Source organism: Dermacentor silvarum, chromosome 6 (genome assembly GCF_013339745.2).
Source record: "Dermacentor silvarum isolate Dsil-2018 chromosome 6, BIME_Dsil_1.4, whole genome shotgun sequence".
Lineage (NCBI taxonomy): Eukaryota > Metazoa > Arthropoda > Arachnida > Ixodida > Ixodidae > Dermacentor > Dermacentor silvarum.
The window spans coordinates 131,759,568-131,830,816 of NC_051159.1; the positions used below are offsets into that span (position 1 = coordinate 131,759,568).

At 48.2% G+C, this 71,249-nt stretch overlaps 3 protein-coding genes and 1 long non-coding RNA gene across 4 annotated transcripts; 1 reads left to right on the top strand and 3 right to left on the bottom strand.

Annotated features, from left to right (window-relative positions):
• Positions 1 to 5,571: 5,571 nt before the first annotated feature.
• Positions 5,572 to 8,207, bottom strand: LOC125939664 (acetylcholinesterase-1-like). The gene is made up of 3 exons (XM_037717596.2): positions 7,929 to 8,207; positions 6,572 to 6,702; positions 5,572 to 6,049 (listed from the first exon to the last, which is right to left on the bottom strand). The coding sequence occupies exons 1-3, from the start codon at positions 8,205 to 8,207 to the stop codon at positions 5,905 to 5,907; spliced, it is 555 nt and encodes a 184-aa protein (XP_037573524.2). The 3' UTR covers positions 5,572 to 5,904.
• Positions 8,208 to 8,511: 304 nt separating this feature from the next.
• On the bottom strand, positions 8,512 to 15,939 carry LOC119456011 (cholinesterase). The gene is made up of 5 exons (XM_049669123.1): positions 15,751 to 15,939; positions 13,475 to 13,795; positions 12,402 to 12,613; positions 10,002 to 10,335; positions 8,512 to 8,583 (listed from the first exon to the last, which is right to left on the bottom strand). Exons 1-5 carry the CDS (start codon positions 15,913 to 15,915, stop codon positions 8,512 to 8,514), a joined length of 1,104 nt encoding a protein of 367 aa, XP_049525080.1. The 5' UTR covers positions 15,916 to 15,939.
• Positions 15,940 to 16,548: 609 nt separating this feature from the next.
• Positions 16,549 to 17,791, bottom strand: LOC125946340 (AT-rich interactive domain-containing protein 1A-like). The gene is made up of 2 exons (XM_049669124.1): positions 17,233 to 17,791; positions 16,549 to 16,748 (listed from the first exon to the last, which is right to left on the bottom strand). The coding sequence occupies exons 1-2, from the start codon at positions 17,789 to 17,791 to the stop codon at positions 16,585 to 16,587; spliced, it is 723 nt and encodes a 240-aa protein (XP_049525081.1). The 3' UTR covers positions 16,549 to 16,584.
• Positions 17,792 to 28,374: 10,583 nt separating this feature from the next.
• On the top strand, positions 28,375 to 43,962 carry LOC119456013 (uncharacterized). The gene is made up of 4 exons (XR_007467560.1): positions 28,375 to 28,504; positions 29,790 to 29,888; positions 30,423 to 30,536; positions 42,831 to 43,962. It is a non-coding gene; the product is annotated as an uncharacterized LOC119456013 (long non-coding RNA).
• Positions 43,963 to 71,249: the final 27,287 nt, after the last annotated feature.

The following is a 71,249-nucleotide window of genomic DNA, read 5'->3' on the forward strand; positions in this document are numbered from 1 at the left end:
CGCCTCATAAAAGTCGGCCCCGTCGCATTCCTCGCGCACTAATAGGCTCGCCGAGTGCTCGTTCTGGCGAACGGCTGCCTCGGACGGACATGGACACACACAAGGCGTGGAAACAGGTCGACCGCCGGTGAACTGTGCGTCGCAGGATGGAGTTGCTCGCGCACATGTATGCGCGATGCATATGCGCCGCAAAGGCTCGTGAGAACGTCGCCCCGCGGCGCCACTGTTATGAATAAGAAAGGCCGTGTCTGGCACAGCCTGTGCGTATGCTGCCTGATACACGCGCCGACAATTCGAGGGTCCAATATACCAAGTCGAGGAGCATGCGATGTGCTCGATATGACCACGTAATAAATGTCTGCGTTCTTTCAAGGTCGTCGCGCTCACTAAGCGCCGTGGGGTCTAAATTGATTCACTGCCACCTACTGCTCTAACTCGACGGTGATAACGGCTTAAGTGACTTGAAAATAACGGCCCGGAGACGGGATAGAAGATAAAGCAGCGAATACCCTGCTCCTGTTGGCGAATGTCACAACCAATCTGTTCTCCGCTAAGAACATTCTTAAGTCCCTCCAGCACGCTATAGTCGTAAAGGCGCATTGTATCATCTATTTTGCTACAGTGGAGACATACCTCATTGGCTCTCTTTACCGGCTGCTTGAAAGTTGACTGGTGAGTCTGTATCTGAGGAAAGTTATCTCACTTATCTGTTACGTTTCGCGTCACCAACGCAGCCGCGGTTCGCCGCAACGGCACGTTGAAACTAGTTCTCCGTCCGTTCACCCCGAGTCCGCATTATTGGAGCAAGTGCATTTCCATGTCGTTTATCGGTATACCTCGACTAAGCACTTCATCTCTATCAGAACCCAATGGCACTGATGCAACCCAGAAGGAAATAAGCCCAACAGTGCAGTAGATAACTGTGCGAAATAATAGCGGAGTACCTCACAGTTACAGCATTATACATAGGGATTATTCGCTCATTATCTGGCATCTCTATTGCTACAGCAAAATTCTAATGCGCTTTCCTCAGTTTTCGTTTATTTTTGTGCTATGTTTTTTTTTTTTTTCGCCAGGATACTGAAAACCTAGCAGGCGACGCAATTACATCTGCAAAGCTGAATTGGTACATTGGGCCTACGTCTGTATCATTTTTTTAGGCAGGAGGTGCTGCGTTGAACGGTGGTCGATCGTCTAAAACTTCTCTTATCGAGTAATTCAATTTTCGAAGTTATGTATTGTCATATCGTCGTCTTCGACGACGTTGTTATCTTTTCAACCCATATGCCTTATACCTACTACGGGCCAAACGCTAAATTTCATTTGTATTCTTTTTTTTCGTGGTTGGTCGTTGGTCAATGGCCACTCATTCTCACCAGCACCGAGTATTATGACGTTCCAATTTTTAAATTAAATACTAATATTAAAAAAAAACTACGAGCTTATGATCTAGAACCGAACGACGAATATATTTCCGGTTTCTTAACTTTATACGCAAAGTAGCATGAAGTAGAAATGTGGCAAAATAAAACTTAAAAGCTGTTATCTTCATCAATACTAACAAGATTTTCGGAAGTCCGTTCGGGAGAACTTAGATCACATTTCAGGGCCAGCAGATAAGGAAAAAAAGGGAGACGTAGACACCAGTCTCCCTTTTTGTCCTTAATGTTATCTAAGTTCGAATACCAACACGCCCAACAAGCAGCAGTGCCACCGTTCAAAACATCTACTAAAATTTATAGTTATGACAGAAAAATGACCGCAGTGACGTTTGTCTCAGTACTACTAATACCATGTGCCCTCTATGTACGATGGTAAGCACTTTAGTAATCGTATAGTATAGTAACCCAGTATAGCCGGCATTATACTGATAGATATCATCATGAACTGTCGAATGGAATAATTAATTAAATTATGGGGTTTTACGTGCCAAAACCACGATATGATTATGAGGCACGCCGTAGTGGGAGACTCCGGAAATTTGGACCACCTGGGGTGCTTTAACGTGCACCTAAATCTAAGTACACGGGTGTTTTCGCATTTCGCCCCCATCGAAATGCGGCCGCCGAGGCCGGATTCGATCCCGCGACCTTGTGCTCAGCAGCCCAACACCATAGCCACTGAGCAACCACGGCAGGTTAGAATGGAATACATCGCGTTTAGAAGCAGAAGCATTCAATTCATGAGGGAAACTTAATCGCACTCGTCTATTCAGCGCTGAACGGCTTCTAACAAGGTAGCCTGAACTAAGATAATCTCTCCATCTATCCCGTTAGTTATTCGTGCCAAATTACGCTCGCAGGTCGTACGGCGTCACTGTGTGATCACGTGGCAAGATCGATCCACCGACACACCGTTTGATGCGAGCCGCCCCTGCTGCACGTTGGCAACCTTTCCAAAACGCACGCACGACCGACCGTAGGTTGAAGCTGTTTTAAGCACGCCACCACGAGGTTATACGCACACATTCATGCGTCTCGATCGGCTTCCCTCTCGAGAACAGAGGTGCGTTCATCCGATGTGCGCGCGTGATCAGCCCTTCCCAACCCGCCATTGAATTGTGCTGACGCTATTGAGAGATCATACACCGCCGCTAGAAGATGGTGCACGATCATGTCGATCGCGCACTGTTCACTACACGTGATATATATATATATATATATATATATATATATATAGAGAGAGAGAGAGAGAGAGAGAGAGAGAGTTTTGACAGCGGGCGTAGGAGGCGGAGATTGAGCGTGATGCTACGTTAAAAGCGGCTGTCCTGCAGGGTGGCAGGGGCAAGACAAATGACAGCATGTACAGAGGGGGCCAGTCTGAAAGGGAAACGACGAGTCAATATTGAAACAGGATTATTGCAAAAGTACAAGGTAGAACGTAGCGTGCTGCCACATGCTGATTAGCTCTCGTGCTCGGCAAAGTCTGACGTGATACATCTTCGTATCAAGGCAGGGACAAAATCGTTTAATGCTGTAGAACTGCATATCCGGTGTTCTCTCATATTTCCTCCATCGTATACTGGTGGTGAGAAACGCCAAGCGATTAATGATAAAGTGAATTTAGCGCGGCGGAGAACGTCAGCCTTTGCCAAGCAATTTTCTTTCGTGTATCCGTGGTCTGCATTGTCTCCATCTGCAAGTTCCTGAGAAACCAGGCCTGCAAAGTTTTTCTATACTGACTGTCAATATCACTCTGTCACGGCTCTCTTCCTGCTCTCATTTATCTTGAACCATTCAGTTTGTTAATATAGCCACTTTGATGACCCACAATATACCTTCAGTGCTATGTAGTAAAGGTATAGTCAACATTGGTGCACTTGTAACGAGGAGTTGACAAAACGGTGACCCCTTTTCTTGCTCACCAGGACTGACAAATCGAAGCTTAACTTGACTGTCCAACGTAGAGTGCCTTCGAAGTCGCTAACTAGGACCATTTTTTATTATATCGGTGGTAAAGCTTCTACCGATTCTTTTTCAGAATTCTTTTATGTTGTTCTGGAGTTCTGAAAATATACCATCGATAACGTAGCCATCAAGGAAGCAGGAAACTGCGAACACTCTGCGCGTTATCATTACGGCACACATGTAGCCTCATGGCCTCCTTGGTCGCTTAGCAATTTGTCCCCTACGCACTGGTGTCGAGGTAAAGAAAAGACGACGTCGAAATATGGGCACCCGTGCCATCAATTTCGCCCAGACTACAGAAACTGGCGCGTTCTGTCCGAGGAATCTGCGCAGCCGTCTAACATCCCCGAAAGCGGTCACCGGCAGATAAGCCTCTCGATCTTATTCAAACTTCCGGCTTCTCGCGCAGCCTAGCTGCCACCACACCGTAAAGCTAACTGAACCCCTCAACCGCTGTGAGCCAGCTTATCGGCTTCCCGTAAGAATGACCGTGTTTTCGTTGTATTACGCGCCCTTATACACACGCTCACAGCACGCACCCGCAAGTACGCTTCGGGTATATTCCAAAATTTACTCCGAGTATGTAGCGTTCTTCTCTCTTTTGATCATCACGATGAGGGTGACTCCAGAATTTCGTCGTCCGTGTTTCTCCCAGAAATAATCGTTGCTATCCCGCCAAGACAATCGGCAGTTTCCTTCACAAAGCTCGGCTGCTGTATTGCGCCCGTTAAATTCTTACTTACGATCATTAGTTATTAATAAGAATTTTTATTTTTGATGGGAGGTGTGAGCAGAGAAAGCTTCGCTTTAAACCATTTCGGGATCGTTGGTCAAGCTACATTGTCGAGCGAGGTGACAGTGCGTTTTGTGGGAACCGCCTATCTTGCAGAATTTCCAGGGTAGAAAAAATATTTTGCCACGACCAAGGATGCGCAGTGTATACCTGCCCTGTCAACGTTTACGGCATCAAAGACGGAAAGCTAAGCTAGCTTGTGTACGTTCATAACAAAGAAAACAAGCGCCTAAACGACACGACGACTAAGTAGAATTGAAAACCGTACTAGCGTCCTACCATCACATGAAGTGTCGTATTTCATACAGCATTGTGTACTGAGAACAAAAGACCGGTCAGGTGAGTACTGACTGTTACACACCTCCTTAGCGACAAATACGAATGGCGCTTTTCTGAGTAAGACTGGCGCTCCCAATAATCGGACTTCTTAATTAGTGTAATTATTTACAGGCTCTCTACGCAGGGATCTGCAATAAATGAACGATTTCATGAATGCACTGTCAAAACATCCAATGAACTCCGTTAAAACAGGTGGAAAACAAAGCGTACCCTGCTGCCTACACCTCAACATGAAGCATCACCATCTCCCGAACTCGGCACCTATGCTATTTTTCGAGCAGAAGTGCTTTACCATTGTTCATCGAACACAAATTGACACGCTATGCACTTCGCAACAATTTCAGACAAAATGAAAATTCGAAAATTCCTCCTATATGCTTACGCCGACAAGAATGCTCTGAGAGAGCATATCCTTCCAGGAACCTCCTCTAATCCGAGACTCACGTACATAGCATGATGCCATGTTGTACGACTTGCTGCATAAGTTGACTGCGGCGTTCCACAAGGCACCAGACAGAGACGCGCTTGACATCTGTCCGAAGCACTCGTGTCAAATGGACTCCTTTTAAATTTACAAGGCGTTACGAAACGAAGAACAAGAATAGCACTAGCCCAGATTATTAATGCAAGTAGTTTAAAAAATGTAGTTTATTTCTTCATGGAAGAGCGGTACGCCCGAAGGCGTTCGCGGCGTGAACGCGTGCGATTGCTCATATATAGTAGGGCGCCTGGCAAGAACAACGCAGTCGCATTTACCGCTGGCGTGTTCTTCTACCATTAGGATAAGAAATGGTTGCCTGAACAACATCATCTGTACATTCCCATGCATGCACGCGAACCACAATTTCTTCTTAGTGTCACTTGCGGGCAAAATGACCCCTGAAATAGCCCACAAACGTTAAGCCGTGGGCGGGCGCAAATCACCTTCCGTAGAATTTGGGGTGGTCATCTATATTAAATGTGAAGCGTCCGTGCGCAGTGAACTATACGCATGCACTAAATCCACGTTACTAGGAGCATGGTTAAGTGACTCTAGTCAGTCGCAAACGACATGCTCAGGTAGTTCAAGCGACCAGTGAAGCACAACAGAGCTGAGTATGAATACTATGCAACAGAAAAAAAATGCTATACAGTGCTATACAATACTATAAAATGATGTGCAGTACACTGGTAGTGCAGTAAATAATATAACATGCAGTAGCATACGGATACGACACAATAAAATAGCTCATATAAGCACAGCTCAGTGGTTCCGCGGTGATCTTAGCCGCGGTTATAGTCTGTGCTCTAATCAAGTCCGCGTACTGGTCGCAGATCCACAGTGCTAATTAAAAGATAAGCTCGTCCAGGCATAGTCCAAGCATCTCATACGAGGTGCTTTCGAAGTGATTCGCACTCTGCTCTCCAAGCATCTTGAGACACGACGGGCTCAGGCCATGCCAGCTCGACGGTGGTCTGGTTCTCAAGATGGAACGTTGGCCATGCTTGTCCTTGAATCGTGTACAGCTGCCTATAGAAGAACAGGAACCACAGCGTTGCGCATCAGCATAGATGAAGGAAAGGCCCAACTGTACATGGCGCAGATGTTGCATGGATCATGTTTTACACGCACACACACGCAAACACACGCACGCACACGTACGCGCAAGTGTCGTATTCATTAATGTGCAAATAATGGGAGTTTGAAGTCCTGCGGGTTACAGAACCGAGGCAGTTCTGCGGGTGTTGGAGCCAGTGTCTTCTGTGCAGGGTCAAGGGTTTCGCATATAACTTTATTATAGGGCTCTGTATTTCACCAAGAAGGTTGCGGCGACTGTGGCACCAGTTCACACGCTTTGGACGCGTTATAAACGATTCTAGCCATGCGTCCGCTATCTCAGGTGGGTCATACACGAGATGTGCGCTGAGAAGCGAACTTGGGCGTCCTTGCGTGTCCACTGTTGTATTTGTTCACGATATGTTGTGCACCGCGTCGTGTGTAAGCGAGAAATAGACTGTGTAGGTGAGATAGGATGTCGGAGAAGTCAAATACCCGGATTTGGAGAAATTCGCCCAGATTTCAATAAGGCTGCGACTGTAGGCCTCCTCCTCCTTTGGTGCCGAGTACTGGCTCTTCAGCGGAAGCCCGAAAATGTACCCCAGATCTTCGAAACGTGCTTCGGGCTAAGGAAGAAGAAAAATGTCAAGTTAATTTTCCGTTCAAGTGAACCAAGCATAACACGAGTGCGTTACGTCCGTTTTCCAAACGTCCATATTTCTTTAATATTAAATCGTGCCGAAAAAAAAAAAAATCTGCGCAGCCCGTCTCAGTGATATGTAAGGAGCAAATACAGCGATTATATAGGTAGCTGTAGGAGACCTAATCCTTTGATTCTCCCTGCTGACTACGCAGTGTGCAACCAACTCTTAAAAGCCAACTGCATCGAAAGTTTGGACCGCATAAACGGCCTAGTTTATGATAGGGTAGAAATAGGGGAGCCTCGTTGCAAAATTTGACGTCTGAAATACGAGCAGAAGCATCACGAGGAGCTCTCAAGAATTGCCGTTTTTTGATACCGATACAAAACACAACAAATGAACAAAAAACTCCGCCATTACCGTTCGCCGGAAGTGACGCATCACCTTGACAACGCGGCACCTCGGCATGTCCTCCGAGATAAGGCAACGCCCTTGGCTGAAAAATCACGGAGGCGGCGTGCTGGGGCTTACGTCATAGCGACGACCACCATGCAGGTGCGCGCGCCGCCTGCTTAGGTACTGTTTAAAGGCTGCTAACAAGAAAATTATGCAATATAACGAGCCCTGCGGTTTTGCCACGATTGCCTTAGTGGTATACGCTACAGATTTGTCACAAATTTAGCCAAAGTGAAATTTAGTTGCAGTTGGCCTTTAAGCATAAAATCTGTTGACACTGTGACGTACTGATAGCTCTGCTGGCGCGCTTCGTCGCTTCACGAACGCTGATAGATTAATTCGTTCATGCATCTTAAGCCATATTATTTGTTTTAGTTAAGGACAGGTGCTGCACACAGCCCTGAAAAATTATCCACAAATGTGCCTAGTTTTATAACCCATTTTCTAAGCGTCAACGAAGTACCAAAAATTTCGCAGAAGCCTCTTTTCATCTTAACAATGAAACTTGACACTATACGACTTGGCTGAAACAATATGACGACAAAGATGTACTTGCAGATGGCCGTCTAAAAAAGCAAATGCTGTGCTTTGAGGCCCTAAACTTGCTGAGTGAATGTTGTGAAAATACCAGAGGAACACCCAGGACAAAGCGTTAAAGATCGAGTCCTAGAGGCACGCGTTATTTCACGCGCCCCCTAAAGAGCTGGGTAATGTTTTGTACAAACAGTTTCGATGCATAGATCTTAAGGGGGTACCTCGTCCTCGTCATGGTCGTGCTCGGCGACCCATCGTTCGTAGAAGAGCGTGTGGTTGATGATGTAGGCGTAGACGGCATTTGCCCCATTGCGGGCCAAGTTCTGGGTGAAGTAGTGTACCGGGCAAGCACTGAGCACGCTGCCGAACACACTCTGAATCCACGCCATGTCAAGTTGGGACGCGGTGTTGGCGTACGCGGCCACCACCTGCTCAGGATCGGGCACGCCCAGCCACCGAAGCACATGCACGGCGTCCTTTTCCAGAGATGCCTGGAGCATTAAAAACCATCTGAACTGAAATGGTAACCCGCGATATATATATATATATATATATATATATATATATATATATATATATATATATATATATATGGTACAGTCGGCGATTGCTCATAAATTTCAGATGGCTTCACGCCATCAAACATCGAAATTTTCACTAGACTAGTTCTGGAAGAGAAACGCTATGCACTCCGTCTCGTAAACTGTATGCTGAAGCGACAGCTTGGCCTCATGTCATCCAACGAGTAACAAGAGCCGCCAGCGTGTTTCAGACAAAGAAAGAGGGCTTGCCCAGTGTGCGCTACTATTCCTTTCGAACTCCCTCTTCTGGTTCTCTGATCTGGTTGGCTTGGCGGGACCCATAGCTTTGCCAGCACTGCACGGAGTTAGTGAGATGAGTATAGAGTTTCCTTCTCCTTGCATCATAATCATCACATCGTCATCAACAATATCTGGTTGAAGCCTACGTGTCGCGAGTATCCGCTGCTTCAAAAGAAATTCGTTGCTCCCTATCGCATCGCTGTCAGGTGGGCGTATCTCAAATGACAAAGCGGACTGCAGCATTCAATATGGTGATTCTGTGCGCCTCCTTGTTCCAAAAAGGAGTTAACTTTGCGACACTGTTGAGTGCAGCTTCTATGTCTCGTTGTCTTATTCCGTCATAGTGCTATAGTCGATTTTCGGGTATACAAGATGAATGTGTTACACATTTAATGGATGCTAATTGGTAAAACAACGATGCACAAATTTCTTCTTTACTAAGAGTTAGGGGGAGAGGATAGGAAACGTTTCTAGCATTCAATTTACGTGGCACTCTGTTGAGCTCTCTGTAATCTTGCCGTAGTAATGTGTGCCTGTGTAGAGAGAATAGAGAAGCGGGCACATAGGGCAGCATGTAAAACAAGAGACTGGCACTAACTTCTTGCTATTTCATCAATCGTCAAAGCCTGCTGTCTCATATCAAAGTATTAGTCCCTGCGGTGGATCTTATTTTGATAACGCTTCCTAGGAAACTCCTAGGAAACTTCGAAACTACCAACATGCCTGCAATGCAGTTTTCAAGCCACCGCGGCCGCCAGCATATGCCTGTTACCCTTTACCTCACCCTCCGCGGTGACGCGCTGTCTCCCAGAATTTAGCTCGGCAGTCTTGCCCGGCATGTGTCAGTGTTTGAGTACCTCGTATTTTCCAAGTAGAGCCGTCTGCGTCACGCCACGGTGAACAGCGTAGTGCTGAAAGCGGGCACCACGAACCATTGACGCACTGGTGTGCCAGATAATCCCCAACTCCACCCTTCACCCCCCCCCCCCCCCCCCCCCAATCCGTCCCCAACTGTCTCTTGCGGCACGTTGCAAACGGAGCAAAGTGTGGCGCGACTGCCTCGTTCACAGGAGCCCTATTTCATGGCGCTTACCGTTACCATGAGGTTGCACTACACAGTGCTTATATTCGCCTTCGTACACCATTCCCGCTCCCGGCGCATATAGCGCTGACGTCTCACTGCTCTCGCGCGAGTCTCAGCGCTCGCTGGCCCGAGTCGTCCGCGTTTACATGCGCGCTGCAAACGTATCGGGCTGGCTCAGCCGGACTCGACATTCGTTCAGCCCGACCGGCTTGCGTTCACATGAACTCGACAGGCCGATTTCAGCCCGACAAGCCGACTCGACCCGCTTCTGTTGGGTTCATGTATAAACGCCCTGATTGCCATAGAAAGCTCAGCGGCCAAGAAACACTACTGACACAACGCTAGACGTGCGCAGACGGGGGCGAAACGCATTTTATATATATGTATACCTCGGACACGGATCCCACCACCATGTTCCTGAACAGCGCCGCCTGGTAGATGCCTTCCGAAGTCGTATGCCCGATAAGCACCTGCTTGTCCTTGAGCGCGGCGACGTGCGACAAGACGCTCGGCCTGACCGGCATCAAGTCGGTGCCGTGCGTAGGGAAGAAGAGGCTCGCGAAGTGCTCCCGCGACGGCGACGACGCTTCGAGCAGCGCGGTCACATTCACGGATCGCAGGCACGCGCTTGCCGATACCGCGTCGTCCGCCGGGTCAGCGCAGCCCAGTTCTCGGGATAGAGCCGCTGTCTTGTCGGTCGACTCGGCCCTGCTGTCGATTTGCCTGCGAAAGGAATATTTTTTTAACTCTGAATGAGAATTGGCATGGCTGCTAGGAGATTTGGTATACAACGCACGTATGAATAGCAAGAACACAAAACGAACGTTGACAGCTCACCTGATGAATTTAGTCGGAAAGAGCAGTATAAATAGCGAATCGCCACTAAAGCAATAAAATCTCAGAAGTCATATTAAGGCTTGATCAGAAACGCAAACGCAAAACAAATCCTCATACTAATCGAAAGATGAGAGATGTTTCTAATTTTTCTTAGATTAACATACCACACTCATTACGAGTTCCTCTGACTTTGGTACTTGTTTTGTTTTCGTGATGACTTGCCTACACATGGTGTTCTTTTCGAAAATAATCCTTTAGCTGAAGGCCAGCACTCGTTTTGCGTTCTTGTCTTCAAAGTGTCTGCATTTCTTACGCTGCACACACTGATTTTCTTTCAACTGCCGAACGCCAGTGTTTATTGATAACGGTGATTTGATGCCTCCAGAAGGCGCGAACATCAAGTTTAGTTCGCTGCACCAAGGCATCCTTGCGCTGGATGTGGTGTAGCATGAAATCAAAATTTTCGCCTGAAGTAATTTTCACAGGACATGAATCCTGCATTTCGCACGAACTAGCGCCTGTACAAAATGGCGTTTGCGACGTGTTTCCCGAACGCCTCCCTGAGTGCTTCCATAGTAGCTTGGCGAAATGCAGTCGGTAGAAGCTGGTTTCTTCACATTTAAAGGTATCGTTGGGTGAAGCCCACTTCGCTCGAGTTTCGAATTGACGATAGCCTTTATATTTGGATGGAAACTGTACAGACTTCCGCATGCGTATCCGTCTCTCTTCTCTTGTGTCCTTTTGTATTAATGCTACTTTCTTCACAATGAATCCACGTCATCTGGCTCGGCAATCAACGATTCGGCTCTATGGCTAATTCGGAGCGCAAACTCCTGGGACACAAGCTAAGGCACGAGAAAGACGGGACACAGCGTTAAGACAGGAAAAATTAAGAGCCCCTTGAACTAGAAATTAAATTGGTCAAAAGCGAAAAGTGGGCGAGTTGGTATGGAAGCGTGGCTAATTCGGGAGCGCAAACTACTGGAACGCAAGCTAAGGCACGAGAAAGACAGGAGAGAGCGCGATCCGTGAATGAGACTCCTCTGATCGAAGCGTCCTCGCCATCGAGGGAACACTTCACGAGTCTTTCTTGTGTCTTAGTTTGTGTCCGAGTAGTTTGTGCTCCGAATTAGCCATGCTTCCAAACAACTCGCCCATTTTCGCATTAGGCGCCAATTGGTCGTGTACAGAACTCCTACCATATTTATTTTTTTTACAGCGGAGCTGTTTTAGGCTACGTTCCAGGAGATCGCGTCCGGCAACGGAAGTAGATAGATAGACCGGAAGTAGATCAACAATTTCAGATGCGTCGCGCTACCTTGTGACGTCGTATTTTCGAAAACGTCGCGATGGCGGCGTTTTAAAACTTCGGGATCGTAAAACAATTTCACACGCTTCGCGCCACCTTGTGGCGTCGTATTTTCGAAAACGTCGAGATGGCGGCGTTTTTAAACTTCGGGATCGTAAAGCGCTTCTGCACCACACCGCGCTTTTCGCAGAAACTTATGTCTGCTTCTTCATTACGTGACGTAGCTCACCCTGGCGGCCACTTGAGCGCGTCAGCGCTAGTACGCGCGCTGCGATTGGCGTATCCGTCTTTATATAAAACAACAACAACTACGTAGTCTCTCCTTTATCGTGTGTTGGTTCTTTGTCTGTGCGTTAGCGCACATGGCGGCGGCGGCGGAAGGAGACCACCGATGATGAGCGGGCTGCGGACGCCAAGCGTATAAGCGTGCTGCCCGCCAGGACCGCGAGGCGGGGAGAAGTGCGAACCGTCCATGCGGCCCCGATCCCGCTAACTTAGAACGTTTCATCGGAGCAAGGGTCAATCACCACATACACAGCTTCGCTGGTCATCCACCTTCACAGAGTGGAATGGCACTGATTTTTTTTTTTTTTTTGGCAAACTACGCCCAGCCGGTAGCCAGAGGTTTTTTGCACAGACACACCTGCTGTACGGACTGTCGCTCATGACGATGAATCGCTTCACGTAGCGCGTCCAGCCGGCGTTTGGGTTCAGCATGTGCAGCCCTACGGACGCAGCTCCCGACCTGTGACCCGCCACGACTATTTCGGAGTGGTTCCCGCCGAAGTAGGCGATGTTTTTGTGCACCCACTCCATAGCCGCCAGTTGGTCGTACAGGCCCATGTTTCCCGAGTCCTGCGTCGCGCGCAATTGGTACCTTTTCTGTCTCAACCGAAATACTTTTTAAATGGAGATATGTGCTGTACTTTGATAGACTGCATTTTTTAAAAGTGAATATTGATCAGTCGTACCGTGAGCGGACAGTTAGCACGCTAGAAAGGGCACCTAAAATATAAACGCGGTTTGCGTTGCCACCCTAAGTTCCGGTATAGTAGATTTTCATGGTGTTTTTCATTAGAGATTTGGCACCATCTTAGGGATACAAGACATCGTTTATTATTATAAGGAAATGATTGAATCTGTTCCGTAAACAAATGAACGTTCTACCTAGGCGATCTTGTTGACCATTTTCGCACAAAGTCTTTAGATACCCGAGTCCTCAATACGGGGCTGCATGGGCGCTGCGAGCGCGCGCGCACGCATGCACGCGGGTGTGTGTGTGTGTGTGTGTGTGTGTGTGTGTGTGTGTGTGTGTGTGTGTGTGTGTGTGTGTGTGTGTGTGTGTGTGTGTGTGTGTGTGTGTGTGTGTGTGTTTATTTGGATTAGTTTGTGTATGTGTTTTTATTTGCGTGTGCGTGTTTGTTCGTTTGCTTGTTTGTGTGTGCATGTTTCTTTTGTTTGTTTATTAGTGCGCGCGTGCGTGCGTGCGTGCGTGCGTGCGTGCGTGTTTAGTCTACATAGACCTCTGCGCAGAATCGACTCGCCTTTAAGCGTTGCAATGGAGCTGAAATCAAGGGCATTGATATCTTCTGGTAAATTACAATGTGTAGAAGCTATTAATATATGCGCACTCTAATATAGTCACAGTGCCGCCACAAGGGCTCACGCCAAATCGACTCCCCCCAGTCGTAATTATAAGGGCCACATTTTCTTTACCTTTGCGGTGGAGGCGCACAGGAATCCGAGTGCCCCTAGCCGGTAGGCGAAGGTGACCACAACGATGTCTCCTAGCGCAGCGAGAATGCTTCCGTCTCCGGTGACGTCACCAGCGTCTCCCTGCTGGAACAGGTTGCCCGTAATGAACACCAGGACGGTCTTGTTGCCACCGCATGAAGTCGCGGGCCCGCAGCCGGTCGGTATCCAGATGTTGACGCGCAGGCAGTCCTCGTCCGCGATCCAGCCGGTGCTCAGTCCTATTTTGCCGAGACGCGGCTGAGGACACGCCGTGTAACGTTGGTAGCTCGCATCTATGATGGTCTGGAAGAAAAGAAGTTCGTGTTAATATACAGTCAGTGGTGATCGCCACAGGGTTCACATTTTGTTCGAACTTCTCTACCGAAACATTGTTGTTGACTGTGGTGATGGCGGAGCAAGATGACGTAAGAAGCAGTAACTGTTTATATAGCAAGTATAGAAGCGCTGTGCACGAGTAGACAATGTGTACATGGTCTTGCTTCCGTATATATTTTACTTTGGCTCCGACATGGTGTACAGGAAATATTTTTTTTCACACACTCCGTGCATCGAATAGATGAGTATCTGTAAATAGAACAGATAAAAGCAGCAGCTTGAGGCATATCATTCTGGCCGACCTTCCCACTTAGCTCTGACAACAAGTGCCTACGAGCAGAAAAGAGAAGTACTGCATTATGACACTAACGCGCACCGACAGTGAACGCTTCGGTGGTCTCACCACTACGACGCCTCGATGCCAGCATTCGAAGGGACGCTGGCATCAAGAAGCACTACCAACGCCACTTAGGTGGCGTTGCTAGGTGGCGTTGGTAGTGGCGTTCACCGTACTCAGCACAGCGGAGCGTGGCCTCCGCAATTAGCTCTGAAAATGTTTCTGAAGTTGATCGCGGAGGCTGCAATTACGACGCGCTGTACGCGCTGATTTGACTCGGTGACGATTCAGTTACGTGCTTTGTCTTGCGCGTTGTATTAGTGTGTCAGTTACGTGCTTCGTCTTTCGCGTTGTGCTAGCGTGTGCAGCGTAGTGCAGCTTCCATATGCACGACGGTTGCTCATGGTCATCGACGTTGGTAGTCGTGATGGAGGAGACGTGCCACCAGGCGTCAGCGTGGGTGCATCAACGCCTAAGGGCGCTTTAGCCACAAATTTTCTCTCTTTCTCTCTCTCACAAGGAGTGTCAAATGTGGGACAAGCTGTAACTTCCGTTGAAGGAGTTACCAGTACTCAGACTGTACGACACCTTCGAAATTGCAACGGTTGTCGTCTTTTTGGCAATTGTCATATTCGGTACGCAGTGTTACTCTGGTATTCCGCTGTAACTGTGATGCATAAGGCAAAGTATACATAGAGCAAGCCGCGATATGCTTAAAGGATAAGCAAAAGTTGAACCGGTCGCATTTGTCGGTGCACTGTGATGACTGTGGTTGTGAAGCATTGTTTAAGACATGCTGTGTAAAAAGATACGTGGGAAATAGTGAAAGCGAGTTTGAGAAAGCGGGTGCTAGCCGCGTCAGCGCCTCCTTCTATAGCGCTAGGTAGAAGCGAAATAGCTTATGTATACTCTGGAGACTGAGTGTGCGGTGATTTGCCTCGTCCTTTTTCCGTAGGTTGCTTGTTATTCGTGTTTTAGCTCATGTATAACTATTTCATTTTTCATAATAAACATTGAACGTTAGCGCACCGTCCTTATCTTGTTTTTTTTTCCCTTTGTTTGTTCACGTTTCTAAAGCACTGTGGTTCAAGCAACTGTGATGCAATGCTTGACGGAGCAGCGGGAACCCTGCATGCTTCGAGACGAACATCAGGCCAAGGTTAATAAGCCAGGTTCGTTGCACCATGCAAAACACTCTTTCTACAACGCGCAGACATATAAGTCACCGTTAAGTGTGTAACTAAGCGAGTCACGGTGTAGCTGTCTTCATTAGCAACGCCACACGCGGTAGAGACACAACTTCAGACTAGGCGATACGCGGACATAAAATATTATGGGGTTTTACGTGCCAAAACCACGATCTGATTATGAGGCATGCCGTAGTCGGGTACTCCAGAATAATTTCGAACACCTGGGGTTGTTTAACGTGCACCTAAGTCCAAGTACACGGGTGTTTTCTGCATTTCGCCTCCATCGAAATGTGGCCGCTGTGGCCGGGATTTGATCCCGCGACCTCGTGCTTAGGAGCCCAGCACCATAGCCACTAAGCAACCACGGCGGGTGATACGCGGACATGCGCAGTCACCTCGTGTTGCAACGGCACCGGTCGAGCGAATCGCAGAGGTCCCACGGGAGCCGCGGCGTACGGGATGCCGCTGAAGGCGTGCACCAGTCGGCCCTCGACTTGGACGGCGATGCCGCGCACGACGCCGAACGGGCCGCGCACTTCCACGTACTTGTAGTTCGCCATCACGTGCGCGGCCACGAAGAACGACAGGAGAATAAGCGCTGCCTGCCACCACACCGCAGCCCATGCACAGCAGGTACTCGCTCTGGTTAGCCCTGCGAACGAAGCGGGTCCGTCGGGGCTCAGCCGGGTGTGGTCGGGGTGCCGAGTGTCAATCAGAACAACGGGGATTTGAGCCCCGAAGCAACCGTATGTGAGAACCCGTAGCCAGACGCCGTCGTCGCTGGTGACCACGGTGTGGTGATGACCGATGAGTTATCAGGAAAGAGCTATCGGAAGAACTAAGAAAAAAAAAAAAAAGACAGCCAGCAGCGCAGCTTTCTAAGGCCGTCGGAATGCGTTGCCAGACGTCGGCGTTAATATAAGAAACATGCATTGGATATAACGGAGAGTATAAAAGCACTCAGGATATAAGGCTCGAGTATAGTGAAGCTTTCGTAAAGCCGTGGGTATATTTCGAACAGTGGCTAAACAGACCCCTAGGACTGCGAGAACTCTCCTATGCAGCTAGGCTGTCTTTCATGTATGTCTGAGTTGTTCTGATTGGCACACATCCGCTACTCTCTGAAGGTGTTTATAGTGGAGCGGTACAACTGGCGTACCATCGTGGCGCTGAGTTTCAGCTAACACGAACTAGCACCGTTTCGAAGTGATTCCAATAGGAGGGGCGACTCACATCAAGTCCGGCCGATACTCGTTGCTGCTGAACATTGACCAGAAGCTGTGCACCATAGGCGATGGGTTGCCGGAGGAGAACGGGCTGACGTTGGTCGAGTTTAATTTCCCGAGCACTGAGGTGGACAGGGGTGCGGTTTTCAATACGCTGTCGTCGGGCACTGCGAGCATATCGGGATGTTTGTCAATCAATCAATCAATCAATCAATCAATCAATCAAGCAAGCAAGCAAGCAGCTGAATTTAATCCTAATCAGCTCATCTGTAAAAGACGTGATGTGGGTCTCGCAAACTAGCAAATGATTAAATTTAATTTCCCGTGAGCACATATACAACAAATTGATGAGGTACTTGTCGCTTGGCGTAAGTAAAACAGGAGATAAAATGGTACTTGTTGCCGTTTCATTACACCATCTGAATGTGGCTGCTGCATGTAGCTGAAACAGCCACCCGCCGTGATAAAAGGACGGAAAGATCGAAATTGCCAATGTTAAGCAAGGGCATTTTATTGTGATGTATACATATAAAAACCCCAGTGGAAGGTTTGCTATAACGTTCACCATATCGCTAGTGCGTTTCCCTGTTAACACTGCCCTGACATCGCGTTTCTCAGTGCAGTTTAGTTTTCAAGGACATCACGTCGTACCTTTCGGACTGCCAGCTTTGCCTGACAGATCTTGCTCCGCTGCAGGTTTCACGGCTTGCTGCTCCGGCAGCGGTGACGAAGCTGCCGTACAGTATGCGCTGAACACGTTCTGCGAATGTTGTTCTGGACATGGCGATGGCACTGCGGCAGCTGAACTGCCTTTCACTTCGGCCGTGGCCGTCGAGTTCCGCTGTTCCTCTTCTCCCGGCAGACTCTGCGCGTGTTGAAGCAGCGACGTTTGTGGCGGGCAGAAGGAGGCCTCTTGACTCAGCGGCGACGACGGTGAGTTCTCGACCGAGACCGTCGAGGCTTGTCTGCGTTTAGGTTCGTCGGGAGGCTGTTGTGATGATGAGGAGGCTGCAGCCACTGGCTGCTTGGGTGGGGTGTTGCCGTAATCTCTACGGCGAACGCGTCGAAGCGATGGTTTGGATGCTGACCGCATCCGCGACCGCGACTCGCCGGAAGCCTTCCGAGAGGCTCCTTGCGAGGCAGGATCCTCACGGTTTTCCTCCTGCGAAGTCGAAGGCCGGACGCTGCTTGCCTTCTCGGCCTCGGACATGGCTTGCCTCCGGGGCTGATCTGTGTCGTTTGGAATAAGAGTAAGGACGTGCTGCAGGTTAGACTGCACAGTACTTTTAGAGCGCAGGTCTTAGGCGTCCGTTCCTGCGGCGAGCGTCGGCGTCCTCGGCTTAACCGAGCGAACGAACACGGCGAAGGATGAAAGAGCGAAAGCGGAGCGCAGCTGGCGATCAAATACGGTGATAGCGAAGAGAGCGCGAGGAGCGAAGCGTAGGAGGAGGATATGACGAAAGCGTGAAAAGAAAAACGTAGTTCCGCGCAAGACGAGCTCTGCGGCGATGATGGCCGCGAAATGGCGCCAGAATAGCACGCGTCGTATGTTCACCGATGACGCCAACGATAAGGCATGCGGGGATCGCGTCCACCGATACCGTTACGGAAACAAAGCGCTGCATGAGCGGAGGTCTGTCGGCGGCAGCTGCTGTGAATCGCGCACCACGCGTCACCCACGCAGTCGCGCCACACTTAGCTCCGTTTGCAACGTGCCGCACGAGACAGATTGTCTACGCCAGTCAGTGTATCGCGAAATGAAAACACGCATAGAGCTGCGCTCAAATTTTGCATTAGGGAGTATTGTAATCCTGGGTGAACTTTTTTTTGTTTGGTCACCTTCTACGTGTCCAATCTTTCGTGCTGTTCGTAACAGTCAATTCGTACCGACTCGCCGTGGTGTCGACTCCCTAATGTATAGCAGCACTGCTAACAGCTCAAGGAAGTAGTGTCAATTGCAGACGGTGACGGGTGTCATGGGCACCGTCACTGTCTAGCTTAACGCGGATACCTCAACTATTCCGCGACATGCAGAAGAAGAGGTATCAGCATTTGGCGGTTTTCGATGGTAACCCTTCCAAGTACTAACTAATCGAACCCTGCGTTGCTTTGTTTTTGGCTTTCAAGTACAGGACTCGTGACGTTACCTACCGCATAGACTGAACCACATCCCTGTAATGCATCGTAGTTAAGGGCCATTATTTAGCGTGGAATCGATTTATTTCCTCGAGCGATTTTGGTATCCTCCTACAAGTGTTGCCCGAAAAACATAGTAATTTCGCTTTCAATCAAGCCACACCGGCAGATAACGAGGCATCAGTGATTAGCAAGTCATGTCTTGAAAGCAGGGCCAGAGATCTTAGTTTGAACGCAGCACTAATATTGCATTGTTTGGCGAAGTCTGATCATAGGGCCGTTTTCACTTCTCGTGCTCCTGCCAATAGCGTAAGTCCATACTGTTAATGGACCAGATAAATGGTCAGTTTGTGCTTTGTGCCGAGGCTATCCCGGGTTGTGCCAAGGTTAGCCCGCGCTTACCTAACAGCCGCAATTAATTACATGGAAATATAGCGTCGGCGATAACTCCACACCAACACCAGCCACCAACAGAAGCCCTGTCAGCTGCTCTCTAGTGTTGTTCCTTCACACGAGACGCATTACCGTGAGCGGAATCACAGCGGCCGTATCCGTCTCAATACCGTCACATTCGTGGGGGTCTTCCTCATGCTGAAAAGGGGATCGTTACCTGAGGGTTCTTGTCCAAACTCAATAGTAGTAGCGGATGCGTAGAAACGTCTGACCCGTCAGTGTCTCGTGGCTTCTTCTTCTCCTTCTTCTTCGCGTTGGTTGAACGCTCTGTCAACCACAAGAGATGGGATAAAACAGGGCCTGGTGAAAGGGGAGAAGAAGCATACATCAACCTTGAGAAATTAAAACAAAATAATCCAGAAAGAAATGAAGTGAAAGGGCATCTAATGGGAAAATTTAGATGTGTTAGAGTAGAGATGTTATTAATAGCCAGGGTGAAACTGATGTGAATAGGCAAATTTTATGGATAGGAAAGACAGAGTGGTCGACCTGAGCTAGTGTGCTCTAGTCTGCTACTCTGTACTGGGGAAGAGGAAAGGGGAGTGAAAGTAGCGGAATGGATTATAATGATAAAAGGAGTGGTGAATGCTTATGTACACCCATGAGCAAAAGTATACGGACCATAGGGTCGCCGAAAAAAGTGAATTTCTTCGTAATTAACAAACATAAACTGTAATTGACGAAAACACTGAAAAGTTCGCAATGCCAAGTTTGGACTGCAGTCCTCAATTTCAAGTTGCGTTCACAGGCAGAGGAAAAATTCGGCTTTAACGTGCAACCCCTGGTTCGTATACTTTTGCTCACGGGTGCACATTAGACGGTGGCCCTACTTAAAAAACTTTAACAGCGCTTTAGTTGCCCGCATTGAAGTTGCAGTGTCAGGCCATGGGCCGAGAATAGCGTCCTCCGACAGTGGTTGCCTGCCAAGGCTGGCTAGGAAATTTTCCAACGTTTTTCGCTCCACCAAATATGCTGCGCAATCGCACAATATGTGTTCCAGCATTTCAGGCGTCTGGCAGTGTTCACAATAAGGGCTGTTCGACTGGCTGATGAGTTGTGCGTAGTGAAGGGTGAAAGTAATGCCCAGCCGATCAAAAACATGGATAAATTTAGCTTTCTCGCCTGATGAAGAAAACTCAAATGTGATTTAACCAACCTTTCTACGACTGAGAGTAATTTCCGAGGTGGCCACAGGAAGAGTAAATCAGAGGTCAGGTCGTAGAGGGCGCCCTCCAGTGGTCCCTTCCTTTCCAGTAAAGGTTGGTAGCAACTGATTGAGCACTTTGAATAACAAGAAACACTATAGAAGCAAGTATATTGGATTGGCGCCCACCAAAATGAGGGAGTCAAGAAGTGGGCTTCTCCAACGAGGTTTATGGAGCGACAAACAACTAAGCTGATACTCTTCGAGAATTCGTAAGGGAAGCAGGCAGCTGAGGGTCTCCACTTAACGCTATGGTCCCCTATCCTCTATCGAAAGGCTTCAGGCGATCAATACGAATATAGTGTAGCGCCGTCTGACTGAACATGGGTATTATTGTCCAAAAAAAATATGCTGCGTGGGTTTTCGTTTCTACGGTCCACCTGCACGTTCCTTCTTTACTCGTCCTCTCTTTTCTTTTGATCTTCAGCCTGCACGCTCATTGCCCCGTCACACGTACTGGTCGAACAGTGAAGCAGTCAGTAACAAGCCGTTGCATCCCGCTCTTCTCTTTTTCTCTCTACTTCTCCTTCTTACCAATTTTCAAATGAAACCATTCCGTCATTCACGAGCTTCCGACACAATTAAACAGACGGCACACTAGTTTCAAACAAAGTGGCTAAATTAGCAACGAGTCTACGCCCGCTGTCTTTGACGGCAAGACCATTACCACATATCTATAAGTTTAGTCCTACATGTTTACATTTAACGATGCAATAGTGGCAAATAATCGAGGCGGCCGTTTTTCATTCACTTAGCGCTTCGGCTAGAAAGAGGAAACTTTCCAGCCGAGGACGCAACAACGTCGTCATTATAAAGCATCATGTTTCGGCACACGTAGGAGAGTTAAGTGTGTCACATCAACCGCCTCGGTATGTCTAGCTTAAGTGCTTCAGACGCGACAATAGCCCCTCTATTGCAACGCAAATTGTCGGCTATCTCTTTCATCGAGGCAATCTAAGCTCTGTGATGAGCTTTCGATAACGGCCTACAATGGCGCCGAAACGGTGGCGCCGATGATAAATTTTCTCTTGCCGCTCTTCTTGATGGCGTGATCGGAGATTATTCCATCACAGCCGCTTATTTCGTGCGCGCGGTTCACTGCCCTCCGTGGAGGCGAGCCTGCGGCGACCGGTCCACCGTATAACGCGTCTCCGCGTACGCGCGCGTGTGTTTACAAGATGAGCGTCAGCGCGAGCCGTAAATCACGATCGCATTAACCGGTGTCCTTGTTGCGACTGCCGAGTCTCCCTGCTATACATTTCCCCAAACGCTGGCTTACATTCGGATGCATCTACCGGAGCCCCCATCGAATGCGACTGCGGAGCTGTGTCTGCTTATACTTTTTTTTTCTTTAAGTCAGACAACCGCGCGCCAGGCATCGCGTAATTGCACGAGCGCAGCCGCTCGTGCAAGGGCTTTTGATAGACACTCATATCCTGGGATATGTTCGTGCGTACGTGTGTTAAACGTTGTAGGCCTACTTCGCGCAGTTCGCAAGGGCATCAACTGCAACTTACACACGTGAGCACTCGGCACACATGCTTTTCGACATGTAATGTGCACATGTGCGGGCGTCGAGCACGCACCCCAAAAACGCACATCCAATCGACCTTGTGCGCTGTCTATGCGTTCGCTGGAAGTAGGGTGTTGCAAAGCAATGGATGACCGCTTACTTTGGCACTCAGGAAAAATAGTACCTATACGCGCCAGTTTGCACGGATTGAGCTGGGACCGCGTTTCCATAGGTGTATAGTATTAAGACGTTGCTTGACGTCTTAATACTCTATACGCCAGTCTGGAGTGCTGCACTCGCTTTTTTTTCGCTCTCTCTATATCTGATCTTCAGCGCGATGATCATGGCGCGGTGAAGCTGCTGAAGGAACCGACCCTCGGGCGGGTAATTCTGGCGATGCCTATCGTCGTTGAATTGGGCGATCAGCGTACGTAGCGAATAGCCGACGAAAACGCAGTGACGACACCTACGCGTTCACCCTGCTATGCGCCGCAGCAGAGGGACTGCAGTGCGTGCCCGCATGCGCGTGTGCAGGATGTGCGTGCAATTATAAGCACAATGAGCGATCGTGTGGCGCTGTGTTTGCGTAGTATGTAAAACTGCGCAGTAATACATACTATGCAAAGCATACGACATGCAGTTGGCTTCTGACGTCAAGTTCATTGGCTCCTGGACACTCTCAATTTTTTTATATCCTGATCTGAATGTGTGAATTAAAATGCATGAAGCGTAATGCGGGCATGTGCCTATTTTTGTTAGACAGTTATTCTTAGCCTTTGCATAAATCCTTCTGACAACTATGCCTTTGATGTCCAGAAATTTGGGACATCGACCACTACGCCATCTCTCGTGGCCGGTGCTGTGCGGTGGCGTCACTCAATATGAAACGAATTTCAAAAATCAACTACAGAGCAATGCTTAATTTTTTACGCACCTACGTCTATTCACTTAAATAATCTGTCTGCCATCTTGCCACTATGTGCAAAGTTTGGTTTTAGTACAGTAACTTATCTGGGTGTCAACGGTCACTTTATTGCACCATTGGAAACTCCATAGCGCGGTTTAGAAATTCATACCAGGAACATGGGCCTCCATCATCACAAATCACTGTCACTCACTCTTCGTAAGTGGGAAGTTTTGAATATATTCGCAAAGTTTCTGAGGTTAAAAAGGCACTTTTATAAAGCTGAACTACAGCGAAGCCACTTTACGGGAGCATGTGCCTTTTATGAAAACATCAAGTGCCCCAAAACACATTAAATTTGCAGCGCTTTTATCTAAAGTAGCATTTGTGAAAGGTGAAAACATATCTCGAGGGCACCGTGGGGTAAACAGCATCTTTCAAGTGAGATTCGCTTCCTTCAAAATTTCGCATCCACTGAACCGCAGAGCACTCGCGTAATGCAGTGAAGCACTGCATAAAATAGAGCTTTGAACGGACAAGGTGAAACAAGTTTCCCGGTAAATAATGAAATGGATCAAGGAGCAGTTTCCCCACAGCAGATAGTATAGAGATGCAATAACCACTACCTAGGGGAAAGAAAATGTTTGAGTTACTCATGTTGTGGAACATGTGAAGCAACCCCGATGTTTCAAGTTTTTGGGTATGTGTTTTGAAAAGGAAGTTGAACTAATTATTTCCGGTGCTTGCAATGATTATTCCCGTACAGATGCCGATGCAGCTTGTACTGGTAATGCGTGGAAGTGTACAGAAATCGAGAGGTTCACCTCGCGCAAAAGGTTATCGGTGCCAGCGGGCCAAATTCAACCGCAGCACTCGCGTAATTTGAGACTTCAGAATGAAAAGATGAAGAGGCGGAAGCAAAAATACTGCTCTTCCACTTTTTACAGCTCCCAGAAAGAAATTATAGCCTCATCGTGATGAGGTAATTTGAGGTTGGTAATATGAAGACAGTGATGATAACCTAAAGTTATATATCTTAGACATATGGCTATATATCTACAAACTACTACTATTTTTGAATCGTAAGGTCAAGGACGATTGCTTGTTTCGAGGTTACTGCGACAACTTCGCTGGAGAAGGCCGCAAAAAGTGGGCAGACGCTACACTGCTAGCGGTGCCATCTGTGGCAAACACCTTAAAAGCACTCCGCCGGATTGTGGCCTTCGAGATTGGCATTCGAGTGCAGGCGTTCGGGGCTTCTCGGAAGCGCTGCATCAGCCAACCAGGCCGCTCTGCTTCAAATCCTGTGGTAGAAGTATTCCGAGTTGTGAAGGAGTTCACGTTTTTTGCACTGTTGAATGCAACGCACTTTCTAGCACATGTATATACAAATGGTGGGCGTCGTAAAGCAGTTAATTATGACCATCGAGAAACAATTTTTGAGTGTATAACACTGTTGAATGCGTGGTAACTGGTTTACTGCTTGCGTGACAAGCTTCGGTAGAACGGAAAGTTGTGCGAGTTGGTACGAATTTGCTTTCTTAGATAATTCATCGCGCACGAGTGACGACAGAACAGAAAGAAGGAACTGACGTCGCTTGTTCGCGCCGAGTTCCACAAGAAAATGACAAGCCTCGGCTTTTTTTTTTTTTTTTTTTTTTGTGCGTTGAATGCTTAACTAATGATAGTAATCCATGTCGCAGTACCTGAGGCGGATGCTAGTTTTTTGCGCTGGCATAGCCGAGACACGCCCTCTGATGTTTTGGAACCGATTGCAAAAATTGCATTTTTTCAGAATGTACAGCTGTGAGCCTGTGACGAAAGCAAAATGTCAAGTGCATTGATTGGACTGCACGACGGAGAGCTTCGCAAGCAGGCCCGCTGGCTTCGAAGAACGTCCGCTGGAAACTGAAAGCGCACTCACTTGATGGCACTTAAACTGTCGTTTATTCTCCAATTCAGGGAGCACGGTCTGTTTTACGCACGAATATATAACATTCTAAAGAAGCTCAAACGGTTCGTGTACCGGGGGGGGGGGGGGGGGGGGGGGGGGGGGGGGTTGTGCGGGATTAGATTATGCAACCTACGTTGAGATAAAGCCTTTTCCACTACGAGTATAGGCAGAACGATCGATGGCCACTGGTGGACAAGGCTTGCGTTTTGGCAAATCGATCTATCACATGAACGGCGACGGCGTTCCACAATTATACGGTACGCGAAAGGACGCTCGAAGAGAAGACACACAGTGAATGAAGTAACTTCGATGAGGTATTACAAGGAGGATGGGACATTTGTACTCTACTTGACACTGAAAGGAGTCCATTGTAGGAAAGAGATCTAAAAGCCAAGCACAATTCGGTCAATACTCCCCCTCCCCCTTCGGTAAACCTAGTCGCAGTTCTACTTTTAGCACTTTGTCCTACCATTGTATATGCCCCGCCCTTTGCGCTGCGCGTCAGAATAAGTGGGTGAAGGTTGCGATGCCCTCTTCTCAGTTTATTTCGTCTACGTCCCTTTTTCCGTCACCAGCTGTGCCTATAGTAAAGTGGCATCATGCGAGAAAACTGCGCCGCTTCTTCTAACACCTTACTACGTCAAGATGGTCGAGAAGCCATCTTAGTTGCGATGTTTACCATCATTGAAATCAAAGTTACGAACAACCTGGCACGTAGGTACGCCGCTAGGGAGCCGGTCAGAAGAGCAACGTTACTCGGTATGCAAAGTGAGCGTTACACGAAGGATAAGAAGCAAGAATGTCTCAAGTACAGGAGTCAGTATAACTGCCTCCATGGTTATTGATTACAGCCCGAGGATGTTACAGACCTAGTCGTAGCCGACCGCACCTCCTACGTTACGCGTACTTTCCCCGTTACGGCTATGCAATCGCGCAACGGGTGAATAGCGGCCGTTCGGGCACGTTACTAATTACAGCGTCCTAGTCTCGCGCTATAACTACTGGTACGTACCCGTCGGGTTGATTGGTCACGACTGGAAAGAAGAAGAATTCGGGACGGTCCGGCCAAGCTCAGACTGCTGAAAATCTAATCCAGGATGAGCTGAGCAATTTTCGAGCCTTCTCGCAAGCGTGCATCATGAACAAGCAAGCAAGCAAGATAAACGTTCGAATAATCCGTGCTTGCTATCACTTTTCTTTTCAAACCTGGCCGAAGCACTCGGCACTCGTTACAACCGATGCCTCATCAGGAACGCATTAATGTCAGGCAAGATTGAGTGCGCAGCTCTCGCCGCAGGCGCCTTGCGCACGCGCACGAACAACCTCTTGTCTTCTCGAAGACAAGAGGCGGAGCCGTTGCGCGTCACGAAGAACAACGGCTTGGATTTCCCCCGAGCTTGACCAAGAGGCTGCTGACCTCCACGTCGGGTCACTTCCTCCTCAACCGTCTTTTATATACCGGCCTCGTAGCAGTTACTCAGCTTGTTCGCAACTGAAACAAGAGCAGTTCGTTTTCTCGGTGTCATGGGTATCTAACGGCATGATAACCAATAATAGTAATTGATGGGGTTTTTGCGTCCTAATGCCGAGCCTGGTCTATAGGAGAAAGAAAATTGGAAGATAACGAATAAACTTGAAAGGTAGCTAAGCATCGGTCAAAGAAAAGTGATAGATGTAACGTTAACAGATATGGACAGTGGTATCGATTACGGATCGAACGCGAATAGAGGGCATTCTGGTTTAGATTAGAAGGAGGAAGTGATTGCGGCTACTCAATGTAATGCGAAGAAGCGATAACGGGGGGTCAATTAGCGTAAGAGAACACGACTAAGGAAAACAGAAACGCAGTCGATGATGGCAGAGAAATAGATGGAGTGGGGCAGTCGAGAGCGGCGAAAAACTATATGGAGGGTGAGACCAGTAAATTCGCTGCTACACAGTGACTTCGGTTTAACGCACGGCAGGGGTAATTGGGTGACTCTGGAAGACGCCTTCGTCCTATATTGGACTGCAGAATTGGACTGCACAGTTGTAGAACCCGGTATACTCATGGTGATTATGATGGTGATCATGATGATCATAACGATGATGTCGGTTGACTTCACGTGTTTCAAGCTCTCTCAATGCAGCTACGTTTCCTCACCTTTAAAATACGGCCAGCAATCGAAGCCGCGACGTCGAGCTCTGTGGATGATGAAAACCGAGACGTCCTAGGGCCATTCCTTACGGACGAAAAACATTTGAGAAGCGGACACTCAAGTCCTTAAATTCGAACTGCTAAACACCGTCCAGCTTCATTAACCTTCTATTCTGTCTTGCTCTAGATATATCAAGTTGTTTGGCTACGTGGCCTTTGTAGCGGCAAGCTGTTAGTGAAAGTTCACAAGTCCCGGAAACAACTTAATAGCGCAGCATTACAGGGCGCGCGAAAGCAATGAGTACAATGCATTCAGAACAACCACCAGCGGCAGGCATAGGACAGTAATGAAGGGCGCACTGCGGTGTTTGTAATTAGGTCAAAGACAGGCTGAGTATGCAAAGAAAGAGAAATAATAAAGTTTATCACAAGTGGTGTTGCAGTAGTACTAAATATGCATCGAAATCACGATGAGTGGAAGAAAAAACAGAATGTGCGAGAGGATATTCGAGAGGTGCAGACCATGTACGAGCAGAGAAGCATCACGACCTTATGGACCAGGCCATCGCCCGTCCATCGCTCAGGTTCGCGGACACGCAAACAGACGAGTTGCCGCGTATGGACTTCTATTTTTTGCGCGGTCGCGACCGGGGTGATTCAGAGTGACCCATTGTCCTCGCTGCTGGAGCCGCTTCGGGGGCATCGGGGCTAACGGCAAGAAAACGATTCGGACAGCTCCGTATCGGGTCCCGCAACGAAGCTGCTGAAAAAAAATCAAAACGAGGAGAGTCAAACAAACGAAGAATGATTGTGGCTGCTCTCTTATGGTCTGCGTTACAGCGATTGCACTGCCAAGCCTAACATAATCACGAAGTGTGTGTGTGTGTGGTGTGTGTGTGTGTGTGTGTGTGTGTGTGTGTGTGTGTGTGTGTGTGTGTGTGTGTGTGTGTGTGTGTGTGTGTGTGTGTGTGTGTGTGTGTGTGTGTGTGTGTGTGTGTGTGTGTGGTGTGTGTGTGCAACAGCGGGAGGAGGAGGGGGTGGTGGAGGAGGCATACGGTGCGCGTACCTCGCAAGTAGAACGACGAACCAGCGGGGGGCTCCCACCCTTCAGCGCAGAAAGGGAGAAGAGATCGGCCGGCTTGGGCGTCCCATTTTCGATGGTTCGCTTCTTCTTCTCGCGCAGCCTTAATCCGGTTTCTTCCCGCCCGCTCCTTCAGCGTAGCTCATCTTCGCAGCGCGCTGGGGTCGCCGTCTGGTTCAGCGCCCGACCGACACGCGCGAAATGCAAAAGGCGGCAACGTGTTCGGCGCGCGCGGCTAACGCCGGGCGAACCCAACGAAAAGGAAAACGAAAAGAAGAAAACAGCGATAGCAGAAAGAACGAATCGGGACGCAGGGTTCGCGCGGGCTTGTTTCCTCGCCCCATAGAAGGCTGCCTCAGTTCGCGGCAGACGCGGCGTTAGTACAACAGCCAGCTCGTCCTCACAGCGTCCCGGCGGTCCATATCGCGCAGATTGCCTTTCGAATTTTGGCGCCTTTTCGGCGGTTTCTCTCCTGTGCGTGTCGTAGCTTGTCCTCGGCGTTGTTATCTTTGGCGTGAAGAGAAACGCCTGTTCGATAAAGGTAAGTATACGCATGTTATACGTGCTCTTCTGGTATCTATCATCCATCTCTCCCATTTGTGGAAGCGGTCTGCGCTGGAGTGTAATGGCGCTGGATGCGTGTCTCTCTTAACGGTCACGGACAGCTTGCGGCCTTGTAGGAAGCGAGGATGTGATTCCCACCTCCTGAACGTGTTTGCTTGCGATCAAGGAAGGATGCGGCTCGGATGTTTGTACCGCGCTTGCTTCAGCTTTATTTTTTCGCGAGAGATGGATGTGCTTACCGCTCGCGTGTATTGCTTTTCAAGGTCAGATACGGATCGCTGTAATACCCGCGCTTGCGTTACGCGCTCATATATGTGCCGTGAAATCATCGCGATCTGATATTCGCTCGTAGTGGCAGCTGTGGCGAAATAGGTGAACTGGTGGCGAGTAGTTCCCCGTGTATTTACCGCTCTGTATCCCGCCTTTCGACGAATTCATTCAATGTCTGCGGCATACCATTCGCGTCGCTTCGAGATGGAAAGAAAGGAAAGAAGAAAAAAAGAAAAAGAAAACGAGGCTTAAACCTGTAGCCCTCACGCTTGTGCACGAAAAAGTGCACGAAAAAAAAAAGTCGGTGTGTAAGGAACTGCATCTTTAGTACGTACAACTTCCATCAACGTGAACGTGCACATATATATGTCACGACATGGCTGTCACGACCTGTAGATCCGGATTAAGGAAATTTCGCGGCAGCGTGATGTAATTTCCTCGCGGCACACCCATGCTCGACACCGTGCGCGTGTGTAGGACGCATATGTTTATAGAACCGCATCGAGGTGCAGGTGGTAAGAAGGACACCGCAACACGTTTCAAGGTCATTTACATTTCTCTTTTTGCAATTGCAACAGTCTTGGAGGCATGGTATTTTATGCGTACCGCTCCTTACCAGCTGCTTGTGCCGGCTCTTATGCGACTGTTATTTCGGTGGCAAGCCTGTTTTGTTTTATAACCCTCGTGGCAGAGCGGATGGAACTATAAGACAGGAATGCATTCTAAGTTTTAGGTGTTAGCGCCCTCTAGGACAGCATCTTTGTTATCGTATTAAGCGAACGTTGGCTCTCAGAGTGCGCTTGCAAAAGATGGGTTCTGCATACTTTGCACCTGTAAGGCCATTTAACTGCCACTCGCGGGAAAGGAAAGAAAAGGTTTCTATAATCAGAGAAAAGCAGTGGTTTCATCTGTCACGGTGACTAGGCGCGCGAATCACTTAGTTCGCTGATCAATGTGACATGTTCTGAGGATGCCGTTCGCTCGCTTTGCAGTGCACACCGTTGTTTCGAGCCTAAACACCGCAGTCTCCGAACAGACAATGACTTCAGCTGCGCGACTATGTTGCTTCGCAGTTGTCTTGTTCTGCTCAGGTAAGTCCCGGCTCCTGCCAACATGAAATTATTGCTATTATGAGAATCTTAACGGCATGCTTCTGTCTGCATCGAAGTTGCGTCTTCTAATTTAATGATGTTTTTTCCCTTTCCTTCTTAAACGTAGCGACTGAGCTGTGTTATCTATAAAACGTCTCCATCCTAATTTATTTTAACATTGTAGAAGAGGCAACGAAAAACCGATGATTGAACGAATGAGAGTCGTAATAGACATCCACATGCCCATGCGGTAACGCGAGTAAGTTGTGCGTTTACGTACGTTCTCAGCATCATCACTATCATCCATAACCAACACAGACACACCTTAATAAAGTGCACCGCTTGACAAAGCTCTACAAGAATACTCAGAATTAATTAAAGAGGTATAAGACAACGAGAATCAGCTAGGGACAAATCTCATGCACACAAAAGTACAGAGTTATTCTGGATTAAATTTTGAATGACTTCTTTTAGTCCTTTTATTTTTAAACAGCATTTCAAGCCTTTTTTTTTTGTCTTCTTCCTACGACCCAGTCAAGCATATCAGCGCCGGCTGCCTTTTCTCGAGCGATTTCCTCAACTCGGATTTCAAGTCGAACTCACACTTGGATTCCTCGTCCGAAGTTGGAAGCTATGGAGACGACGATGGTATGAACCTTCACAATTTTTTATTTTTTATTTTTTTTATTTATTTTTTTTTATTTTTTCTGGCGGGAAGGGGCTCTGGTAGATTACAACAGCGTTAAGTTGGTAGCACTACCAATAGGCGGCGTGAAATACAAAACATTGTTGGTTGCATCTGTCTTTCTTACCTGTGCTCCCAGTACCTGCGTTATATATCAAGTCGACGACATTGTCCGCAGGTATAACTTGGAGACCTAGAAAATCATTCATATGAAGGTGAAATTGAAGCTACGGGGCCTACAAGAAGACTGTGACAGAAGAGGGGAGTGAGGGGGAGGGGAGGGCTGTAGAACCGACCGTATGTGTTGACAGCTTGGACGTAGCATTGATAAACAGAACTGCTTTCACTGTAGGAACCACTCGCGCCACTGTTTAATGCCCTTTAAAAATATTGCCGAGCAAGTGCTTCCGTGTGCAAAAAATGCCCAAAAGCGACTGCATGGGATCTACTCAGTCATTTCGATTAACAAATCTCTGCGCATTTCTTTTTTTTTTTTATCTCTTTTTAATGCTCAAATATATTTCTTGACCTGAACAGAATTACGGAGAAACATATACCCAGATGGCAAGAAGTACATCCACAAAAGTTGCATTCCAAGATCAAAGGCGCGAAATCAGATTGAATAACTTTTTCAACGCACATGTTGGCATCTATGTGAAGCGAAGCTTTAGTGAAGCGGTTAATTAAATGCCGAGCAACTAATGGCGATGCGAACAATTAATTCCGTGGGACGTGTAATCGCTTGGAATGTTTACGTTTATGCACTACACCGCTCACAAGCAATGTCGAAATCCAAACACCAAATTAGGCTAATGCGCAGTGTATCTGAGACCATGAAGGCATGACGACGCCAGCATGACCACGACGGCCAGCATGACTATGAAGACGACGAAATGAGGATGGCATGATAAAGATGGAGTGAGGTCGACAGAATCATGACGACGATGCGATGACGATGACGGGTATGACGACAACGACGTGATGGCGACCACTGCACGAATACGAAAGAACGACGATGGCACGATAACGATGGAGTGACGTCGACAGTGGCATGACGACAGAGAGATGACGTCGATACAATGACGACGGAGTGACAACGAAGTAATGACTAAGCAGGAATGTAGGCGGTGAAATGATGACGACGGCGTGTTTGTGTTGGGGCTCGCGTCAGCGCTTAAGTACATCTTCTGCTGCCGCCCAGGACGGCCTCGGTATGCACTATGTATCCGCTGCCGGTTTGCCTTATGTCTGGTACCGCGGCCAGTCATGCAAGACGTATATATATATATATATATATATATATATATATATTCATGCTAAACCAGGGAGAATAGACAAAGAAGGCTTTGCTTTAAAATAGCGTAGCGCCAGTTGTTTGGTCAGCGCTGCCTTCAGAAAACAAAGGTAAAGTAAACCGCGATGACTGAAAAGAACAGAATAGGTGACATGCTGAAAAGAAAGTCTATTATTCACTTGTGCAGTACATACTAAGAGAATTCAGACAGACAAGCAAAAAAAAAAATGACAGCCAGTGGCCTGTCTCGTCTGTTCTTTGGGCCTCTCCTCTCCTCCTCTTTGACTTGGGAGCAACGCATCGCTTATAGATTACAGCGGTCTTTTCGTTGTTGGTGCTCATTACTTCTGTTCGTATATTCATTCACGTTACATAATCGCACGCTTCCCCGTCTTCCCTGCACAAGATATACTTCGGGTCGATTGCCGCTCCTCAAATCTTAGGGTAAACTAGCCTTTCCCCCTTGGCTGCAACTTGTAGTTAGCATAGTTTTTGATCCCAGCTAGTCGCAGATGACAACCCTTTTTGCGTTCTGCAATGGCACCAGGGACGCCGCAAAGAGCCAAGGGCGATTGCACGGGGCAGCCGAGAGATCGACAGGCCTTCGATGAGCCGGCTTGAAAGAATGACCTTCTCGCCACTGCAATTGACCTAGACGCTCTGAAAGCAAGTCCTACAGATGCGCTGTCCACTGTTAGTTCATGCAAACACTCCTGGAACGAAACGGCCTTTGCATGGCTTTCGCTAAGAATGCACTTTGTCTCAGACGAGTGCCCGCCTTCGTGCTTGCTCAAAGGTGACTCCGGAGCACATCCGCTCTTTTCGATTGGTCCTTGAGAAAGAGAATGCTTGCCCAACAGACTAAGTGTGCGCTAAATACCGGCAATATAAGCTCCTCGACGATGTAGCCACTTTGTATTGTGCAAAACACGTGGAAGCTTGCTCGTCCTATACGCGTGGAGCAGCCACGAGGAGGCGTTCGTGAGCAACCAAATGGAACGCCCTACCGGCGCTTCTGCGGCTTGACGGCGCCCTGCGTCGGCACCAGGAAATGCGCGTTAGCCGCAAAATTATCATGCAGGAAACACGTACGACAAGCTATCTATCTTAATCAGTAATGAAATGCACCGCATTTCGGCTCAGATGGCCCGACGATCATATCGCACGGCATCGTGTAGACTCGCCTACACCGGTTGTCGCAACGCTGACAATTCGCAGTAAATACGCTCCATGTGGTTGCCGCTTTGTGCCGTAACGACTACGGAATTGAGTAGTCTAGCACGCGTGCAGGACGCACTCGACTTATCGCGGTAATCTGTGGGATATATCGAGCGGTTAATCATTAATCGCAATGTTTGGGCGGGCGTTGTTTAGAATAACGACGACCGAAAACATTTAAACGCAGTGGTTGATGGGACGTCACCCTAACCACCGGCTAGTTTGTCATATCGCTAGCTATATCGTGAGTGACGAGCAACCCAGCAGCAACTAATAGCGAAACACATTTACCTAACGTTATGTATCAACGAAAGGGAACCGTTCAGATCATTAGCTCACATGATTATGAAAGAGTCAAGACGAAGCTCAATCATTTACTATCGCGATGCGCGCAAGTAAAAAGCCCGGATGTGGCGGAGAGATGGACGGGGTCAAGGAAATCGACCGCACCAGTAGAGTAAGTGGCGCCCATCTAAAAACAATGAGGTACCCAGTCGATTTCGCATGGGCACCGCTTTATGTGTTACGCAAGAGCCGGACAATCCAACTGCGTTTTCTCCCTCGCTTTTGCTTTTAGGTTTCAAGCGAAGCCTCGGTGCGGGATAGAGACGTTAACCTCATTCGGGCATAGTCCAAACCAAAGCAAGTGCCGTGCTTCAGCGATATAACTACGTTATGCACTGTTACAGGCAGGCGCATTTCAATGCGCCGGAATCAGAAGCCGATAGTCGCGCTTCGTCTGACTTTGTCCGCGCTGGTCTTTTGTGTCCGCGCTCTGTGCGCATTACGCTTTCTCGTGTGCAAAAAGCATAGCCAACTAGTTCATTGCTCTGAAGCGCGCAGTATTGTCAGCTTCTCTGCGCCTCCTTGTTGATGTTTCTCTTATCAAGCACACTGGCAAAAGCTTCGTTCTTTCTCGGTGCTTCGACACGGTCTGCAGCACACGCATTGGCTTCGGCTTTGCACGGGGCGAAGACGGTGACACCGCGGATTACAAAACCAGGAGACACTTTAATGAGGTCGTATGCAGGACAACTGAACGCTCGCATATATTCGCGAATTGCTGAACAGTATATCACACGCGTTGGCTTCGGCTTTGCACGGGGCGAAGACGGTGACACCGCGTATTACAAAACCAGGAGACAATTTAATGGGGTCGTATGCAGGACAACAGAACGCTTGCATATTTTCGCGAGTTGCTGAACTGTATATGACGAAAACGTAATAATTCTTCTATCCAAATGAGAGAAAATGTAGAATTTTTAAGGATTTACGACACTGGTCTAGCTGTGCCTTACGTTGCAAAGAGGTTCCCCGTACATTTTGTTGCTGACCGCTGAGAAGCATTGAACAGTGACAAGAAGGTGCGATAAGCAGAGCAAGAAGCGAGCAAATAAAGCACGGCGGCGAAACGCTGTCGTCGCTGCTTGTCGTTACTTCAGCGCGCCTTCCATGAAGAACGCACCAGGCACCAAGCAACTATTGCGAACCTGTACCTGCGCTCTTTAATGGTAGCTTGTCTTCAATCATATAACCTCGACATTGAAGCTGCCTTGATAAAAGAAGTTGTTAGCAAGACTCCAACTTTCAATATTCCCGGTGAAGCAAGAGCAGAATCTCAAATGTTGGTAGAAGTGTGCTGTATATTGTTTGTACAGACGTCGTCGAGGCCACCATGCTGGAGAAACACTATACAGCACGCTGAAAAGCTGCTCGTTATTGTTCGATCCGTTTATCTCCGGGAGAGCAGACGCTGTGGGTGCTCAGAAGGATTGACAAATATGGCGCTCGTGACGTTAAGTAAAAGAACAAGAATATTGCAGCAAAAATGGTCTTGCTGGGCCGAAATGATATCGTTTATAGCATTTTCCGTAGACCAAGTTCTACAGCTCTAATAATATAGTTACGGCATGTTCGCGTACGTGTGCACCCCTTTTGCAGTATTCATGCCATAAGTCTTTATTCGATAAAGCTGTAGTCGGTAACAACCTAAGAATGCAGCGAAAGTACGCCGCTCTCCCAGCTCAATTACAATTTTTACCCGCCTGCCAATTGTGTTTTCTCATTTCCATGAGAAAACATGAGAAAGGGTTAGAAGCTGCTATGGCGCTATGTAGGTGTTCGTCTTTGCCAGGGCCCGACGGAATAACATATACTGCTCTGCGCCACCTAGGTCGAGAAGCGCGACGAGAACTGCTCAACATTTTTAATAGGTCATGGCAATATGGCGTCGTTCCATAGGAATGGCAACACAGCAGCCTGGTACCGTTGCTAAAAGCGGGAAAGTCACCACTAGAACTGGCATCATATCGGCCTATAGCACTCGCCAGCTGCGTCGGAAAGCTCGTGGAGCGTATGATCCTCATGCGTTTCGAATGGTACCTTGAACACCACAATATTTACCCTGACTCTATGGTGGGATTTCGACGAGGCCGTTCATCGATTCACAATGTCGTCGATCTAGTATCATCTGTTGAGCGGCAAAAATAATGGAAGCGATTATCAGTAGCACTCTTTCTTGACGTGAAAGGCGCTTTACGACAACGTTTCCTATCAAGCCATCCTAGACGCACTTTGGCTTGGAACTAGAAGGGCGAGTATTTAGATGGATCCGAAGATACATGACACAAAGGTCCTTGTTTGTACGCACGAAAGATGGTCCGACTACCGACCACTACACATGCCGTGGCGTTTCTCAAGGCGGTGTTCTAAGCCCTATTCTTTTCAACCTCGCGCTTCTTGGGCTGGCCGATTCCCTACCGGAAACAATGAGTGTCTCCATCTACGCCGACGGCATCTGCATCTGGGCATCAGCGGTGACTCGCCTGCAGGTTCGTGCAAGGCTACAGAAGGCAGCAACACAGGCATCTGGCTATCTTTGCACACAAGGTCAAACCTTCTCGGCAGAAAAATGTGCATTAGTCGCTTTTACGCGAAAAAGAACTCTGGTTATCCAGTGTGCATCAATGGCCAGCGTATCTCCTGCAAGAGAAATCATCGGTTTTTGGGTGTCTTTGTTGACCGGGACCTCTCCTGGAGCCCTCAGGTTGCCCACTTAAAGAAGAATCTCACATCTATTGTGCACGTCTTCAAATTCATCGCCGGTAAAACAAGGGGATCATCAGTGGGCTCCATGCTACAGTTGTACCGAACACTTTGTATCGGATTCGTAAGCTATATAGCTCTCCCGTGCTTGCTAAAACATGCAAGTCAAATCTTCGAGCCCTTCATAGCGTGCAAGCACAGGCATTACGCGTTTGCCTCATGCGTTCCGCGGAGCACCTCAACAGCAGGAACAGTTATCACGGCTCACGACCATCCGATCACGACTTACATGACCATCGACACGCTTAGGGCTCATGTTCGCCACGTTTCACGGATGCAATCAAGCCTCTCTTGCCCGCCTGCCAGAGCGACGACCACAGGCGTCATTCTCCAACGTGGTCAGCATTCATCGTGCCTCCCTACCATCGGGCTTCACACCCTCGGCACGTTCACCGTCAGCGTTGTGGTGTTTAAAACAACCTGAAGTGCGCCTTTTCGTTCCAGGAATAAGAAAGAAGACTGACCTGCCTACCTTGGCCTTGAAGCAAGCAGCCCTAGATTGCTTGCACACTTTCTACTTTGACCTAGTCCACATATATACGGATGGCTCTTCCACTCAGACCAACTCCACCGGCGCAGTGGTTATACCATCGCGATCAATAAGCATCAGATACAAGATTTCTCACGTCACATCATCGACCTGCTCGGAGCTTGTTGCCCTCCGAGGTGCCGTTAATTATATTAACAACCAACCGGCTAATCGGTGGGCGATATTCTGTGACTCAAGGACGGCCCTACAATGTCTTTTGTCAGCTCTTCGTCGCGGGTCCTGTGAACAACTCGTGTCGGAGATACGGGAATGCACCATCATATGATCGCAAAAGGACACGACGTCGTTTTTCAGTGGCTAGCTGCCGGGTCATTGTGGTATCTCCGGCAACGACTTCGCCGACGAAGCTGCTAGGAAATCACACGAAGGAGCAAACCTTGTTTCTGTGCTTTTATCGAGGACTGACGCAGCCCGACACCTAAGCAATCTAGCGCACCGTATGAAATTGGAAAAGTGGCACACACCTGAATTCACCTATCATCAGTTGCATTCTCTCTACCCATCTATGCAACTGTAGCTGTTACCTGGACTTCCGCGAAGTAAGCAAACAATGATGTGTCGCTTACGCTTGGCTGTTGCATTCACTAATTCATACACGTGTTCGATTGGAATGGCTGATAGCGCCGAGTGCAATGCCTGCGGTGTCGAGGAGACCATAGAACACCTACTGTGCTACTTCCCATCATTCGAAAACGAAAGACATGACCTGTGCACAGCTCTAAATCAGCTGGATAAAAAAAAAAACCATTCTCCTTGAACTAGATCTTGGGACCATTGCCTCGAATATCGCAGCTAAAAAAGGCCACAAAAGCGCTGCTGCGATTTTTGAAAACTGCCGGATTGAGTGACCGTCTGCGATCCGGACTGAGTGACTGTGAGTGATAGAGCAGAGTTGGTATACGTCGGCGATATCCGCAGCGGACTTTCTATTCTTCTCTTAATCTTTCTCTCCCCTTTTTTCTTCCCCCAGTGTAGGGTAGCCAACCGGGCTCAGTCCTGGTTAACCTCCCTGCCTTTCATTTATCATTTTCTCTCTCTCTCTTCCATGACCTCACGGAAGAGGCGGAATTCTTTCTATATCGGCGACAGCCGCATTGGAGTGCGTATACAACGGGCGCAGCTTGATTCTGTTACATTATCTGCGTTCGTCGCCTTTCGCGTGCGCTGCAGTATAGTTTAAAATGTTTCGTGCTGGAAGGTGACTCAACTACATCAGTGACATGAACGCGTGCTCGTTTAAGTCGCAGCGCCTCTGTCTCCTTTTTCGTAGTGAGGCGCACGCGGTTTCGTTGGGTGTGTGAGAACCCTAACGGTGCGTATCCACACGTATTGTTCACCCTTCCCGCCAGGCAATATCAGGAACGCCATGCGCTCGCATGGGAGAACGAGCCGCCGCGAAGTGTTGCCGCTGTTGCTGGCACGTGAGCGTTCCGCAAGCAGCGCGTGGCGTTTGGAAGGCCTCCCGCATGAAAGTAAGCTTGCTCGCGCTCTCGTATTCTTTCCTGCTTTTCACCTTAAGTGCAACGGTCCGTATGGTCTGAAACGATGCGAAGGTTGAACGCCCGAGCGTCTCTGTGCGGACTTCAGCAAACAGAGGAAAGGAAAATAGAAGGCACTCGCTATGAGCGGCCTCTGTGAAAAGTCGAGGGATTGTCTCAACTTCCCTTGTTCTTAAGCTGTTTTTCTGCTGCAGTCTTCACTCTCGCGTCCGAACTACGCACCTGTCGCCCTTCGCACGTGACTTTCGCGCTCGTTCAGTCCAGCATTGCTATAGCATAATCGCGTTTGGAGTCGCTCTGAACTACCTGCCAACACTAAACTGACCTAAGCAAGTTGTTCGGTAAAGTTCTGCATAAGTTTGTTAGCTGGAGTCAGCTGACGCGTAAGAACAATAGTAAAAAAAAAAAAAAATTCCTTCCGCGTGCCAGCAATGCATGGAAGTCTGCAAGAGAAACCCACTTTTGTGTCATCGGCAAGTGAATTTCGCAGTTGAAGAAAAATTCATGTAGTCCATGAATCGAACCATAACCAATGTTTTTTTTTTTTTTTTTTTTTTTTTGGGGGGGGGGGGGGGGGGAGGCGGCGTTGGTCAGCTATACAGGGTGTTTCAGCGAACACTTTCAAAAATTCTTAAAGGTTGCCTGTGGCAGATAGCACAATTCGAGTTTATGAGCTGGTTTACTCGAAGAGGCGTACATTACTTGCACAAGAAATTGAAATGCCTAATCGAATAATTAACAAAAATGTACTAATTAAGTTTTTAACTAATTAACTGATGGCTCATACTGCAATTTACAAATTGTAGCCGTGGAGTTCGCAAGGCAGATCCACTTGGAACGAATTCTCGGCATGACACCAGTTTATAGATATTAATTCCTGAAGTTTGCGGAGAAATTCATTGGCGTTCCAGTTAGTTTCTTAACAAAACGTTGCTGTCTCTATTGAAGCACAAAATTAACTGGAACGGCAATGCATTTCTCCGCAAAGTTCGGGAATTAATATCTCGAAACTGGTGTCATCCCTAGAATTCGTTCCAAGTGGATCCGCCTTGCGAACTCCCCGTCTACAATTTGTAAATTGCAATATGGCCATCAGGTAATTAGTTAAAAACTTAATTAGTGAATTTTTGTTGATTAGTCGGTTATGCATTTCAATTTTTTGTGCAAGTAATGTCCGCGTCTTCGAGTAGACCAGCTCATTAACTAGAATTGGGCTATCTGCCACAGGCAACCTTAAATAAATTCGAAAGTGTTCCCTGAAACACCCTGTATAGCAATTCTTCCTTTTCATAAACCTAGCTGTTTTGTTACGGAGAGAGACATTTAGGCGTTCAGTTGGAGGTTATAAACTGGGGAGGACGAGAAGGCACGGCGGGGTTTCTCGTTTCGCAGTGAACGTCACTTTCCCCATTAAATCTTTGCCGAGAGAAAACAACTCGTGGCATAAGCGAAGAGCAGCCTCGGTCGAGTGGGTCACGCGTCAAGGAGGACGCCCGGTCAGGGCGGCAAACACATCGTCGAGCCAGCGCTGGAGCTGATTGTTTTCGTAGAGAGGCCCTGTTATGTGGCGCTCGACAGTGGAACACTCTTGACGTCGGCACCCGCGCTCGTGGGACGCTTTCCGCCGCGGTGTCGTTGCGCGCCGAAGGAATAAGAACGTGCCCCGCGGTTGTTTGCTGGGCATCGCCCTTGAGGGATCGCGAACGCTCGCGCGCATGGCGCGTGGCACTGCGTTGCGTCTTCTAGAGAAAGAGGCTCGAGCTACTCGAGAGCAAAGCGTCTCACTTTTAATTCGGCGCAGCGGCGGAAGTGCTATTCAGAAAGCGCAGAGAAAGGCCCGCACACGGCGCTGTTAAGGCTAATAATGTTTCCCGAAACTCGAACAACCGGTCTCAAAGAACGGCACGTCGACGTATCTGCGCCCGCCGTTGTATTGGTTGAATACCGCGCGGTTACGACTCGGGTACGACTGAATGCCTCGGGTAAAACTGCTGCAACTTCGGGCACGAAGCTACTATAAAGAACGCATAGGTTAGCCGCGTCACTAACCAGAAGATCATACCTTGTTCGCACTTACTATTTTACTGTTTTGTAACAGCACCTGACAGCAGTTTCGCGGCCGAAGCAAACTTTCTGTGATCAGAAGAGGCTGCACTAATCCTTCAGCGCTTTGCTAATTCTAGAATGCATCACCGCACATCGATTCTTAATGTGCACTAGATATTACAGGAGCAATACTTGCGAAATAAACGACTCATTTATTGTTGAGTTACTGGGACACGTTGGTCGACTACTTGGTGCATTTCCGATAACATCATTAATCATGCAAATAAACGCACACCACTCAAGGAGACAAAGTCGAATGCTAAGTACCAATTGCAGCTAGCATAATTAGTAGAGTGTACTCATTGTGTTCTTGCCTCCTTGTGCAATGTGCTTTTTCTCGCGTGGTTAGCAATGTTAAAGTTCTCGTATAGAGGAATTGACTATATGGCTATAATGGTCGCGAACTAAGGCTGCCGATATCCTTGGGCCCTATACGTAATGTCCTGTTGAAATAATCTTTGACGAAGCGTAAAATGTTGGCAACTTTTGGTATAGCTAGCATGATGTTGATATGATGATAGAAACATGTCCGTTGAAACATGGTGGTGGCAGATGCCACCAGGCTCGTTCCCTTTAGCTTCCCAATGTCATCTTAATTTTTAAATACCTTGTTTTTCGCGCCAAGTTGCATTGTTCACAATGGAAAGTTCTCTTCGTTACATGTCTTCTCTTCCGTTAAACTAATAACCGCCCAACCGTCGGTCACTATAATTTGAACCTCCCCATTTTCGACTACTGTCCTTAAACCCCAGGAAATCGGCAGGCTAGCTATAAGTCCACATGTATTGTTGGATGGTCAATTTGATTTTCTAACAAAGCATTCTCAATTATGTCTGTACCGTTCCCACGCGCCATGCACAAATCGTCTTCATCTGAAATAATTCTCATGTAGCTCCCCATTTTCAGACACCCTGACTTGGCTTCGAACAGTATGGAACTGCTCTTCGAATAATCATAAAACTCTTCCTCTTTGGTTTCAATCTTTGCTGTGCGGAAAAGTTCCATAGCTGGCGCTATCTCCATACAGCATATCTAGCATTCAGTTTCGGCATCTCTGACTTCACGTCTAGCATCTGTAGTATATAGCCTTCGCTGTGAATCTACTGAGCCATTCACGGGAAGACAGCAAAAAAAAAGAAAAGAAAAGAAATGACCCATTTCTAGTCTTGATTCCAATTTATCTCGCGCGTGCAAACTGTAAAAAATATCCATGGCAAGCGAATAGGCAAGAGGTCATCGTTTAAATGGAACAGGCTTCGTTGTAGGGATGGACAACGCCTTCAGGAAACGAACAACAGTCGTTTCAGCCACTCCCGAACGTCGATTTAATTATCCATAATGTCGTCGTCGTCATCGTCGCCGTCGTTGTTGTTTGCAAATCATGGACTCATCCCTCCGGCGCATGCTACGAAGTTTGCGCACTCCTCCAACTTGTTCCTCCTCTTCCTTTCTTGGGCGTTGAACGCAACAGACGACACTGGCTTGAAACGTGCGTTTCAGCAGCAAGTTCTCCAACACGGGGCAGACACGAAGGTGATAGACAGTCCGTGACGCGACTGAAAAATGATGTGCGATTGATGGCTCGGCCATCCTGGCCTGCCAGGCCTCTGCTAGAAGCTGGCACCCCGCATTGCTGCACACAACTGCAGTTTATACGCGCTTTGTTGAACAACGTGGAGTCGTCTTCACGTCGTGTTTGAGCGTCTCTCGCTGCTCCTCAGCCGACATGCCGTGCGCGCTCTTGGCCGTCGTTCCACATACCAGTCCCAGCTAGTAAGAGGAGCCAGCTCCGATGTCGAAAGGGTGCAGGCTTCTTTGACGCTGTCGTAACACCCGAAAGATCGAAGGTCTCGTCCTGGCTTGATAGTTGCCGCGGCCGCTTTTTGCGCAATGCGGTTGTCGACAGCTGAAGCCGAGGCTTAGAGAGGGTCGGTTCAAGTTTGAATAAGAAGGACAGGGGGACTGTGTGTTTCAATACAGTGAAGAGGTCTGTGGTACTTGGAAAAATATACCGCGGCTGAAGGCTTCGCATAACAGTTTAAACAAGAAGCTATGTTATGACAAACCTTGTCTGGGCACCCGCTGTACAGCAGAAGCCTCGCCTGATATGTGCGCGTTAATTAAGCACGAATAACTGACTGCCTCAGTTTTGAGAGCACGGTAGTAGCAGGCGGAAGGTATGAAATTGCGGATATTTTTTTCGTTCACTTATGCGTGCATGCGGACTTTTCTGATCATTTGCTGAAGTTCCGAAAACTTTGTTGTGTGGTAGCGGAGTGTTCCGCTAACTGAAATGACGTCCCGCATGCGAGCTTAATTGTGTATTTGTTTTCGCCGATTATTGCGTAACGTATTGTGTAATCGGCTGTGTTTTACAAAATTTTCGTCTTTTAAAGCTAATAAATGTGTATTCACATTCAGATGGTGCTTTCAAACAGCTACAGTCATGCACGCTTACTCCTTTTTTCATTTCTCGTTCTTTCAGGGCCCAGACTGAAAGGGTATGGATGCCCGCTCTACCCCGAGAAATGCTGGGAACACTGCGCCAAGCTGAAGAGATTTCAGGCGACTTGCGGAGGAATTCTGCAGATGACCTGCGTCTGCTGACGTCACAACGATGGTGTAGATGCGGTCATCTTCAGCGTGCATCCAGCAGAAAATCGTGTTGGACGGGCGCTAGCACAGCTCGCTTAAGGATAGTGAAACCGGAGAGTGAAGAAGACCAAAGAATATGGCAGCAGGAGGAAGATGGGATGGAGATTGGAATAGATTGAAGTTTGTGCCGGAACGCGAGTATAAGAAAGACAACCAGCGGAGGCCTCCGCTGTGACATCGCTACTAAAAAACGTGCTTGGCTCCTCAGGCTGTTATTGCAGGGTGTTGCACGCTTACGTCAGTTGCTTTCTGCTTCTCAAAGATATTCTCTTAGTTCCTATGCAGAGCCTGGTGCTCTCAGTTTGCGATATTTATCATAAATTCTCCTCGGTTTCTATAATAGGAGAGGAAAAACTTTGCTTGCAAAGTCAAACTCAGTGGGTTACTGGCTGTTTTATTTATTATCTTTTTCATCGTACGCCCAAGCTAATACTTGAATCCAACTCAAAAGAAAGCGCAAATGACAGATAACTGTACTCCTCGAGTATTAAAGGGAAACTGAGACATCCACCCAAATGTAGCAATTTGCTACAATGGAAACCCAACCGGGTTCCTCGAAAGAAAGCCTCGCAGTTGAAGAAAAATTCGTCCTGGTCCGGGACTCGAACCCGGGACCACCGCCTTTCCGGGGCAGCCGCTCTACCATCTGAGCTAACCAGGCGGCTAGCAGATGGCAGGGCGAAGTCGAATTTGTCGACAACTCGAAGCAAAGGCAAGTGTATTGACGTAATAGTTCAGCGGAAATCCGCTAGGTGGAGATAAGTAATTAAAGGGAAACTGAGACATCCACCCAAATGTAGCGTTGGGTGGGTGGGTAGTACGTGTTGCTCTGTATGAAACGACGTTCTGATCGGTCCGTTTTATTTGAACAGCTGTAATTATTTAGCGTACACGACGAACTCGCGTTTCAAGAGGTTCGCTTACTGAATTGTCGTTTGCATCCTGCATGAAGATTTCATCCATTAAAGATGTTCTATTGTATGCGTGTAGTTATGCTTCTTTTACCATAATACATCGACCACACAGGCATCTTTACGTGACTGTGTGCACTGCCCGATGTCATAAGATATATATACAAAACTCTGGGTGACGTACTGTGGGAACAGATCTGTCTTACCGCCTGTCGAGACATATACGTACAAGGCCTCGAGTGCGCTTCTACGCTTTCTTAGGTCAAATAGACCACTCGAACGCATTATATAGCATGTTCATTTGGGCTTGTAGGTGCATCTTGTAAACAGCAGCTTTAAGCAGCGCGACAAAGGACACAGCAAAAGAACCACTGGACAGCGCTCTGTCCTGTGGCCTTTAACGAATACACTGGCCAGCTTTTGTGTCGCCTTCTCTTTTTGACCTGCTTGCAGTGTTGTTCGTCGGTGTAATGGAGCGAACACTGTGCTCCACCAGCTAACAACCAAGGATTTAACTTCCTTGTACAGTTCCTCTTAATAAGTATAAATAGTCACCAAACAACTTGACTCTCCTTTCTGTTGCGTAGCCCCATTTATTCCAATTTAAAAACTTAAGGACCAACTCCTCGGAAGAGAGAGGCAGAAAAAGAAGAGAGGGAAGGCAGGGAGGTTAACCAGACGCACGTCCGGTTTGCTCTTTGTCCTTAACGTGGTTATGCTAATAAACCGGAATCCTATAGCGTATTGCCTTTTTTCCAGTAAGTTTCGCCTGTCAATATTTGCCTATATATGTGACGCAGTGTCCTGCACCAAACTGTGGTAATGTGGCAATGGCATCGTTCAGGTAAGGTACCTTAGTGTTACGTCGAGCTTTGGTGTGAGCACATTCCTTACGAAGAAGAAACGGTCGCTTGTTTTGACGTCGCAGGCTCATTGCGCGCTTCGTGCTTTTTCTGTGAATAATAATAATAATAATAATAATAATAATAATAATAATAATAATAATAATAATAATAATAATAATAATAATAATAATAATAATAATAATAATAATCCAAGGAGCCTGTGAGTGCGAAAATTCTTATGAATTGGACCCCGGACATGAAGTAAGAGAATAGCTGCTTATCCGGACCAACTTACTTAAAATCGTGGTTGCGTAAGCGACTGTACGCCTCCCACCATTTCGTCGATGTCCACCACAGGCTCTCTGAGTAAGTATATGAAAACGAAGGCAACCGGTACTTATATATTCAATAAATTTGCAATCGCTCATAACGGGTGTGCCATCAAGGCCCACTGGGGAGCGCTGTCTGTCCCTCGTAGAGACAGTTGGCAGTCTAGACCGCAGTCAGTTGTCTCTCTCTCTCTCTCTTTCAATAAGACCCATTAGAGCATTTTCTATCTTAGACCGTCGCAACGTACATGCAGACCGCAAAGCCGCGCGGCCGTCCTACCTGTAATGCATTTCGCCGCAAACCTTTCTCTCAATCGCACGCCCAGCTGCCACCTTTCAGAACGGTCCTCAGAGAAGGCGTCGTCGGCGCAATTACCGCGACGCACGGCATCCGATACTGCATATCGCGCGCGCGCTGAGGTCGATCCGCGGCATCAAAGGGCTCGCCGCTAGCTGCGTCGCAGTCGATCGAGTCGCCTACGTGAAGCGGCGGGCTCGGTCCCTGCTCCGCGCAACGCGCAACAACGCGGCTGACACGAATTCGAACGTGGGAGCCTGCACTGGCGAGTTGCGGGAGCGCGGTGTCGGAGGACGTATACGCCCCGTCACTGTCCGGCACACGCTCGCACTCTGTGTATGGTAGTATATATACAACAGGCGTGATTTCTTCGCTTCGACTGTACGCATACGCTAGACAGATCTTGGTTGCTTGTTTGCACTACGAAGGCATCTACAAGGCGGCCCGACGCTATACGCGATGGCTCCTCACGTCGGACAGCGAATAGTACTGCGTGTCTCGTCCTGACGTCCCAATCTCTCGACTCTGACAGCTCGCTTGTCTGTGGGTGTGTGTGCGCGCGAGTTGATTTCCAACGTGCTTCGGGCGGCCGCCGGTGTGACGGCGTTGATGAGGTTCGACGGGCTGCGCGCCCCGGACTTGGCGCGTGCACAGTGCACACGACACGAGTACGCCTGTCACGGTCGTGTGCGTCCCCGAGTCAGGGGTGGAAAGGAGGACCGAAAGCGTATTCGCGGGATGCATCGCCCGAAGCGATCAACGCTGAGTTCCCGTTGGATTATGAAGCGTGTAAGCGCCGATTCAAAACTTTGCTGAGACTGGCCTACATTTGGCACGCTCGCGGGCACGTGTTTGGTACAGGCAAGGCCTTGCTCCGCAACGTTCGTCAGTGTTGTGAGAAAGCGTTCGACACTGCGCAGCGCAATGATTGAAATGGGACGCTATTCAATCGCCGTTGCTCTGCAGTACTTATTTTGGTAGGCTGGCATTCGCAAGGTAGCGCGTAATGTACTCGTACAACCTTGATGCATCTAAGAGTGAACGAACTACATGTGAGCTTCCACATTGCTCGCAACCCGTGATGATTGTTTGGCGCTTCTTAGTCTAAGTGCTCTCCGCACACCATTGAATGTAAATGTATAATGCGTCTACTCTTGAATGAAGACTACGAGAGGCCGGCGGCGTGGACCACGTGTCGATCGATTGAAGTCTAGTGGTCAGTTATGCTGATGACCGCAGGGCAAAATTTCTGATGACGGGCTGCATGGATTTCCGAAGAAGCCTCTAGATCAATTTACGGACTCGCCGGGCTAGTGTCCAGAACCGGGCCGTGCCAGATTGGACAGCGCTCGGAGGCATTCCTGATTACGCGTGAACCGTAGCTATATCTTTACTAAGACGCATTGTCCCGCTCTTGCGTAACTAAGAGGCGGGTGAACGAATTTAGAATAACAAATTTATGCATTGAAAAAAAAATTCAGGAATATGTCGTCTGTATCTTTTTCCAGCAATAAAAGCCACGTCTGTAAACATCGTCGTTAAGTCTGCAGTAGCAATGTCGTAATTTCCTTCCCCGCAGGGCGCTAAGTTCACAGAAAGGTTCGTGTAAGCAACGATTTGATAAGGCCAACGGCACTGCACATCACGAAAGGCTCGACAAAAGCCCGGGGTCTTTAGATCCGTTAATACGGCGCCCACCATTACTGAGGGCAAGGTCAGGTCAGGTAAGTCGAGATATCTTTTTTTCCCGCTTTAATTGAACAGGCGTGAGAACCATCAGCGCGCAGAAGAAAAAAAAAAACTTAAAAAGAAGTTCGCGAACGAAATAGGAGAGATCCTCTGATGTCTCTCGCGATTAACTTCGCCGCTAGAGGCTGGACAATCTCGACGTGCTTTTCACACTCATTATAAAATTTCCAGGTCGCGCCGCCCGAGGAAATCGCTTAATTAGGAGCGCAAGCTCGACCCCGCCTGCCTTATTCTTTGTTTTTTTTACTCTTCCTGAAAGAAGGGGTTAAGTGGTGCCACGGTCAATCACATTCCACGAGGCTAATTGGGACCGCCAAAAGGAGGATGAAATGCCTGCGGCTTGGACAGGATCGGGTGGATATGTCTCTCCAGCATGTCTTTCTCGGGCTACACGCTCCTTTAGGCGGTGTCGTCCGCTTCCGATTAAGGGCGTCTGCGCGATTTGTTGGCTGTACAGATCGCGGAACTAGATTTTCCCGATCACATATTTATTGGATGTGTTAGCGTTGCGTGGGCTATGCACGGCGTTTGTAGTCACCCGTTATCTGAGGAGCACTTGCGGCTTCACTAAACTGGGTACGGAAAAAAAAGGAAAAAAAAAAAAACGAAAAGAAGAAGGAACGTGAAATGATCGTTGCCAACAGTACACGACGAACACATCCGGGTCGGTTGCTCGTCCTGCGATTAAGCCTCGCGCGTTACAGAATCGAGAACAGCAAGGACAGGCGATTTAGAAGGTTCTCGTATCTTCTCACGTGACTAAGGGTTCAATAATTACTGAGGTATTTGATGTCATCTCACAACATGGCGGTGGTACGATGAATATATACTCGCTGTATAGGCATAAGGCAACGCAGGTTTGGCATAGGCGATCGGCTTGCTATTGGGGTGCATATTAAATGGCTTTCGTATTAGAGGCGAGTTGATCAGCGTTCCTGCTGAGAGCGCTCTCCCTTAGGCAATGTCATACGTTTCTGATTGAGGGCGTGTACGATTAGTACGAGGGCAATGGCTGGTCCACATCCGGACCCTCCTTGAATTGCAAAGTGTGCTCGCGGCATTTGTGCCAGGTTCTTCCGTTTGCTGGTTGATGACGGAAAATCCAACCTAACCAAAAATAATTAATAAAAACGAAAAAATAAAAACGAAATGTGTTATTTGCTTTGATGTCTTCTGGCGTAGCAATCGTCGGATGTCGCTAAAGGTCACCTATGAGCTGTAACAAAATTGTAAAGCAGAGATTTATCGTAACTCATTGTTTTTTTTTTTTAGTTCATTTAGAGGGAGGATAAAAAATAAAATATTAAAAGTTCTTGAACTGCGAACAGCTCGGTCTTGCCGTAAGAGAAAGCTTCCTAAATAGCAGAAAGGACACAAAGCTGAAAATTTGGTGGCGAGAGACCCGTATAAATTTTCGCACCGGCAATTCTGATGACGCCGTAGTCTTTGAAAGTGTCAGATCAGGACAGCCTAGCGCTTACTGATAAAAAAAAAGAAAAATATTATTTGTAGAGTACACAAAAATCAACCTTGCAAAGTTGCAACATATGTGGCCGTTTCCCATGCCACAAATCGTGTACTTAAGTAGATGAAAATCCCCTGAAATCCAGGACGTAAGGTCGACATCATGGACCCCGTGCGTCCGCAATCTTCAAGAAAGGATCTTTGACAGGAGTGCAAAGTTAAGCTACTTGGTTGAGCAACGTTCTGAACAAAATAAAGTGCTAACCACAAGAACACAGAAAGACGAAAAACACAGACGCTGTAACCTACAGCGTCTGTGTTGTTCGTCTGTATAGTTAATGCTCTCTTTCAGAAGAAAAGTTGACCTTCATTGTATCCTCCAAAAACTGCATGAGGTTTTTTGCGCTAATTAAGTTGCAAATCAATGTTGTAAATATGTTTCAATGGTGGGGACTTACGTCCCGAAACGGCACAAAAGGTTATGAGAGACGCCGTGGTGAAGGGCACCGGATTGATTTAGGCCAGGTTCTTAAACGTGCATCTATTAATATAAGCAGACGAACGTTCTCGCATTTCGCCCACATCTAATTGCGGTCGCTGCAGCCGGAAATCGAACCCAAGCCCTCGAGTTCAGCTGCGCAGTGCAATGGCCACCGAGCCAGCACGGTAGGTGTTCCTGTGCGCAATATGATCTGTTTATTATATACCCATTTGGAGATCTCTGAGACAATAAAGGCCGCCCATGGATCGACCAACAATGGACCTCGTCTCGCCGCTTCCCGACACTGACAGCTCGCGGCGTCGGGCGTAAGCCGCGGCGTGTAGTCGAGACTGGGCCGGGTCACCGTCTGTGATCTGCCCACACGGGTTCCTGGCAGAGACGAGACGTCGGCAGAACGTGGCGCTCAAAACGGGAACCGCGCGTCACCACCCTTTGTCAAAGGGCGCGCGACGAACGAGGAGGCCCTCCCCCCTCCCTCCCCCCCCCCCTCCCCCCCCCTGCCGTCACTGAAGCTGAATGGCCCACTTTTTTTTTTTTTATCTTTCTGTCTCTCGTCGTATTGTCATCGTAGCTTGACGTCGTTGCCCGCCTCGCGAGTTCTGTTTTTCAGAGGGGACCTCGCTTTTCCGCCGACGCACGATTTTAATGGCAGGGTCAGCTAGAACGCTTTCTCGGCGGCTCTCTCTGTCTGTGTCTCTGGGGGTGGCTAGCCTGCAGGGTTGATGCAGAGGAGACCCGCCCGTGGTTTGCTTCTCTCAAACGGCAAACGCCCGCCGTCGCTCCAATTGGAAGACATCATGATCGCGGCCGACGTCTTCCCACCGCGTTTTCTTCTTTCTTCCACCGTGGGCCGTAGTGAGGCTCCTTGAAGTTGCCTCTGCTGGGAGAAAGAAGGCGAAGAAAAGTACGAAGACCTTCACCACTGCATACGTGTGCTGCACTAAAGCCGTGTACGTTGTTCAGCCTCGGCCTGGTGCGCTTAATTCCCGCGGTCTCGTGCTCATCAGCGCAACACCTTAACTAGTCGTAGTAGTTGTTCATTCATTCATTCATTCATTCATTCATTCATTCATTCATTTGTATATTTCATACATATACAATAAAAGGTACAGAAGCAAAAGGCGCCTTATACGCCCGACAAAGACTTCTGCACCTGTGGTTCGCTACAGATACGCATGTCTCACACAAAACACATTTGACGCATCATAAATACAGCATAAGCGATAGCAAAGTTATATTTCGCACTTTTGAGGAATTCCTCAGAAGCGACCACCACCACATCCAGCTCCAGGCAGTCCAGAGGACCCACGACATCGCAACGGGACTTCGCCTCCCGGTGCCATCGTGGGCGGAGCCACTGACTTGGCCACAGTTTCTCAGGACCAATTAAAGTTCTTGTCACCGTCACGATTCACTCGCCCGCCTACATATACAAAAATAATATAATTACCATATAAGTTTTTCGCAATGTTGTTTAGTGTTGATAAATTATTTGTTTTCCCAGCGAAAATTTTTAAGCTTGTTTTTTTTTAAAGCCTGTGGATAATATCAAAATCTAAGCTATATTTCAATTAATAATTAATCGCATTCGCTGGTATTGCATCGCTTGTTTTCCATAATTTGTCCGCGTTCCTGGCAATCGTAAATTTCTTCCGGGGGGATAACGCTATTTTATTTGCGTATGTACGGCTTATTGTTATATACATAATTTAGTACTTTAAAATAATATATGTGGCTTGCTTTCAACATTTGACGTTTATAAACGAGCGTTAACATGATGTGCGCAAACGGTCGATTACCATAGTAGTTTTCGTAACAACGAAGTATATTCTGTTGTACTACGCTCGTTTGTTATATATATATATATATATATATATATATACATACATACATACATACATACATACATACATACATACATACATACATACATACATACATACATACATACATACATACATACATACATACATACATACATACATACATACATACATACATACATACATAAGGCTGTTGCAACATTGGAATGGTCCGCTCACTGCTTTGATTCGCCATATACAAGGTTTCTTTTTTATTTTCATTTAGACTGTATATCTTTTTTTACATAGCCTGGGGCACATAGCACAATTAAAATCCTTGAATTAGAGTGTTCGAAAAGGCGGAAATCACTTGCGCGAGAAACCGAAATACACAATTGAATAATTAACAAAATATGTCTACTTAGGTTTTTAACCAATTACTCTAAGGCTCATATTGCAATTTACGAATTTTAGCCTGTGAGATTGCAAGGCAGATCCACTTGGAAATAATTTTGAGGACGGCACTGGTTTGGTGATATGCGCCGCGAAACTTGTGGTAAAAATGCACTGTTGTTGCACTTATTTATTTTATTTTATTTTACGAAGCGCCATATTATAAAGCGCAAAATTAGCTGTAACGCTAATGTATTTCGTCGCACACCTTATGTGAATGAATATCTCGAAACAGGTGTCATCCTAAGAATTCGTTCCACGTGAATACACCTTGCGAATTGTCACCGGCCACAATTTGTAAATTTCAGTACGCGCCGTAAGGTACTTTGTTAACATCTTAATTAGTGAAATGTAGTTGATTAGTCGATCATGCATTTCGATTTCTCGTGCAAGTATTGATGTCCGCCTCTTTGAGTAACCCAGTTCAAAGTGTCGAATTCGGTTGTATCTGCAACCGGCGATCTTCAAAAACTCTATACAGCTTAAATAGACAGACAGAGAGAGAGAGAGAAGAAGAAGAAGAGGAACCCGGTAGATTTGAAAAGCCGCAGGAGATGCGTTTCGTTTCGCGTGGATAGGCAGCCGTCTACACAAATGCGAGAATGCCGTCCGCTGTGCAACCCGAACGAGCGCGGGCACTGGTTGAGATGATCATAACCGCGGGCGCATACATATTTTTAGAAGCATCAGCGCAGTATCTCTTCGGGACGCAGTCGCGATGGCGACCTTGTTTCTCGCCTGTCACTCAGCCGATGTTGCTTGCTGCCGCGGGAGGCAGGTGCCACCACGAACCATTCTTGCGTGTTCTTGCGAGTGCAAAAGTCCGCAGGCCGTACACGCTGACAGTCTTGCGCGCCCACGTCGTGGCGCCCGCAGAGGTTGCTGAACTCTTAATGTTGGGTGTGGCTTTCCCTCAAGACTGTGTAGAGGAGCACGCGCCGCAGCACTTTAAAGTGGACGTTGTATTTTCTTTTTGCTATTTTTAGGCGCAGAACGGGCAGCGAATGGAAAATGTAACGTTGACTTCACTTTGGAGACAATGAAATCGCGACGCTCCAGTGAACAAAACGTACGTTTGCACAATGCGTTTTTTACGTTTCTGGAGCACGTTTGGCCTCTCCCTTTTTTTGAGGCAAGGTGCTGCATAAACAGCGCAGCAACCTTTTTTTTTTTTTTTTTTTTTGACGGAATGAGCCCACTAGGTCTTATCCGCTTTCTGCTTCAAACACAAATTACCGTCAATTTAGGCGTCACTTCAAAAGGTTTGGTATTAAGGGCAAAGCACGGTATCTTCAAATAATATCAGTAGATTTGTTATAGTTTATATTATCCGTCGAGATCATGCCGGCGTGTCTTGACGGGAAGCTGAAGATACATATTCAGTTAGATTCGTTTAAAAAGTTACGCTCGTGTAATAGCAAACCAGCCGCTCTTACCGTGAGAAGACACTTGGTAAGATAGAAAAAGCCGCATCGACAAAATACGAGGGGGCGACGCCGCCTTGAACTTTCTGCACCTGCTCCTCGTGGCATCATGGATGTTTGTAGCGTCTATTCGGAAATAGTTAATAGCTGATTGGTTAATATTAGGACAACGGCGCATCCTATAGCAGACAATGACTTGACCAAACAATTTCTGAAGGTGTTTCCAACGCCACAACAGCCTAAATACAGAAAAGAAATCTACTTCTAAATCTGTGACGTCATACTGACGAATGGGCGCTCATCTTTCGACGCGAAGTCCAAGAAATTTAAGTTCGGTATTGATTTTCTCCAGTAATGGTTATCATTTATTCCGTCAAATGACTGCAGAGGGAGTTTTGAAAGGCTATTTCACCAGTTTAAACTGATTTGGTGTTGCATTTTAGTGCCCCCTTTAACGCAGTCGCTGACATGCCTTGCGAATTTATTAATTCTACACTTTTGGCACGGCTGCGGCGCACTGCGTTGTTCGTTGATCGTCACGAGAATTACAGACTCACTCAGTATAGACGTCATTATATATCCTCGCGACCTCTTCCTCCGGTCTCGATGATCGTTTCGCAATGGCGCTAGAAACAACGCGGAGGTCGTTTCAAGTAGGCAGTAAAAAAAAAAAAAAAAAAAAAAAAAGGGGGGGGGGGGGGGGGGGGAGCGACACGCGTTCTAACGCCAGGCAACGCAAACACGGCCAGGGAGTAGTGACCGCCGGAAGTGTAAACAGCCGAGTGCGCCGTCGTTCGCACACACCATCGTCTTCCGTGGCAACAGCGGTTCTACACAGTTCAGCGCAGCACGGACACAGGGTTTGTCCAGCAGACAGGAAGCACGCGCGAGAACAGACGTTCGGCTGAACTGACTCTTGTTCGTGCTGAGAAAACAGCGCCCAGAGACACGAGGCGCCGTAGCAGGGCGACAAGTGTAAAGGGCCAGGACGATTGGTGTAGCATTGTCACGGACGGAATAGAGCCAACACACAGGACAGTGCGTTGTGTCAGTTCTCTGTCTGTTCTGTTCTGTTCTGTTCTGTTCCTGTCCTGCCCGTTTCTCTGTCCTGTATGTTGGCGTATCCTTGACAGGGCGAGAAAGACGTAAGCGCTGGTAGCAGAGCGAAGGCGTTGAACACTTCTTGACAATATGGAGTTTATCAAACGGAGGGAGGCTCTTTGCAATACAGTCGTATCTCCGCGCAGATGACAGGCCTATTCGCTGCTCTGCGAGAAACAACAAAGCTCATGTCCGGTTTATTACAGTTCCTATACGACTTGGCTGCTTTGCAAGAGCTTTGCAGGGCTGTCCACGAACTTCTCGATGGGTTGAGATAAATAGTAATGTACCTAAGCTTTAGTTGGCGTTGCTACAGACTGCCTTAGGTATGGCAACGTTCTGAAAGACTGGCTCAGCCACTATGTGGCAGCTAATGAGTGAGCTGCGTCGACATTATGCAAATAACGTTCGAGAGACACACACCCGAGTGCTGTATCGAAGCGAAATTCGGTGCGCGAACTTTTTTTTTCGTTGTTTGTCAGTAGTCCTGAGCGCATTACAACATGACCGAACACCGACTAGCCGAATTTCTCGCTATACTCACCATAATAAAGCCTTCTCAATACTGCCATATTATCCGCCAGCCTCGCGATAGAGAAGATGAAAAACTGCGTTTCAATCGTCAATTCTTATTTATTTCGCCATCCAATACATGTAAGTCGCCATGACGGTAGCCGTAAACTTACTAGAGAGCTGTTCTGTGCGGGCAGTCGGCTCCTCTTGTGGTCATCTAATGTACTGCCTCTGGTAATCACCTTGAGGAACGAATCACTCAAGACAATGCCGCGCAGATATCGATTTGTGTAATACATGTTTTAGCTGAAAGCACTGAATGCACAGGTAGACACTGCGACATGTCGCATATGTCAAGTCGTTGCAACCGAGGCACTCGTATACGATAAAGCAATAGAGATCCAGCTTCGACCCTCCAGATACAATAGGTGCAGAGCTGCTTCGACATCCTTTCAATGACTCCCCTGCCTTATGCGCAGTGAGTGGACGTTTCTATGTCTTTTTCAATCTTTTCCATGTCCTTTCTATGTGATTTCTATGCTATGTCCTTTCTTCTTGCGTACTAAGCTTCAAATCATGGTAAAACTGTCATATCTGCGATTTCGTAACTGTATTCTGACAACCTGACTAAACTTAGCTATTTGTCTTTAACGTCCTTTTAAAATGATATCTATGGGAGACAATGCACGCATTGACAAGCGGAAGTGCTTCTTTTAGGCGTAAATGCCAGAGTCGATAGCGCTGCACGCAACCGGAGCGAAGCGCGACCGTCCGACACCGTTCGTGTATACGCCTTCGTTCATGCACCACTAGCTGTTCGTCGAGAACATCCAGTTGAGCGTGACCCAACGCCGGTCAAATGGTGTTTGCCTTCGAGATCAACTCGTCAGCCGCCGACGCGTCTCTTCTTCTCCTCTCTGTTGGCTGATTTCATCTCCCCAGCGACGCGGGAAGGAGATCCGGCTACGTGTCTCAAACGTCAGAGGGGCGAGCTTTGTCGACGTGACTTGTCACTCAGTTCAGCGGCACCGCGCTACACAACAGCGCGCCCACATTCTTCGCTTGAACCGCCATTGTGGTGCAGCCGCAGCAGCTGGGTGAACGTGTTCTTTTGCGCTTGATGTCATATCTTCAGGCTACCCAAAAGGATGTTCGGGCCTAGAAGCAGATAGCTCTCTAAAACGAGCTGATGTAGGCGATCCTGCTAGTTTATTTACAATCGTACACGTTTTACTGTGACAGCAGGTAAAGGAATGCTGACATGGAATTTTCGACTTGTCATTTTTTAAACCTTAACATGGAGATCCAAACTCTCTGAAGCTTCAAAATAAAAAAAAAATGCTGCCAAACGCCAGCGCACCCTAAACAATTTACTATGATGCCTGTTTCTACACGAATCAGTTATGGTTTCAGTAACAAGAAGGTGTATGTGTCATAATGCCAGGACACAACGGTTTGCTCCGATATTGCGATCGCTGCAGCTGCCAACAGCGAGCGCAGCCAGAAGAAACGCGCGCAGTACTCTCGTTTATTATTTTCTAATGTTATTTATTGGCAACACTGTCATACCTAGCCTTATTTTAATATGTGTCATGACGTCACGATAACGTCGATCACACGAGGTCCGGCATCGCGAGGCGACTTTTGTATCAAATTACTATATTTCATATTATTACTCATAATTTAGTGTATCCCATACCTTGCACTCTTGCTCAACATTTACGTGCGAGAAACGTGTGGTAGAGTTTCTACAACTTCGAAAAATATGTGTCAGTACTGTTTTAAAAGCTCGAAAGTGGGTTTGCTCGACCCGCCGCGAGAGCGCAGTGGCTATATGGTGTAGCGCTGCTGAGCTCGAGGTCGCGGTTTCGATCCTGGTTTCGATCCTTAGAGAACCCCGGTGATCAAAATTAATTTAAAAAGAAAAGGTTAATATTAAGTACACTCGAAGAAAATAAAAAAAAAAAGATGGCCGCATATCTGCGTGCTTCGCTGCAAATGACGTCGAAAGACGATATGATGGATGCAATGAGGTTTTGCTGAATTCAAATCAAGTTTCCTGCGTTCGCCCTGCTCTCGCGCCATCTGTTGGGACCTTTTATTACTGTTGGCTTAAAGCCGGCTACAGAGCCGCGGCTTGAGTCGGCTTGTTTTTAACGCGTAGCGTCTCTTGGACACAATTGCTAACGCGTTGATTTTTCATTTACTAACGTAAAAACCAGTCCTGTGTGTATTCTTAATTAAATGAATGCTGCGGATCACAGTTATGTACGTATATTTTGCCTCAAATAGGCCTGAGGTTTCCTTTGCGCTGTATAATGTTGACGTGTATGACCCCGTGTCACCAGTGCTATAGTAGCTTGGTTGGTTCTCGCCGGACGGTTGAATCGGTTTCAGCCGGGTGGTTGAATCGAGTGACAGACAGACAGACTAGTTTTTCGCGTATAGGTAGCCCAAGAAAGACTATCGTCTTTAAAAAACAACCATGAGCTATTCCACTCTGTGAAGGTGGATAACCAGCGAAGCTGTTTAGCGCACGACACAGAGGTGGCACAGAATTTTGAAAAAAGGTACGAACATATTTATTGTCCTCAATGGTGGTCATCGTAACGATAAGTACGAACATACATTCGCGTATCACCTCTATTATTAAATCTGTCCGTCCCGTAAGACGGACATACCCACTTAATAAAGATGAAGCGCCAACAGTGACAGCACACTAAGAAGGAACAAAAACAGGACAATGCGCTATCCTGTCTTTGTTCCTTCTTAGTGTGCTGTCACTGTTGGCGCTTCATCTTTAGAAAGCTATGCACCAACTAGCCCCACAACGTGTTTTGCTGGAATACCCACTTAAGCAATGGCTCATACCGCCGTAAACTCGGCCTCGTCATTACGACGACAGAAGAGAAGCGAAATTCTACGCTGGAATGATGAGCGGCAACAGAACCAGCTGTGGAAGAAGACGACGACGATGAACGCGTGAGCAGTGGCACGAGCGCGTTCGCGCGTTTTCGCCGAGGGGAGCCAACCATTTTCCCCCTTGGTCACCTCATGAGGCGCACACTAGGTCACGCGCTATACGTCATACATTCACAGAAGAGTGTAAACTTTATTTCCAAATCAAATCAGATTCACCGATACACATCGTTTTAGACACAGGTGGCCGTTAAACCGAGCTCCGACGCGAGCGGCGATATGCGTTTGCGTTTGTTGTTGGCTCTTTCACTCTGACTTTTTTGGGGAGAGCTTTAAGGGAGAGTTTTCCCGCGAGGACGCTATAAAATCCCGGATCCTAGCCATAGACAGCTTCTCTGTAAAAGAAACAAAAAAGTTATGGTTGATCTCTCTTTCATAGGAATCGGCTAGAACACGAAAGTGAAACGTGTCTTCACAGAAGCTGTTGCATGTTTCTTCGTGAACTTACGGTCCGCTGCAGCGAAAGGCGCACGATTTGGGGGCCGGTGACCGTGTTGCAGGTTTGCTGTTGCAGGTGGCGTCCTGTTGGCGAGCGGCGTCCAGCTGCTGAGTCGCTTCTTCGACGGTACGAGCATTTTGGTTCGATTCCGTACTGTCTTGGGCCGCCAGTTGAGTTGCGGCGCGCTCAGCTTTAGGAATTCGAATGGCAGATTTCGCAGCGTGTGCCGCGAACGCGCGAAGGACGTTCTGCTTCACGCTGGCGTGTCTCTCGCCGGACCAAAGTGAGATTCGCCCGTCAACGCCGTTGCCTTCCTGCGCCGCTCAGCGCAGCGGTTTTCTTAGCTGTTTCCATCGCAAGCGAAGCAGTAGGCGGCGTGTAAGCACTATTGATGCATGTTGAAGATGTACTCCGTAGGCGACAAGGTGCCACAGGCTAATCCGACGCGAAACACAGACCATTTGCGGAAAGTGCCAATACCAGGCTATACCGCGTTGGAGCCTCCGCTGCGCTGTGACTATACCCTAGCGTTCCCTGTCGGTGCTCGTTAGTGTCACGTTGCAGTACTTAGCTTCGCCGCTCCTACATGGCGGCGCCATCCCTGTCAACAAAAGTCCAAGGTGTCTTAGCGCGAAGGCAAAGGCCTTGTAAAGCCTACTGTAATTCACCTTAATCTACCTTAATCCACCTTAATCCTCCTGAATCCTCTCTAATCTACCCTAATGTACCTTAATCCACCTTAATACTCCTTCATCCACCTTATTCCACCTAATCCACCTTATCCTCCTTCATCCATCTTAATCGACCTTAATATACCTTAATCCACCCTAATCCTCCTTAATACACCTCAATCTACCTTAATGTACCCTAATCCAACCTAATCTACCTTAATGCACGCTAATCCTCCTTAATATATCTTAATCCACCTAAACCACCTTAATCCACCCTACTCAACCTTAATCCGCCCTAATACACCTTGATTAACCCTAATCCAATCACTAATCATTCATTAATGAACTCTGATAATCGTCACGTGATAATTTCTGTACCTTAATCTTAAACAGAGATCTAAGGTTTTCGCCTTAAAACTTATTTTACTCGTTGGCGCCGAACGTCACAGTAGTTACATCCTGAAAGGGAGTTAATCGCCGACCCCGGCATACGGGAGAGATACGGGAGAATGAGAAAAGATACGGGAGAATGAGAATGGATATGCAGGAAGTGAAATTTGTGAAGAACGTACCATACGCAAACGCCACTGGTCTTCCTGCAGTGCAACTGCTTTGTGCACGGCTGGTCAGTCAAGTTTCGGGGCCGTAAGGCACGAACAACCAGAATTACATGGCAGCTTGTGCAGGCATCCGAGGGCATTCAGTGCCTGAACAACTGATTCTCGAGATCACATAGCTCATTCATACTTCATACTTCTACTGAGCAAAGGCACGACGTTGGCTTCCAAGTCACCGCGCCATCATAGCATAGGTAACAAGCACGTCGATAACGCTGCTCGGTCGGCTTTTCAGGCGAGCACACAGGAATCGATACCAGTCACAGACGATACCAGTCACCTTCCATATTGGAATGGCCGATAACGCTACTCGCGATGAATGTGGTCGCGAGGAGGCCCTTCAACACGTTTTCTGTGACTGTTCTCGATAGATTGTACAGATACGATCGTTTGTGAGTGAGTGCCCTGTAGCTCGTACTGATGATAGACCATTGTCAGAACAAATAATTTTGGAACACCAACCTCCTAGGCCGTCGCAGCAGACTTAGGACTGCAAGAGCATTGGTACAAACCTGCACAAGCGAATTTAGCAATGCACGTATAGTGTTAACTGTTATCGTGTGCTGTGAAATGCTGGGATCGTATGCATCTGCTCAGCGTATGTGTCTATCTTCCTTCAGTACAGTGTAGCAAACCTAATTTTCCGTTCTGGTTAAATTTCATTCATTTCTCATTTCTTTCGTCTCTCTCTCTCTCTCTCCCCATGCGTGCGACTTATGCAGTAAGCGCGCGCCAGCCAAGAAAAAACTCGGGGCTTCTCTTTTCTCCCTCTTGCGTCCGTGGGCCGATGAATCTTATGAGTGGTTGGGCATTTATGTATTGCATTTCTAGAAGCTGACATCCTTGTGCGTTCCGTTTTGATTGATAACACGAAAGTGGAAGGGGCCTCTGTAGCAAGCCTGAAACAAGCGTGGCTCCTCGGTTGTACCAGACTCTGACGACCAAAAAATGTGCCCTTACGCGCACTTGTCAAAGGCTGGCGCCCGCGGGTCGCCGAATGCTCGGTTAATCGACTCCGGTGCGCGGGACAGACGTCCTTGGTACACGTGACGAGCCCTTCGGCATCGCCTTGAGGCCCGCCCTGCGGCCTTTGTGAAGTACTGGCGAACGCGCGGCGCGCCTTTGAAGCACACTCTTCCCACGCGCATTCCGGAAGAAATACGGTTGCGTAAGAGGAGCGAATGTGTTATGCGCACTCAACGAATGTACAGCCTTCAGAGCGTCAATGGGTTGTTCCTGAACTTGCACCCTTGGTGGTGTCTATCAGCACACCAGTGCTTCTTTCATTCAATCTCCTAGAACAAAAGAAAGAAAAGAGGGGAGCACACCCTTAAATATTTAGAGCCCACTCCAACGTAACAAAGGCGAACTCTGAGTGAAGAAATAGAAAGAAAGCGAGTTACAGTTATTCTATACTCGAGCACTCAGTGTCGTGGGTGGGCCTGTGATTCTGACAGCACCTCATTTAGGAAGCACCACAGTTTCCGAAGCACTTGCATACGGCAGTTCTTGCGCATTCTACACAATGACAGCAGAGGGGACGGAGAAGGGGGGGAGGGGGGACTCACGCAAGTGTACCACTGGATGAGGCTGGAATAACGCCCAGACAAATGTAGAGACTCGTATGCGCACGGCAGCGATGGGGTCGCGGTCGAAGCGTGCCGCGAAGGCTGCTTTGATTTATGTCAACTGGCGCGTCTGAATCGATCTCGACATTTAATAACCGAATGAGACCTAAAGGAAGTTCAGTGGGAGTAGGTGCGTTGAGTGGTTGACTTCTGTTTTCATGTTGGTTTACTCGCATTCTTTCTGTCGATTGCTGGTCGAGTTCAGTAACTCATGTCGGTAGAGCAAGTATACTTCGGTCAGGCTGCTAAGCTCCGGTAAGAATGAATTTTGCTCTACCAGCAATTTTTTTTCTGCTTTTTCTCATAAACCATATAAATGGTTTCCTTTGTAGTATCGATCAGTGTATGACAAGTTTTCCTCTCCTTCAAATCGAGCATTGGTATAATTCTACTACTACTACTACTACTACTACTACTACTACTACTACTACTACTACTACTACTACTACTACTACCACTACTACTACTACTACTACTACTACTACTACACTACTACTACTACTACTACTACTACTAATAATACTATACTACTAACTAATAATAATAATAATAATAATAAACTACTATACTAATAATAATAATAATAATAATAATAATAATAATAATAATAATAACAAAAGGACAGAAGACACAAGCGGTATGCAATTCGACTTGACTTGGCTGTATAGACACCTGAATACGCACATTGCCCTGCATCGCTGACAACTCCAAAAGAGCCGAGCCAGGACAGAATGCGGTGAGCACGCGTCACCGAGCCAGCCTGCATCCACGGACTCACCTATCCCGCGTAATTAAACGACGCGCCGGCAGCGGTGGCCGCTGCGCAACCACCGGCTTTCTCGTATGGCGCACCTGACGCACTGCTCACTCGGGTAGCCGCCATCTGGCCTGAGAGAGAGAAAGATAAAAAAAAACGAAAGGCGAAAAAGAAACTATCGCGTTTCCTCGGGTGAACGACATCATCGACCTTACTCGCACATGCACGGTAGCAAAGCGCATCTCTCGCGGTGCGAGCTGGAGCGGCTTCCGAACGTCCTGGCGTCGGCCTCTTCCTTCGGTCCCAGCGGGAGTCCGGGATTCTTGCGTCGGTTAGGAAGGTGCGGGCCCGACCACCGCGAGCTCAATTACCGGCGCGTCGACAGTTCTTCTCGGTCGCAGAGCAACAAAGTTCCGCGCTATACTATGCATGCCAGCAGCTACCGAGGATCCTGTCGTCCGGTCAGACCCATTTGCTCTCTTTTTTTTTTTTTTCATTCATTTCGTTACTTCAGCAGGCAAAGGATAGGCCGCTCTTCTGTGGCCACGGAGTGAACTCCATCTTACGCCTATCACGCGTGTGACGGCCCGTCCGTCCGTCTAGAAGTCCGCACCCACTCGTCGACGCAGCACGGCGCCGTGCTCCTGCTACTGTACTGGCGCTCATTACACGGCGTGTCTTATTATTCGCTAGAACGGACTCTAACCCCCACCCTCTGCCCTTCTCTTCTTGTCACCCTAATTACGGTTACGGGTCAGTTCAGGTAGCAGCTCTGAGCCGCCCAGGTGTGGCGGCTCGGTCGCTAAGGCGGTCCGCTGATGAGCGACCACGAGAGGCGGTAGGCATATAGGATTCCGAACCGTGTGGGAGGCCGCGCGGGTTAAGGTGTGGGACTATTCGATTACCGAATCAGAGTAGGTGGCCACAGAAGCTACACCTGATGAGCCTTTTCGGGACGCCTCGAGGTAACTCGAGTGTGTCCAAGACAACAAGGCACGAAGGCTTGAATGTGTGCCAGCGACGACGTACTTTTTGTTGCAGGTTTTAAAGGTAAGGTACTGGGAGGCGTAGACATATAAAAGGTCTGCATTCCGTGGCAGTGCTCCTTCGTTGGTCCTTGCTTCGGCTTATATCGTAACATCAAAAACTTGAGGGAGGTGCCTATGAAGGCCGTGAAGGCTGAGGTAGCGTTTACTTCTGTGATATCGCTTGTTTCATTTCACGACATTGAGGGCTGTGCAAGCACTCATGACGGACGGTTGGCAATGGATGTGTACAACTTTTTCTCGGGGCTTTGTCCAGTACAATTGAAACGTCCTCTGTTTCTGACTTCTGAACTCTGTTCTCCGTAGAAGCCTGGCGTTGCAATTTTTGCAAGTTCGAACTCGTCTCAGGGCACCAGTCCGAATAGGAGTGTTGGTAGGGGAGAAGATAGCATTTCACCACTGCATTTGACACAGTATTCGACATTTCTTGTTGGAAATCAGTCCCGACACCCACCAGTTTTCAGTCCTCTCTCGATCCTTAGGAACGGATTACCCCTCAAACATCAGTATGAACCTTCGGTGGTCTTCCCTGAACAGTGTTGCCAACTCTCAAAGAGTGACATAGCCCAAAGCAAAGTGTATCCGAAGCATTATCCAAAAATAGCCCCTGTGACAAGTGACCATGTATTGTCCCGCGATGCTCTAACCGTTAGGCCACGATTTTGGTATTGCCTGGTTTTGCACAGAATTCAGTCATATTTACAATATTAAGAGATATTTAAACATGCAAGTCAATCATTGGCCGATTCAGAAGTTTCAAAATTCTTTTAAGCATTCCAGCGGCTCCAATGGGTTGAGGGATTCTGGCACAGGGCTCTGCTGTCTATAAACTTCAAGAAATCTTGCGATAAGTTCTCGGAAATACTCATGAATTGGTCGAATGACAACGTCTGCTTAAACACTGCCAAGCGCTTCTTCCAAATGCTTCTTCCAGTGTAATGAGCATGGCAGCGTCAATTGGTACATCATCTCCACAAGGTCCTGGCAAAAACCTTATGCCATATGCATCCAGCGGCAAGTTCATTTTAATAGTTGTCTGTAATATGTTTCAAAAGATCTTGCTCTCCCTGCCGTCTAGGAAGACGTGTTCAGTGATCTCATGCAGGCTCGCGGCATGTGTTGCAGTTAACTTCCCAGGGTACACGCAGCATCTACTATCACACGCATTATAGTACATCACACGCATGTTTCTCTTGCACCAAAGCCAACCAGCTCGTTGAGACGACTAGCGCGTGCGTCACGTGACATAACGAGCTAGATCACGCGCCCGCGTGATAGCTTCCATTCGGCCGGACTTGCAACTCTTTCCTTTGCGTCACTAGCGGCAGCGTGTCAGCTGCTCCAACTCTTGCCTCGTGGCAACTAATGCTTTGAGACGCAGTGTTAAACGGCACCGCCATCGGGATCGGCTCAGGTCGTAACGGAACAGCTCGTTACGTTTTCTCCTGGAGTAAAAGAAAAAAGGAAACTCTCATAACGGCATTGCCGTCGTACTGTCGTCGTCGTCGTCTTGCTTCTGTCGTCACACACACGCTCGCGTCAAGCACAACCGCTTGCTTTAGACAAACACGTTGGTCCATCTCGTAACTTTTCGAAGAACCCTAAACGGCGCTGAATAGCCAGATACCTGCAGAATGCTTCGCATAACATCGATTACCGCAGTGCGTGTGATCTGTATAATTTGATCTTCGCCTTGGATATATGTTGAGCCGCCGTCGCCGCTTTCATGCGAACTAGCCGGGAGCGGTTATGAGCAGACTGAGCGGCTGTTCCATGATCAATCATGCGCAAGCCGTCTCTCAACTGCCTGACGAGAAAATCATAACCATCACCTTAACCTCTAAGATGATGGTATACCATCATGCTATGCATCAGTAATTTCAGTACTGCACCGTCCACGAATCAGAGAGAAAGAAGTCACGAGGAAAAGGCAGAGAAGCCAACCAGACTGAGCCCAGTATAACGCTACCCTGCACTGAGGATGAGTCAGGTGAGCTTCCGCACGAGGCGGACGACAGCGAAAGGGAGCGAGGTACGTGGCGCCATCTGCGTTCGTTTCATAGAACTCAATGGCCGTCGTCTCGGGTTATTCGCGGGAAGCGGTTTTGTTTCAAACGTGTCAGAGGAGTGTTCGAGTGCAATGATGGTTTAGAGAGCTGACGAAGTGCAATATGGGGTACGCATATCTGCATGATCATATAGGAAGTAGTCGCAGTAGTAACGGCTTCGAGGTTGACGAAGAAAAAGCGCAGTTAACTTCGTTCTAGAGGAGGCTAGAGGAAGAGGACAAGAGGTCATACGCAAGCGCCAAGCATATCCAGTGCGACGTTTTGTTCACATTTTAGGAGCGAACTCCGGTGCGAATGAGCAGAGTATGCCTAGGCAGCGCGTCGCTCAAAATGTGTAAACCATGTCGTTTGTATTGGAACACATTGCAAAATAGAGTAATATACGTTTACCTCTTTTACCCAAGACGTATATCAAGGGCACAGTGCCTCGGAAGGTATTGCAAAAGGCTTGGATGCTTTCTGACTTGGTCATGCCACTTTGCCAGGAACATCACTTTCCCAGTGCGGTAAAATCAGTAATAAAACATATAAGCTTGACGTGTAGCTATACAAGTATGCAGCATCTACACTTTTCTACGTCCGCGAACAGTAATCACATCGGTAACTGATACCACTAATATTCACTGATAGGGGAACTTGACAGAAACATGCAATGCCAAGTATCTGTAAAAAAAATTCGCAGAACCCCATAAATACTAACCGCTAATGCGAATGTTAAATGCGAAGCATCTTATGCATAAAAAACTCTGAGACAGGCTGTTTGGCTACCGATGCCTCCTGACCTTGATCTTTTGTTATCTTCTTTTGAATCGTTCATCTGCTTTCGATTTTTGCAGCTATAGCACTCGCATAACATCCGGGTTATCAACTGTTGCGAGCGCGTGCCGGTCACGTAAAGTTTTATATTGAAAGCTTCAATCATCATCGTCGTCATCACCACCACCACCCTCATAAAAGACGGCAAAAAACTTCTCTCTCTTCTTCCTCTGGGACTACATGGTATTGCGAAATTACATTGTGGGGTTTAACGTCTTCTAGAAACTGCGCAGTGGTTATGACGGACGCCCTAGTGGAGGGCCCCGGATTTATTTTTGACCGCCTAGGGGGTATTTAACGTGCACCGAAATCTAAGTCCACTGGCGTATTTTGCATTTTGCCCTCCATTGAAATGCGGCCGCCGCGGCTGGGAATCGAACTCACGACCTTGCGCTCAACAGCAGGCCACCATAGACACTGAACCATCGCGGCAGGTAGCATCGCGAACGCGTGTGAGAATGAGCCCACCTAGTATAAACCAGTGATATACATTTGTATATTGAATGGTGTATCTGCCACGCTTATCGGCCATAGCAAGTGGTGCATGTTTTATTTAGGGCAGTTTATTGAGCTAACCTGCGGAGCGACCTCTGAAGAACAGGAATGTATTACTTGCCCACGGGTTCGTGTTGCACTCGCCATTGCTCGCAGTGATAGTTACCTGTGATAAGAAACGAGATGTAGGACATCTGCATCCGAAACTCCAGATGCAGCAGTCCTTTGCTGCTGGGCGAATAACAAATAGGCTCAGAGCACGGTGTTTCTATAACCTTTCGCAACTTCTTTCCTACAACCTAACGCACCCTGTGGCCCTCCGAATCTCCTTCAGCGCTTTTCCTGCCGGGAGTTCGCGGTGCCAAGCTGTATCTTCGCCCGCATCTACCGCTGTCAGAGATGTCCGCAACAATTTTATGTCGACAAAGCTACCGTGCTCGATCGTACAGGTGGTATGGCGTTGACCGCAGCGCAGCGGCGCGATCAAAATCAAGCGTGATCAAAGCAGCAGTGCATGTGCATCGAGCTATGCACGCAGGAAGCTTTGGTCGCCCTGTACCTAATGCGTTCGCGATCGTACGTATATGCTGTTTGCATGCTGTTTCCATGCGCACAGCTCGCATCGTCTGTATCTCCTAATTTACGTCCAGACCTTTTACGGACGAACCGGGAAGGTAGCCCTGCGTGCGGACATATCTGGGAGGTCATACTCACGGCGGAGTAGCACACACCGGCTTGAGCTATGAACGGCTCAGATGTCTCTCGCGCGGCGCCGCTTAACGTTTCTTCTCTTTTTCTTTTTCTGTCTTTTTTTTTTCTTTTTTTTTTATTCACAGCGCCGGTGCTTCCTCGAGTGACGCGTGGAGAAGCCGAGAGTGCTTGCTATGCAAATAGCCGTGCATATATATTCGCCCGAAAAAGATAACCTATAGCTTTCCTCGGCGGCTGCTATCGGGGCACTTCAGTTGTCTGTGCGAGAAAGAAATTGATGCGAGTCACATCATCTTCTCTCTCTCTCTCTCTCTCTAGGACTCTAGTCGCGTTCTTGAGCAGTCGCCGCTATGCGTCGCCATCGTCATCGTCTTCTCACTTATCACAATTGGGTCGTTTGCAATTCCACCTTTTGCCGCTCTTGCCTGCGTCCTGCACCCCACAGGAAACACCGACGTAAACACAGAACATCGATGCCTTTCGGCGATGTAACGTCAGCGGTATCCTAAAAGCGATCGGCCTTCAATCATTCAGCCCGAGTCGAAGTGCTCCGTTCGCATATTCAAGCGTTGAGCCCCTCCCATCTGTCAACGTGTGGCTACGCCCATGAATTTGCACGTGTCCGGTCGAAACGCGTCGCAAGAGAGCGTCTTATTCTTTGGGGGGCAACGGCCCGACCGAAGCATCCGGTCATCTCGGCGACAGCTTTATAGTGCACGAATGGAATTCGAGTTCGGTTCGGTGGTTAAGGCTTGCGTTTGAACGAGCCACATTTATCATCACGTATAAATGCGAACCCCCTTCGTCGCTGTGACAAATTGCATCTGGCGGGGGAGCTGTCCGATGTGTTCCAGCCGGCTCTCTGGTCTAGTCCTCGGCGTAGTCGTATTTATCTACAGACGAGGGAACACATTCGTTAACGAGTCAACATAAGTGCACGCTGTGCGCACACCATCATAGAAGTCGCCTGATCTCTTCGTAGAGTGCGCCCACACAGGAAGGGTTTATATGGGCTGGTTTGATGCGCACGTATCAGCCTCTCAAGGCGCTCTCGTGAACCTAGGCTGGCTTACCGTGTATTGGGCTGGTTTACCGTGTCGGACGCTTCGAAGGACACCAAGTGCGCGTGTTAATGCATTGGAAGGAAAGCGGTCGTTGGCAAGTGGAAGCTCGGTGCATTTTTTGCACCGCTCGGAGCGTTGTGCGATTAGCGGGAGCCCGCAAATGACGACGAAGACGTTAATAGCAAGCCTGAAGCGGAGCCATGTATCGCCAGCGTTTTTGTGGGACCGCCGATATCGCGGATAAGGAGAAAGGCATGGGCGCAAGTTTTGCCCCCTATAATAGACTGCGAATGACGTAAAAACGCCATTCGGCGTCTTTTATGGCGATGACCCGAGAGTTAAGTGGAGCTGGCGGCACGCGCGTAAGCCTGTTGACCGGCTTGGATAAATTACCTTCCTGGAAATAAACCGCATACTCCTCTTTTAATTAATCTTTTTATTGTTGTTGTTGTTGCTGTTGTTTTGAGAATCACGAGCCCTCACTTATCATTGCGTCCACCGTAGTATCTGTGGATGCGGAGTTGACGTTTAATCGCTCAACGCAGGTTGAACTAAAGTGGAAATGATCCCGTGGTGGCCAAAAACCACATTTGCAGCGTTTGGCTCCGTGATACTGGAATGACCGGGAGTTGTGCTGAAGTGCGCAAAATACACAACCTCGTAGCATCCCTCAACGTCGTGCTTAGCTTAACGCTCTGTCCTTCGGAAAAAGTACTTGCGACGCGAGGCATTTCTTCTCTCTTTTCTTGTTGCGTAGCTATACGCAGTGTAAAACTAACCCTTCACGGTACACAATTGTGTCTAAACATATATGCCCTTAATTTTAGCATGTCTCCTTTTCCTTGAAGTAAGGCGTATTCGGTTTAAAGCGCTGTTGCTGCAAGCTTAAGTTATTCGAAACGTGCATCGAAGGCATAGCTACGCAAAGTATGCCTCAAGCGTAAGAGCGTGTCCTTGCGTTAGTGTGCAGTAATGCTGATGGCAGTTGTGCGGGGCGTTACTTCGATCATTGTATGCCCTTCGACGAAGCTAAATTAGCAATCACGGGTTGCCTAACAGCAGGCGTAATGTACCAGTAGTAGATATTTACGCATATTTATATATGGATGACTCGTATTTACACTGAGACGGTGCTCACACAGCGCCGCACTTGCTGCATTTTCACGTCCAGTATCCGCCAAACGTTTAGTATAGTCGCGGCAGTGGCCTTCCAAGAGGCCGTTGCACCGTCGAACCGAAAGCGCACTCCTGCCTCTCAAAGCCCTCCCCGCGACGCGTCATTGGACGCTCCTGTTCGCGCGGCGCGCAGGAGCACAGCTCACTCTCTCCCTCTCCCATCACACGCTGCCCTCTCTTTCTATCACACGCTGCCCACGTCACTGCTAGCGTAGGGTGGAGAAACCGTTAGGGAAACGCGGCGCCGTTCCAATTAAGCCTAATTAATTACACCCGGTGGGCGCTTAAGCGCCGCGGCCGCTTAACGAGCGGGTTTGCGCCTGCAGCACTGAATGTGCCGGTGAAGGGGGTGGAAACCGTGTTCTCGGGACGCCGAGCTCGAACGCCTTCTCGGATCCTTCGTCGCTGTCGGCGAAACGAGGCAGCTTCGAAAGAAGAGGTGGCGCGTGGCGCAAACCACATTTTGCGACTGGCGGAAGTCTCCCGGCCGCACTATTTCGTAGAGCGGAAAAAATGCAGTGCCTTATGCAACGTAGTTTGGTTCCCGAAGACAAGTTGCTAAGGAGAGTAACGTGTGCTAAAGCGTTTCACGCAAAGGCTCTGCTCTCCTTCGCTGCGGCCAAGAGAAAACAAGGGATAGCCGAAATGGAAGACCTGCGCATTGTTACTTTCGTCAGAAAAGCATCATTGAAATTTTAGAGCATAGGCTGCACGTAAAGTTATCACTGACAATTTTAAGGGCCTGCTACGCAGCCGCCTGCAAGCAAAGTGACCTAAACTTTGTGTAAAATGTAGCCGCACTGAATGTTGTCATTAATTTTCTCGCACACGGACTGATATTGCTCCTCACTGACTGTCCTACTCCAATTTTAACTCACGCACGCTGTTCGCTTCCTTAGCACGCACTCCCTTTTCTCTCTCAACCATCCATTCGCTGACTTACCTCCTTACCACGTTCTCACTCACTCACTCACTCACTCACTCACTCACTCACTCACTCACTCACTCACTCACTCACTCACTCACTCACTCACTCACTCACTCACTCACTCACTCACTCACTCACTCACTCACTCACTCACTCACTCACTCACTCACTCACTCACTCACTCACTCACTCACTCACTCACTCACTCACTCACTCACTCACTCACTCACTCACTCACTCACTCACTCACTCACTCACTCACTCACTCACTCACTCACTCACTCACTCACTCACTCACTCACTCACTCACTCACTCACTCACTCACTCACTCACTCACTCACTCACTCACTCACTCACTCACTCACTCACTCACTCACTCACTCACTCACTCACTCACTCACTCACTCACTCACTCACTCACTCACTCACTCACTCACTCACTCACCTCACTCACTCACCACTCACTCACTCACACTCACTCAATCACTCACTCACTCACTCCCTCACTCACTCACTCACTCACTCACTCCACTCACTCCCTCACTCACTCACTCACTCACTCATCACTCACTCCCACTCACTCACTCACTCACTCACTCACTCACTCACTCACTCACTCAGCACTCATCACCATCTTAGCTCGACTCACTCACTCACTCACTGGTAGTCGCTGTAGCTCCGCTCCGTGCAAAGCGCTGCTCAGCGCACCTTGCAGGACGCTGGCGCTGTCCGCATACATTCGGGGGTCCTGCCGCCGCCTCCCCGAGAAGTGCTGAACCCCTTTCGCGCAGCCACTTCTCAGGCGCGCGCCGGGGTGTTGGGTGTAATGGTAGCTTTAAATTAGCAGCGCCTGGCTCTTTCAACGAACTCGCGCGAGGATAGAGTGCCGCCGCTGCTGCTAACGCGTCCAAGCGCACCCACGCACGCACTCGTCATCGGCGCACAGTGTACGCTGCGCGGTGAAGAAACCGCTCAGCGGCACGTGTGGAATGCGTTGCGCCTTTTGCTTCCTTCGTGGAAAGAGGACTGCCCCACACTTTCGGCACGGGCCGCAGTCCGCGATACAACGTGCCATTAAGGCGCTGAAAACGGGTTTACCTGTTAAAGTGAGCTTTATAATTACGCGAGTTCGTCAAAGCGAGGCCCCGCTCCTGCTTGGCATACATCCACATGAGGACGGGAATAAAGTATGCCCCACCGTCTGCCTTTATTGTACTTCTCGCGAGCTTCGCATGTTCCCCGCATTTCTTGTTTACTTATGTCTTCAGCTTCTGAGACTAAGTGCACAGGTGATTTCGCTGATTTCGCTTCATCGTTAGCGGAAAGCAGAGAAGAACAGGCTGAACGATGTACTTTGTACTTCAGACAAGTTAGCTGGATATGACCGGTTAAGCGTAAGTACGAGAAGCTTGTGGTCACACGAGCGGTCATTAATGCACTACGCATGGTCTTAACGCAGAA

What these genes read in the sequence shown, in the direction of transcription:
- LOC125939664 (XM_037717596.2), bottom strand. Translation starts at nt 8,207, where the DNA reads ATGCTCCAGGCATCTCTGGAAAAGGACGCCGTGCATGTGCTTCGGTGG. An exon ending in ACGACCATGACGAGGACGAG is followed by an intron (nt 6,703 to 7,928) that starts GTACCCCCTTAA and finishes CTTCTTCCTTAG; the next exon opens with CCCGAAGCACGTTTCGAAGA. An exon ending in GCGAATTTCTCCAAATCCGG is followed by an intron (nt 6,050 to 6,571) that starts GTATTTGACTTC and finishes GTTCTTCTATAG; the next exon opens with GCAGCTGTACACGATTCAAG.
- LOC125946340 (XM_049669124.1), bottom strand. Translation starts at nt 17,791, where the DNA reads ATGTCCGAGGCCGAGAAGGCAAGCAGCGTCCGGCCTTCGACTTCGCAG. An exon ending in CAAAGCTGGCAGTCCGAAAG is followed by an intron (nt 16,749 to 17,232) that starts GTACGACGTGAT and finishes ATATGCTCGCAG; the next exon opens with TGCCCGACGACAGCGTATTG.
- LOC119456011 (XM_049669123.1), bottom strand. Translation starts at nt 15,915, where the DNA reads ATGGCGAACTACAAGTACGTGGAAGTGCGCGGCCCGTTCGGCGTCGTG. An exon ending in CGGTGCCGTTGCAACACGAG is followed by an intron (nt 13,796 to 15,750) that starts GTGACTGCGCAT and finishes CTTTTCTTCCAG; the next exon opens with ACCATCATAGATGCGAGCTA. An exon ending in TGTGCGCCTCCACCGCAAAG is followed by an intron (nt 12,614 to 13,474) that starts GTAAAGAAAATG and finishes CGCGCGACGCAG; the next exon opens with GACTCGGGAAACATGGGCCT.